Source organism: Coptis chinensis, chromosome 3 (assembly GCF_015680905.1).
Source record: "Coptis chinensis isolate HL-2020 chromosome 3, ASM1568090v1, whole genome shotgun sequence".
NCBI lineage: Eukaryota > Viridiplantae > Streptophyta > Magnoliopsida > Ranunculales > Ranunculaceae > Coptis > Coptis chinensis.
The window spans coordinates 120146784-120209228 of record NC_141458.1 but is presented as its reverse complement, the minus strand read 5'-3'; the positions used below and the strand labels follow the sequence as shown (position 1 = coordinate 120209228).

General features: G+C 37.9%; 3 protein-coding genes, 1 long non-coding RNA gene and 1 pseudogene across 9 annotated transcripts; all 5 read left to right on the top strand.

The window, feature by feature from the left end:
• The first annotated feature begins 4137 nt into the window (after positions 1-4137).
• Positions 4138-6425, top strand: LOC147513755 (uncharacterized). 2 transcript variants are annotated; one of them, XR_015217415.1, is made up of 2 exons: positions 4138-4287; positions 5064-6425. It is a non-coding gene; the product is annotated as an uncharacterized LOC147513755 (long non-coding RNA). The 2 variants fall into 2 exon arrangements; XR_015217416.1 differs by having other exon boundaries at positions 4138-4704.
• A 15246-nt stretch (positions 6426-21671) lies between these two features.
• LOC147513754 (G-type lectin S-receptor-like serine/threonine-protein kinase At4g27290) lies at positions 21672-26501 on the top strand. Of its 4 annotated transcripts, XM_086596984.1 has the most exons (8): positions 21673-23197; positions 23764-23865; positions 23954-24132; positions 24717-24927; positions 25197-25434; positions 25614-25767; positions 25860-26198; positions 26377-26501. In XM_086596984.1, the coding sequence occupies exons 1-7, from the start codon at positions 21904-21906 to the stop codon at positions 26163-26165; spliced, it is 2484 nt and encodes an 827-aa protein (XP_086453110.1). In that variant the 5' UTR covers positions 21673-21903; the 3' UTR covers positions 26166-26198; positions 26377-26501. The 4 variants fall into 4 exon arrangements, with proteins under 4 accessions (XP_086453111.1, XP_086453113.1, XP_086453110.1 ...); XM_086596985.1 differs by lacking the exon at positions 26377-26501 and having other exon boundaries at positions 21672-23197; positions 23963-24132; positions 25860-26250; XM_086596983.1 differs by lacking the exon at positions 26377-26501 and having other exon boundaries at positions 25860-26250.
• Positions 26502-27154: 653 nt separating this feature from the next.
• On the top strand, positions 27155-28003 carry LOC147513753 (G-type lectin S-receptor-like serine/threonine-protein kinase At2g19130 pseudogene; annotated as a pseudogene).
• A 590-nt stretch (positions 28004-28593) lies between these two features.
• On the top strand, positions 28594-32274 carry LOC147513752 (G-type lectin S-receptor-like serine/threonine-protein kinase SD1-13). 2 transcript variants are annotated; one of them, XM_086596988.1, is made up of 7 exons: positions 28594-29130; positions 29564-29665; positions 29763-29932; positions 30485-30695; positions 31105-31342; positions 31495-31648; positions 31737-32274. In XM_086596988.1, the coding sequence occupies exons 1-7, from the start codon at positions 28641-28643 to the stop codon at positions 32016-32018; spliced, it is 1647 nt and encodes a 548-aa protein (XP_086453114.1). In that variant the 5' UTR covers positions 28594-28640; the 3' UTR covers positions 32019-32274. The 2 variants fall into 2 exon arrangements, with proteins under 2 accessions (XP_086453114.1, XP_086453115.1); XM_086596989.1 differs by having other exon boundaries at positions 28599-29130; positions 29549-29665.
• A 22241-nt stretch (positions 32275-54515) lies between these two features.
• LOC147513751 (G-type lectin S-receptor-like serine/threonine-protein kinase At2g19130) lies at positions 54516-55769 on the top strand. The gene is made up of 2 exons (XM_086599566.1): positions 54516-55192; positions 55370-55769. The coding sequence occupies exons 1-2, from the start codon at positions 54570-54572 to the stop codon at positions 55752-55754; spliced, it is 1008 nt and encodes a 335-aa protein (XP_086455692.1). The 5' UTR covers positions 54516-54569; the 3' UTR covers positions 55755-55769.
• The last annotated feature ends 6676 nt before the right edge of the window (positions 55770-62445 follow it).

Here is a 62445-nt window from a genome sequence, read left to right as displayed (position 1 = left end):
CGTGGGTATGGGGATCTCGCTCACCAATCCTCTTGTTCACTATGTACCTGCTCACGAGTCACGACTATAAATTAAAATTCTATAGCAATTATCTGCATTTAAGTTTGGGTAAAATGACTTCAACGCCTCTTAGACAAAAAAGTAACATCTACAGACAAGTTTAATTCTGTCCAGTTGAAGATAAATGGCGCAGTACTTGATTATCTATTGTTTTCTTTTCTTTAGAGACTAGCAATACTGCGTACGTGCTTTGTACAATACTTGATAACCTCCCAACGCACACACACACACCAAGATACTTGCAGCTGAAGTGAGTATGCTAACTTCACACTATACTCTCAAAAGTTTAGGATATTGCTTAGCAAATAACAAAAATCTGGAAATAATCTTGTTCACATAAAACAGAGACAAACAGTCCCAGTCCGCACATCTTAATCAACAAGACCTCCTTTACAAGCAATTAGTGGGACAGAAATGGAAGCCACACACAACAGAATACAGAACGAGATTTTGTATGGCATATCATTCTTGATTACATTAATTTTGCCCAGTCGAGGCATATTTTATGTTATGCTAACCTCAGGTCCAAGTTGAAGAGTCGCATCAAATTGAACGTAAATTATGAACTGTTAACATAATTTCCAGATCACTTGGTGGGCGCAAACAGGTGGCAATGTGGCATGGCGAAGCTAACAATGAACAACCCATGTGTACTACCGCTAGCGCTATTGATATGGACAGACAATGCAACAGTACTGGTGCTTGATTAGGCGTATAGCAAATAAATTGCATGGATAAGATATGATAAAGTCACATTGTAACAATCGCGCCACATTGTCCTTATAAACGCTTTGTTAAAATTCATTCAATTCTACTGTGTTTGGAAACAACCATGTCAACAACTGTCAACAACAACGTTCACGTTCATTTATAATTGGTTCTATCTGTTTATTTTGGTGAAAATTGATTATACGATAGTTTATGTTAATGTTCATACTTCCACGTAATGTAGTTTATGTTAATGTTTTATCGTTAACGTAGTTTAATGTTCATACTTCCACGTTCAAGGTGTTTATGTTAAATATCGATCAATTTTTCATCAGAAAACACATGGTCATTCAATGCAACATAAACATGATAATAATCGCTTGTCAGCAAGTATGAAATGTCTCCTCTGAACTTAGATGAAGGAGAACATAGTTTCCAGTTCGCCAGAGAAATAACAATATTAAAAACGAAAGTGGAAGGAGAACACCTCTCACTCGTCACTTGGGAGTGCGAACTTAGTGAAATTGGGTATAGGTACACATACGCAAATTTTTTAAGTTCAAAGGAAATAGCAAACTTTTTTTTTGTTTTTCTTCTATAAAAACTGAAATTTAATATCTGTCTCAAATTTCAGACTGATTTTTATAATTTTGACCTCTCTTATTAGTCCCAACTAAAAAAACCAATTACCAACAAAAAAAACTACCTACTAAATTAGTTACCAAAAGAGTATTTAGTTAATCAAAATAACTAAAATTCATTCGAAATCTACAAAATTCCAATTAAAAGTGAGATGAATTTTTGGAGAGACTAAAACAATGTAGAAATCATCAACTTCAAAAACGGAAAAAATGTATGTTGATTACAACTAATTTCAATACAACTTTAACAATTTAAAATGCATCTCTAATACTTTTGAATAACATGTTTAAGCTTGATATAATTCAAATTGTGAAATTGTGAAAAGACAAATGATTTTTTTTTTATAAGACAATTGTCTTATTTGATTGCAGTACATCTTTGAGCAATACACACACACCCTTGCCTGATGAGTGTCCTCAATTGACACACACACGCATGGTGCACACATTAGATTTTTGTATTATTTATTTGTAGAAGAAATTGGCAGTTACAAATAAAAGGGTAAAAAGGAGAAATAAGAAGTTTTAAAAATAGTTAATACACCCAAAAAGTGACGTGTTGTTAAAATTGGAGTAGAATCAAAAGATAATATTGGTCTTTCTCTAAACAAAAAACACACTAAAGAAAGTGTCTAGAACCCAATTTCTAGATAGTTCTTGGGCCTAGGCTTGTACATTAAGCCTGCCGGATGGTAAACTCAAAGACCATTAATACTGAGTAGTGGAAAATGCTCCCAGTGACCCACGTCAGCCCCTCTTTTTTCTCTAAGACTGACACATCAGATTTTTCATAAAAAAAACAATTATAAGTTTTTTTTTGCCGATTTCAATTGTTCGGGGTAACCCAAAATAGATAAAAACCTCTTTCCATATTCTCTTTCCAATTCTACAAAACACTTCCAACTCTACAAAAAAAAAAAAAAAATTATCTCTTCAAACCCTCTCTCTTATTCTTCTGATGATAGAGTGATATCAAAATTCGTCTTCAAAGATGTTGTTCTCCTGACCGGAAACACCTCTCAAATCCCTTTGTATAGTCATGGATTTCATTTTTCAAGTTTTCAAGATATTAGAACTCGGACTTCAAATTTATCTTCTTCTTATTCTTAGTGGTGTCATCATCTTCTTGGATTCATTTGAGATCTTTTGTATTTTTTTAATTCATTCGGTCTTCATTGCATGATATATTTGATGTGACCGGAAAGAAATGGCCTTTTCTGCTTGGACTAAAATTCTTATAATATAGTCATGAAGAGAAACAAAATATGAAAAGTAGAACTTGACTTGTTTATTCTCAGTATTTGCTTGTACCATATTTATCGATGAATTAAATTCTATGGTGAGTCATCATTACGTTAAAAGGTGAACCATGCTTTGAACAACAAATTCACCATGAAAAGACTATAGTTGTCTTTACGATAATAATGTTAATCCATGCAGATTGAATTATGTTGATTCTAATATTGTTTTATTCAAAAGATGCTCAAAGGAGCTGTGCAACTTTTTTGCATGGTGTGATTGGAAAAAGAAACATTACTTTGTTCCTTTTGTCACCGTGTATGTCCATATACCTTCAAAAATCATTCAATTTTCATGAATCATGGACCCAAAATGGAATATTGGAATAAGTTAAATTGATATTGAAATGTATATGAAACATTATCGAGTGAGCACTGAATTCAGCTATAGTTTTAACATCTTATTATTGAACCTAGAAGTTCGAGGAAAAAATACTTCATGTGTACCCCAGTGCATTGCACCAGTGTAAACCCACATAAGCAAACTGATTGCTGTTTTTTTGCTGCAATGTACTCTCTCTGTCTCCCTATACATGTAACTAGTTCAAGATGCTTCTATGGTATTGAAAGTTAAGACATTCCTTCACAATACAGTTACAATTATGGTGGAGTCTTATGTTGGTTCAATGTGATATATGCTGCTGACAATTACCAAGTAATTCACTATGAAATGAAATAGCTACACATAATTAGGAAATCTGGTTGGACCTCAATAGCCTGTCGCAGCACTATTCCACATTTTTCCTAATTCAAGATGGAGGAAAGATTACCATTCTATCTTTTTTAGGACCTTAGCATGATGATGGTCATTCCCAAAACTTTTGGGTCGTAACTCATGACTACATGATTCCCAAAGATTACCGATCACGGTATGCGTAATTAAAGGTCATTAGCTCTTTGCACAACTGGGTTGGTGGCTACTGTTCAGTTTCTGACAAAAAGATTTTTAGGAATATGATTCATTTTGCTCAGGGCTATTATTCTTCAGGCCTTCTTCTTTTCTTTTCTGTGTGTGTGTGTGTGTGTGTGTGTGTGTGTTTCTTTATTTTTTTCCCTACAACCCTATCTACATCCATATGCTCCCCTCTCATTTCTTTTTATGTTCATTGAGCTTCGAACTTGATATGTATATCAATCAACCAAACTTGCCCATATTTGTTTTTCTGCGCAATATGATGGAGTTTGGACCGTTCTTGACTCAGATTTTTTCTTAAGTTCGGACTTACCACTGGATATATTACTGTTCCATCTCAACCCCGCCCTAATGATACCACCATTGATATTAGGCAAGTTTTATCTATGATTTTTTTATTATATTTAATTTTATTCTTTGAAGATTGAAAGACACTTATTTAGTATTTAACATGTTGAATGAAGATCCAAGCAAAGACCGTTCACATTTCCCTTTTTTGTTTATTTAAGTGGGAGGGTGGCTGATATCCCAACTCCCCGTTGGTTTGCATGATCCTCGGTTTGTGGCAATGGCAGCAGCATAACGTCGTTTATTGGAGGCCCAATATGATGAGTACGCTGGTACTAATGCCAGTAGATCTGTTTTTTGCCGCTTTGCCGCTCTTACTGTAAGCCCTGTGATTAATTGCACAACCATTAAAAAGGACTATGTTTTTTTTTTTTTTTTTTTTTTGTCGGGGGTAAAAATGATGTGCTCGAATAAGCGATTAGAAGATAAATGCATCCTAGCATTTACCACCTAATAGGGCAGACTATTTTAGATGTTTCATATTATATGGTGATTGGTGTTTTATGAAATCATTTAAGCTTAAGTTATTTCTATCACTAACAATATTTATTTGGTTAAGTGAGAACTTATTGATGTAATCACAGAGATGCAATTTGGTTAGTAGGTACCTGTTGATGCAATTTGGACATTTCTATTTTGACACCTAATTTTTATTGTAATCTTACCGGGATTTGGTTATATGTAAAGACTTGCTATTCCTCATCATTTGAAGTCTCCTCTATCAAGGACAAAGGAGGTACTTTTTTTGCTACTAAAATGTATAGCTGATCACACTTTTATTAAAATGATAGTCATATATTTTACAGTTTTACCATCCGTGATTAATTGCCTGATTAAGACGGAAACCATAGAGGGAGAGGATGTAAAATGCTGGACCACGCTAAAAAGACAGTAGTGCTTATCGTTGAGGAATGGCCAATTCATGGTCATTTCAAACAACCTAAGAGTGGCTATGTATAATTTTGGTTCATTTTAGCAATTATTCATGTTCATCATACATATTTAAAGAACCTCCAATTTTCAAGAAAATGTTAACTTACCTAATTGTGTTTGCTTTTTGGGTGATGTTCCATGGTGGTACCTTGCTTATAATAGGATGATTGGACCTTCTCGAAATAAAGAATTTAGCATGGTTGATGCAGTTCTGAGGTTGCTATAAAGTTAGCAGCCAAACAAACTTTGGAATTCCCTGTTACTGAGGCAAGCACTTCTTGTAGCCCATTCCTTGTGCATCTCCTTGCTCTTTTCATTTGTGACTTATTATGCTGATCTCTTAGACCTCTCACTGCCATCTTAATTTGAGTCATATAATATTAGCGGGCTATGTATCTTATCATTTTAAGTAATCTTTTTATATCTAAAATGTGGAGATTTAATTGAAATTATATTGTGCTTAATAGTAGAGAACTATATACCTGTTTGGTTGAGGACTTAATCAATGGTTTAAATTTAAATTGATTGAAATATGATATAAATGGTTGGAGGGTTTAAATTTATCTTCAAAATTGCAGATTTCTTGGTTATTTAGAAAGGTCGGTACAGATGACGATAAGGGATTTCAGCGCTACTTGGCCAATGTTCAATATAAACTAAATGATAGTGAAAAAACTATTCGAGAAGGATTTATAAAAATTGGCGGAATTGGTAAGCCAAATATGTTCCTTCCAATTCTTAAAAAAGTATGACTTGAAGAAAAATGTCATAAATTACCAAATACATGTGGTTAAGACGGTGGGATTTGGTCTCTAGGGGCCAAAATGCTAAGATGTCTCTACCTAGAACCAGATCAATTTGTTGATTGGTAATAATAGATAAGTAACAATCAACAAAAGGGTCTTAAGGAATCTATATTGATAACTAAGACATCCCAGCTAGGCTCATACCTCTTAGCCAACTATGTGTCATGTTCCTTAGCAAGGCAGTAAGGTAAACAATAAAGTCCCAATTATGATTGTTTCAACATATTGGAGCTCCACTTAAAGACACTGCCTTGGGATTTCAATCCTCGAAACAGAGCACTTGCAGAAGCCCAATCAAGGAGAAATGTCTTGACATCTTGGCTGCTATTTCTGAGCATGCACTGTTTCTTTGAACTTTCTTTTCTTTCAGAGTTTATTTTATATTTTTTGCCTTTTGTCTCATGATAAATGTGTAAGTGGACCTTCATATATTGGGCAGAGACAATGAAAGAGTTCATTACAAAGTTGGATCTTAAAACTGGCCAGAAAGTTCTTGGTGGTGGTTGCGGCATTGGTGGAGGAGACTTTTACATGCCTGACAACTTTGGTGTTATGGTTTCTTTCAATCTTGAACGTGCCATTGGATGCAAATGCTTTGTTGAATTTAATGTTACTAAATGTATGCAAATGCTTCGTTGAAGTTGATGTTGCTGACTGTATGAAAAAGACATACCCACATACAAATGTGTTAATATTTGTACCAAAGTTTTTTTCTTAATCTTTTGTAGAAGCAACCCATACAAAGCACTTTATACTTTATATGTTATGTTTACTTTTTCTTAGAGGAGGTTACTTACAAGAATGTTCACATAGAAATAAACAAAGCAGCAGATCATCTAGGAAGGTTGGGTGTTCACAACGATGATGGATTCGTAGTATATGGCCCATATCTTGGTTGTAGTTTACTGCCTACAGAGTAAACTGATGTAAGGCTGTAATTAAGAGGAAGAATATATGACATTTCACAGAGTATCATTTATGGGTCTGCCTAAGGTTGCAATAAGTTGCATTCAGTTGCGTCAGATTGTAATCAAGTTCGCATTGATTTCATCACTCTTGGCTAATCTATATTCCAAATCGTTGCACATGTAAATTTGATTACAAATTAAATTAACATCAATCAACTTCATAGTAGATCATTTTAATTACATTTCATGGTTCCATGATTTAGTCGAAGTGTTAATCAACTTCATAGTAGATAATTTTAATTACATTTCATGGTTCCATGATTTAGTCGAAGTAGTCAAGTAGCTTGAAGTTTTTGGCAATGTAAACCATATGTAGGCATGCAACGTTGGTCTTAAGGAAATTGGTCATAAAGAAAGTGATTGCCAAGATGGTGGTATTGCCTATGGTTGTTGATGTGTAATTTGATTTTAAAACTTTGAAAGAGTTCTACCGAAAAGTGATGACATGCTCTTGCTCCCAATCCAAGACAACATGCCTCCCTTTTCTTAGCTAAACCCTGAATATATGCCAACGACATACCATTAAATAGGTTTATTTACTCATGCATGTAATCCATTATTCTCTTTGTTGGTGTTTCTTTGCATGCCAAGTGAGGACGAGATATTTTATTCTTTAATCGAAATTTTTTCATCTATACAAGTATTGTGTGTGTATAGTATTTTGATTGAATTTACCGTCATTTATTTAGTAAGCAGATCAACACATAGTTCACAAACATGAATCTACCTGTATGTTCATAACGAGAAACCTCATAAAAAACCAAAAGCATCTGATCTAGATTCAACTTCATATCAAAGAAGAAAAATGAATAATACATCACCACATTAGATGAGATAATCTACATAATCTACCAAAACAACACTTGTACACAAACATACACCAAAACAGATATGTCAAAGCAACGATCCCCTGAGATCAGGAAGCTTTGGTCATTTTCAAACATTTTCCACTAGATCTAACCATCAATCAACATTCATTACTTAACTAAACACATTTCGAATGGTGAAATCAAACATACAAACAAAAAACAAGTTTCTAGGGTTTCAATAACGATAATTTAAAGATGACATCATCAAAAAAAAAAAAGAGATCAAGAGATACCATCTCCATCCTTATCAAATAGGCTAAAAGCTTCCTCAAAACTATTCATCACAACAATACATTTTTTTTGTCGACCAATTTCTAAACTGAACCAAAACCACCACCCCAACTCTCAAACGACAACTCAACTCCATTATCAACACCACCACTAGCTACAACAACAACTAGTAATGGTGTAGCATCCCCAAAAAATAAAAAAATATCCCAATTAATTCAATTAAACTAACGTTGGCAATTTAACATAGTGCAAAAAACAAATTTAAAGGCAAAGGATAAAAAATGACCTGGTTACTTTGTTCCTTTGGTTTCCAGCAAGAACCACCGAAAATTAGTTTTGTACGGATTCAAAGATTTGAAAGGAGAGAAGTTAAAATTTGAGGAGTGCGAGATCTATTTTTCAATTTTAGGGATCTTGAAATCCGGCGGTGAGAGAGAGAGAGGATAGAAAGAAAATTATGTTTTATACTTAGACCGAAACAATAGAGTGTGATTTTTTTTGTTTCCCTCTTTCGCGAAATTTTAATTTGTAACACTTACGGAACGATTTTTAAGCGTTGGCAATTAATTTATGAAATTCACCCAAATAAACCAACGCTTTACAACATTGCTAACGCTTATTTAATGTTGGTAATTTGCTAACGGTAAATAACCGTTGCAAAGCAAAAAAAGTGTGTGTTGTAAATATCCTATTATGGTGTAGTGCATATCATCTAAGATGTGACCTTGTTGTACGTTAGAGAGCGACTACACCACATGGCCCAGCACAAAAAAAACATCCAAAGTCGGCTGTGATTGGCTGGTGGAAAGAGAAAGTTTGACTCGTTATTTTATTTCCACCAACCAATCAGAGTCGACTTTGGACTTTTTTTTTGCTCGGCCATGTGTGTTAGTTCTATCCCTGTTGTTAACACTTGCGGTAAGAGCAAATCACAAAGTCATTATTAAAAAATGAAAGAAAAATCACTTATTTGAGACTATAATTAACTATAACTAGCCATGCAACCCGACCAGTGGCCGGGCTTGCTATTTCAAAGTCTATTATTATGTATGGTCTGTTAATTTTCAGGGTTTTAATTTTGGTTGATGTGATTAATGCATAAGCCCATTTGTATAATGAACACGTGGTAACATTTTCACCAGTTGTTTTATTCGACAGAATAACAAATCTGTTTGCCGATGGCTGGGCTTGCTATACATTTCTTGTTAAATTAGTAACAAATAATAACACACCATCATTAACGCCAAGTGTAAACATTTATCTATTTAATTATTTTTATAACGCTCGTTCGTGTCTGGTTCTATACCCATCCATATGCAAACATAATTTTCAATGAAAATAACAATAATAACATAATTCTATAATGTATGGTAACAATAATAACACTTTGCCACTAATGATATGGTAAGTATAGTACTCTTGGACTCTACAGTCTAGATCATTACATATTAATTAGTAGGCCAACACTCTAAGCTTGAAGTGGGTTGCTGACAGCCACTTAACAACTTCAAATTATCATTCTCAACTGAAGATCCACATTCATACATAGCTTCATTTACTCACCAGTTCTCATCCCCTGTGCAACAGCTGCGTCGAAGAACTTGCAAACTTGAAAAATCCATTAATTAGAAGTCTGAAACTGTCATAGATTTAGATTGTAGAAACTAAGATGCCAGCTAGTGGAGAAACGACCACTGGGAAACAATGGAAAATGACCTACATTTATGTCATTCGCAAGAAAAAGAACATCTTGCATATTACTGAGTCCCATACTCTCTTATCTACTTCGCTTCAACTCTGGGAGCTCCGGTAGAGAAGCCTTAATACCATCAATATATTATCTTGTGAGATCTACTTCTGGAAGGTCTGGTTCTAGAAAACACCAATAATTAGCCAAGCCTTCTTTCTTCCTCATCGTAACATTTTTCTGAACAATACGTACACCATAATTGATTGAGAAATAAGTAGTCATTAGTATTAAAGATGCGAGAGTAGGTTCATGCAATGTCACTTTACCAAGGAAAAAAAAAAGAAAAATAATATTATTCTTCTATTCATATAAAAACTGAGACATATTTAAGTTAAGAGTTCATGCAATCCAATTAAGCTTCTAAACACTCGGCCTTAGTTTAGGCCACTTCTATCAAGGTCCTTCCTAAAGCCTCCGCTGCCATTGCTCAATCACGTTTGCCAATCGCCTGTTTCTCTCTTTCATAAAGTTCCATAAATAGGCGCTATTTTTTCTAAAGAATGTATACACCGGCAAGGCAACTCTATTGAAACTGTAGCTACTCTGCACATCAACATGGGTGGGCAAGATTAGATTCATTTGTGCTTTTAACAACTCGACAATACCCGACTCCCCAAAACTTCTTTGATCAAATATCTTGGTTTTGGTATACACTAACAAAATTGTCCATTGTATCGGCCTTTAGTGGAGTCTAATGACTATGACATGTACCCGAGTTCTTATATAACTCCTACTAAGCAATAAGACATGATAGGACCTACCTCATTGAAGAATTGATACTTGAACAGATATGCAAATAAAAGTTGTCAAGTCTCTTCTAACCCCTCAATTTAATTTAGTATGCAAAGATCCAACAGTTTTTGGCCACTATTTTGACATAGTACACTCAAAATATTTACATGGGAAGCATAGATTAAATCCCGAATAGAGATAATTAAATTTTACTTAATAAGGTAGTGGCATAGGGAAATATATTTCACTGATGCAATTTTTTCTATGGCCTTTAACCTTAGTCACTAACTTCAAACTTCAAGGGCCATCGATCAGACAATAACTAACCACCAAGTAATTTTACAGTGCAAAAGCCACCAAGTCCCCTTTGTCTATGATGCTTTGTTTCAAAGTTCTATGGCCATTACATCAATGTTCAGCTTGGCATATTTCAATGTGAACTTAGCGGTCGGTATGAGATTGGCATATATCAAAAGCTCACTGAGCAACCGAGAGGTAGCAGGACAAAAAACTCTATTGATCAGTTAAAAAGAAAAAATAAAATAAAACCATCGACTGGAGTAATTTCCCTTCACAATAAACTTCTTGTGGGGGTAAACTACATCAAGCTTGATCCTAACCAAAGTTTTTTTTTTCGTAAAATAGACATGATCATGTATAATAGAAAGTCATAAAATACAACAACTTGATTGTGAATATTGCAACAGAACTTAAATGAGAAAATACATGCTAATTTAAAATAACAACATGGAGAAGGCGTATAGAGGCTCAACGAATTTGATGTAGTACCTTGTATTTCCTACATGCATCTCCTGCTTCAGAAATACATCAAGTTGCAATTTCTGAAAATTCGGTATCATAAAGAAAATTGAAAATGTCAAACACACAACTTGGCACTGAAAATTACAAAGAAATCCCCAAATCACACTCTTAGAGAACTCAAAACCCTGTGAAAATATTTCAGAGAACCATAAAAAATCCCAAAACAAATATATTAATTAAAAGAGGGGAAGATAAGAAATGGCTCAAGGTTACTGAACGACCTTTGAGCTGGATGTGAGACTTCTAAAAATAAGAATTATTGCTAGCAATGTAGACATTCTTTGTTGATTTATTTCAAGTAGGTACAATATATGACTAAGCAAAAATGAGAAGTATGTAGTTATTTGAACTGATGACTTATTGCTAAAAGCAATGAAGCATCGAAATCGTCTTCTTAAAGAAAAGAACAAAAGAATAAACAACAATAATTAGACAAAACAATATTGGATAACTTCAAATGGGGATCGCATAAGTGATTCTCAGCTATAAGGAATCATTGAAAGGTTTGTTTTATCCATGTGTAGAGGAGAAATCATTTATAATTGGCCATGGAATTGCAAATAGAACAAACTGATTGACAGGTCGCAGATTCCTTATTAATCGTATGAGATTTTCAATGTAATGGAAATGAAATGAGCTTATATAACAATTTAAGTAACCTGAATCTTTCTAACCAATCAGAAATTATGTAAATTTTATCAAATGTTGATAAGGGAAACCTAATACCAAAATACAAACAAATTCTAGAAAAACCCACTTTAGATTATTTGGTGAAAATCAACCCATTATATGGCGTATGTCATTTTTGATGAATAGAGCAATAATGCCTATTATTTTGGTTTACAAAAATGGATACTGATCGAAAATCTGCTAAGTCTAAGCATTGGTGAAGAATGATGCTTTCAGATATTAAAATTTATTTCATTTAGGAAATTTATTATGTTTTTGAATATCTTTGAAAGGAATTCAAAACTTTCCTTGCCCTGTTGGTAAAAATATGAAATCAAACCCAAAATTTGGGTTATGAGCATTATACAATCGAACAAATATACCCAATCCAACAAATTCAGTTATAAAAAGATATTAAACATACCTGCAGAATCCAATAGTTCAGTTAAAAAGTCAGGAGTTTTTTTTCCCCATCAGTTCAACTTCCAAACACCTTGGACATAGGTTTTTCCACCACCCCCACTTGCGGCAGTGTTCTTAAATTCCAAATCCTCTTTCAAATTGAAGATTTAAAATCATTAAATTTTATTTATTAGAGAATCATCAATAGAAAACCAATGAAGAGACAAATAGAATAGAAAGGAATACCAAATATAAAAAAACAAAAGAATGGGCATTCAAAGAAACAGTATTTTACCTCTTGTTGTTTGCGAGTGGAACAATGGGTCTTGAAGCCGTCTCTTCTTATTCTTCTTTTTCTTTGATTAACAAAAACACCTTCAAGAATCGAGAAACAATAACCTCTGAATAAAATTTTACACATGAAGAAATTACTATCTGAATAGCTACCACGAACAATGAAGAAGAAAAACTTATATAAACTGCCAAACTACATAAAAAAAATAAAAGCAGCAGTAAAATAGATATCGAATAAGGCGTCAAACGTCATTTGTTTCTTAGTTTTGACTTATTCAGTCATTTGTACTGATTTCCTATCAAATTCTAAAACGTATCCGGTGATGATTGCGAGAACCTGAAACTGAACTTGTTAGATTGTGGCCACATTTCAAATATCAATGGGCTTAGTCAGTACTCAATAGAGCCTGAAGTATCTCTTCTCCTGTTACCATTGCTAATGCCACAATGTCTAATTGGAGATATGGGAAGGAAAGATGTATATGAACTGTCGAACAACGTAACCCTATGCGGTAAAGGTGCACCTAGGCCAATGCCAATTCTCTAAGCCTACCTTGCGCTTAAGGTTGTACACACTCGTGTCTAAGGGCGCCTACTATTTGCAAGGCCCATCACAGACCAAAGCTTTAACTGCATAAAGACAACCTCATAGGGGAAAATCCTTCTTGTGTGTCCCCCATGTATTTACTTAAGAAAAGGCAAATAACCTTCGATCTCTTGTTAGATCTTGACTATCCTCAACGATGCCAATAAGAAGTTCCATCCAAAATCTTTATAAGAATCTTTCATATAAAAGTATAACAAAATTGCCTAGCCTTAAAGTTCAAATAGATCTTGGAACTTCGGGTTTCAAATATATCGTAGAACTTTAGGGTCTACATCATTGTTCAATAATATACATAAAAAAAAAAAAATGAAAAGAAGAAAAAAATTCCTTAAATTAAAAACCCTAGCATCTAATTCTATGTTTTAATCCATCTCACAATATAAAACAAAGAATTGCATAGATTTGGTAAGGAATACGATACCTATCCGATTGAAAAATTAGATTACTACGTTTCGCTATTCGACGAGAAATTGACCCATAAAGAACTGTAAAACTGAATCAGCTCTGGACGAATTAGGCTCCAAGCCATACACCGTTGGAAACATCTCTGAGTTAGTTTTCTAACGCAAAAGGTGGATTGTGAATCCAATCATCGAACAAAAAGTTATAGCAGTTTTCGTTGAGAGTGGCTTAGATATCCGAATTTCGAACTCAAACGCAAATGCACAAAGAATAGCAATTAAAAGAGTTCCACTATATAGTAATCATATCGTCTAAATAGACCGAGCATGTGATACTAAACTGGTCACATGTTATTTACAGACTTACAATCCATATTTCATGAATCTAGTTTCAATCCTTTTTACTGAAACCTTATCGCCTCATTGCATGAGAAAGAAATTAGACTTGAAGTCATGCTACTTATATAATAAACAAATTATTATAGTTATCATAGGTGTTCACAAGTTGCTCACGCTGAAGCACATGTGCACCAAAACCTCAATTTCTTGCACTTCAAACTCAAGACAGAGTATGCAAAAATTCTTTTATGATGACACCCATCTTATGAACCTCTATATTATATATCGTGACCAACTATAACATCTATCCTTTAAAACCAAGAATCACATGTACAGACTATAAAGAAACTTGCATCGCTAACAAACAAAGATCATCAAAAAATTTATGCAGTACAGTAACGACAACAATTGTTGTTACCATGCCAATATCTAGGATTATCATTAATCTAATTGAAGCACAAAATATTTTTTTTTTCATTACAAAAAAACAATCTATAAATGACAGCCATTCACCGTCGTTTTAAGTCTAAAACAAGTGCTATGGTCTGTTGTTGGGGCCGTCATAAAAATGGCTGTAGTACCCGGGACACTTGTTATGCTTAAAAATGAAGGACGGCTTTTAACACTTGTTATTTAACGACGGCCTTCAACCGTGGTTTTCTTACAGATTCGGTCCACTTTTTAAAAAAGTAACAACACCCCATAGCCGTTGTTTTTGCACTACTAAAGGGATACTGGTTTATATTTTGTTATTTATTATCCCATGACCTGCTTATAAGGTTATACCTGATAGCTTTCCACCATGAAATATATAAAAACAAATATAACACAAGCTAAATAAATGAAAATATTTCATTTCATATTTCAAACTCAATCCCAAGTAACAAACAAATCTTGAACTTGAAAAAAATTAAAAAAAAACCGAATCAAAGTACACCAAAGGTTCTTCCATTAACTCCATAAAGTCAATAATCTCATCCGCTACAATCCTATACGCATTTTCAAGTACCGTACCCCTCACGGTTGCTAAGCAATCTTCCAACAATAACAATTCTTCCACAAAAACTTTGCAACTCCCATGTAGATTGACATGATGACGATGCCTCCCTTGGAATCGTTGCACTACAAAAAAACAATCAATTGATGAAAGGCTTGGTAAGCAAGCATACAAATATGACGTAAAAAGGGATGACAAGAGAATAATGCAGAATGCTCCTTAACATATGTTGTAGGCATACTTGTAAATAAACTAAAAATATACTAGGATCCATGTTGATGGAGCAAAAATGTAAATTACCATGGCACTTGATTTCTGATGGTGTTAGTGATGGCTCTCTTAATTGCCAATTCTTTAAGGAAGTGGTAGTAAAACCAAAGGAAAGTTGTAAAGATGGGCAATCGGATTTAAAGCTACTAAAACAGTAGAAAAATAAAGACACTTGAGCCATTTGTCGATCTGTATGTACTATTACACATGTCACCTTCATGTAACAATTTTATGTTACTCATTAATTATTTAGGCATTTAAGCCAACAACATGATTTACATCTAGTTGAAACCTGTAAGGACCAACTCCAGACCATAAAATCTGACGAGATAAATCACTACCTTAAAATCTGAGCACTCCAAATGCTATTGGACTCCATCTGGTAAGACCTATACCAAAGTTGTTGTAGAGAGGTAGATAGTCCGCTTCATCATGGCAAGCGATACAATATATCATGTTGCAATGAGATATCTAGTGAGGTTCTAAGAATTGCAATCGAAGAATTCATGATAGTTTATAAATATATTATAAAAAAGAAGCACAATGATGTCGAAATAAGACTTATTAAAGTAAAGAGTGAAGCAATTACTGCAAAAGCCATATTAAAGTAAAGTAGTAAACCATGTCAATCAAGTAGCTCGGTCATACTAGAGGGCAATCTCACCCTCCATTGAACTAACACATTGTCATACTAACACATTGTCATAACAAAAGCAATGTGGCTCTTAACAGAAAACCTCAACAAATGCTCATATAAAGGAAATACTAATATTTCAAAACTAAGCTAGCCTTCAGTCAAACAAAGCTTGATCACTGATTGTAACTAATGAGATAGAGTACTTGAGCCTCTTGTCCCACACTTTGAATGCGTAGAATTCCTAGTGTTTACATCCAGCTGCAACTGCCACCCCAACCTTGCACTAGTACTTCGCAACAATCTATTCCATCTCAAGGTTGAAATTTATAAAGAAATATAGCGTACTTTTTGGACTAAAGTACAGTATTTGTAGTTCTTGGCATGCATCACTAATACCTTTATATGGGGAACATGTGTATGAAGAGAGTGACAAAGAAGCACTTGGTTTGCGCTATTACCTATCTCATTTCATAAGTCCAATTAAGATGTACAAGTGAACCTTGGTTTAAGTGCAAATGCATTACATATGAAAAGTAAGAACTGAACAACCAAGTCATAGTTATCAATCTTCAAGAATTCTAGGAGACAATGCCCAAGACAAACCTCACCTTTAGTACATGGTCTTATAGTATTCTACTTTATTAACTTTCCCTAATATATATATATATATATATATATATATATATGCAAGAGAAAGGAAGACAAGTAATAAAAGAAAAAAACACTTGTCAAAATATGATGGGTGATGGGTAACTTACTAGTAGTAAAGGCGCTTGTAAAGGCACTTTGTGGAAGTGCTGCAAAATCAATACACGAAAAAAAAATGAATATCTCCTTGAAACAACAAAAACTGAAATAGCAATAGCACCATAAAACAAGGAACTAACATACTACCAATGACCAATCAGCTATGAATTAAATACTTAAGCGACCAAAGTACTTATAAGCTTCTAGCAAAGTCATGGTCTTTGGGTAGCAGTAGGACTGGTATGTATAAACTAACCATTATGATGTACATTGTCCAACACCTAACAACGGAATGAGTATGCTCCGGTGAATTGAACTTGAGCCACCCCAAAAAAAAACCAACCTAGCATTCAAACAACATAAAGTACACAGGTCGCCAAAAATAGAAGTTTAACAATAATTTATTATCTCACCATAGTGTCTAATGCGCCATAACCATTTCTCCATGTCCAAATGTTCCAAATGTTCATGAACAAACTAATCCCATGCCAACAAAAGAAAAGAAAATACAAAACTTATTCCTAAACAATATTAATCTGCCAAAGTTTTTATTAGTCCTAAGTAAGCAAGTTTTGTTACAACCAGACTGATCCCATGTCAAATACACCCAATAAGTTTTCCAATTCAGTTTTTTAAATACCCCAAGTGGTGGATAGATTACCTTCTGAAGTCAAAGGTCAATTGGAGCTTACTTCGGTGCTTGGCATCGCTTAGACACTAAGAAATCCAACAACCTAAAAGAAAACTAAAAGAAGACAACCTTACATATTACTACCCGTCAGCAATACATGCATGATATAATTCCTCACAAACACAAAAGGATCAATGTGGATATCACTTTTTTCTACCAAAGCATAAACCAAAAATTAACTATGGCCCTTTATCGAAAAATTAATCTAGTGTAAACTCGACACCAAGTGTAAAACTTAACCTTTTCCTATCAAATGTCTTTAGTCAATAAGCTAATCTCAACCTACACTTTCACTGATCAAAAGGGATAATTTACAGGATGTATCGAAGTTGCGCGCAGTGGGTGGCTGGCAGTACTCTCAAGTGAAAAAATTACTCTATGGAACCCAAAAGATTTATACAAAAGCACACATTCTAATTATAGCATTTGGTAACTACGGAATAGAAATAGTAATAATTGTTTCCTTTGGATTTTAACGCCCATCATTATGCTAAAAGTAGAGAGATCAGAGAGAGAGAGAGAGAGGATAAACATCAAGCATACACCCTTGCAGATCGAATCAAACAAGTCATAATATACAAACAAACACCCCTAAATTTCACACATTCATTTCTTCCAGAAATATTTATTACAAACAAACATAGCAAACCCAATTCCGTAGAAAAGATTCAATTTTTTCTCATTAGGCATACAGATTTCTATAATAACATAATTCAGTTAAAATTGTACCTGTTAATCAATGATTGAGAGAGAGAGATAATTAAAGGAACCACTGAAGAACCAGAATCCAAATCCACCTGAACCAATAGCAAAAATGGAGAAGAAATAAAAGTAGTTAAGAAGTTTCAGCGCCGAACTATAACGATTTGAAGTGTAAGACAGAGAGAAAGAGTTCCCGATCGAAGAGCTGTTGCCAAACAACACAACAATTTTATCGATTTTTCCATTGAACCAAATAAAACCCTAGAACATAAATTTCATTACTTATTCTTTTCTCTGAGTTTCTAGTTTCATTTTCGATTTTTTAACTTTTCATAGACCCGGACCAAACAACTAGAAAACAACAGCCCTTGGGTACAATACGATAGCTAAGCCCACTTGCTTTAAAACTAAGGCTATTAACCGTCGTTTATGACCGGTTGTGGTTGTGGCTTTTTGAGCAAATTGGTGTAGTGTTTTATCAATACCTTCGGCTCCACAGACTAACTGTTAGTAGAGCAATCTTGACCATAATATACTAGATAATACCTTAATCATAATGGAATAACGTACCTCTTAATCGCTTAATCCACAAACGAAAACCGATAAACAAACCTTAATCTTTCTTCATATTCACTCGAACAACCTTAAAATTGTTGGTAATAATTGCTTTAATCCAAAGCTAGAGACTATCGTACTGATAACGTGTTAGAATTAAACCGATTTGGAGAGAACACCACACTAATTTAACATGTATTGAATCATTGAGATAATGAGATAGAGAGAATTCTTATTTATTGAGGTAAGTCTAAATAGGAGGAGGTTACCTTTATATACAACTAGGTAACCTCCTTTTCAAGATAAAGGATTATCAGGATAAATACCAGATAAAGGATTATCAGGATAAACACAAGATATAGGACTATCAGGATAAAAAGATCAATGGTAGGCATCCATATAAGCCCACAGATTTCATAACAAAAAAATATTTTTTTATTAATAAATATTTATTAACCAATAAATAAATAGGATCCAAACCCACCCCCACCCAAGGGTTTTTTTTTACTAATAAATGTTTATTGACAAATAAATATAAATAGTATCCCCCCACCCCCACCCCACCCTACAAGATCCTAAGACTAGTTTTCTTTTGGGGTTATTTAGGCTTTAGTCCTATTTTTTATGGGGTATTTAGGCTTTAGTCCTAAAATTATCGATTATTAGATTTTAGTCCTACTTCCATCTTTGATTTTCTTAAATGACCAAAATACCCTTAGAGCATGTTTATCATGTGACTTGAAATTGCATAAAAGTAGGATCAAAACCAAATTTACCCAATTACAGGAGGGGTAAATCCTAAAAATGAGATTCGACTACGTAATAATTTTTAACATTTTCTTAACTAACATTAAAAAAAAAATGTATTTTGGAAAAAGTCATTGCATTATTTTTTTGTGCATTCTCTCTCTATAAGTCTTAATTTTAAATTATTCGACAATACAATATTGTGTTCATTGAGTCTTTTGAATTGGAGTGCTATATTCATAGGATAAAAATAAAAAAAAAAAAAAAAATATTGACGAGTCGCGTGTTTAATACAAATATATAGTGAAGAATTTACCGCTCGAATTGAGGTTCTTCTCTAAAGATAGTGGAACGTAGACAGAGAGACATTTCAGCTCAGAAAAGCCCAAGCTCATAAATGGTTTTAGTGAGTCTAGAATCTACTACACAGAGTTGATTTTATAAGTATAGCCCCGCTTTTAAAATGTTTACGATTAAAACTAAATAGACATTATTGTATTAAACTAGTGCTCCAGTAGGACTAAACAAACGAAAAAAATAAATTGAAATCTCTGCCCACTGGTCTTCTCTCACTCATTCGTAATCTGAACAAAATAGGGGGAGTGAGAAAAAATTTCCCTCATTATCTCACCTAATTCATCAAGATGAAAACTATCAATGATCGAATGGCAGATGTAATTTATGTAGAAAACTTATTATAAAATTATATTTATTGTTAAGTAAACAAGAAAATCAAATTGATACAACAAATATGTCATGAACAAATCTTTAGTTTAACAAACTAACTTAATTTACCAATGATTAAATTTGATCCTAGTGATAATCACTATGTTCTTATTAAGACAAATTTGCTCCCTCTCGATGCTCAAGGTTAATGAACAATTGTCTCCCAAGACAGAACGGATTTCAATCCCATGAATGTAGCACTCCAATTCAAAGGACTCAATGAACGCAACATTGTGTTGCGTAGTCGAATCTCATTTTTAGGATTTACCCCTCCTGTAATTGGGTAAATTAGGTTTTGGTCCTACTTTTATGCAATTTCAAGTCACGTGATAAACATATTCTAAGGGTATTTTGGTCATTTAAGAAAATCGAAGATGAAAGTAGGACTAAAACCTAATAATCGATAATTTTAGGACTAAAGCCTAATAATCGATTTTTTTTTCTGCTAATTATGAATTTATGATAAGACTTTTCAAAGCGTTGGAAAAGACTTTTGAGTAGTTCTTCAAAAGAATGCTCAAGGTTGATGAACAATTGTCTCCCAAGACAGAACGGATTTCAATCCCATGAATGTAGCACTCCAATTCAAAGGACTCAAGAAAGCCTTGACATTGTGTTTTTATGTGAGTTGAATCTCATTTTTAGGATTTACCCCTCCTGTAATTGGACAAATTAGGTTTTGGTCCTACTTTTATGCAATTTCAAGTCACGTGATAAACATATTCTAAGGGTATTTTGGTCATTTAAGAAAATCGAAGATGAAAGTAGGACTAAAATCTAATAATCGATAATTTTAGGACTAAAGCCTAATAATCGATTTTTTTTTCTGCTAATTATGAATTTATGATAAGACTTTTCAAAGCGTTGGAAAAGACTTTTGAGTAGTTCTTCAAAAGAATACTCAAGGTTGATGAACAATTGTCTCCCAAGACAGAACGGATTTGAATCCCATGAATGTAGCACTCCAATTCAAAGGACTCAATGAACACAACATTGTGTTACGTAGTCGAATCTCATTTTTAGGATTTACCCCTCCTGTAATTGGGTAAATTAGGTTTTGGTCCTACTTTTATGCAATTTCAAGTCACGTGATAAACATATTCTAAGGGTATTTTGGTCATTTAAGAAAATCGAAGATGAAAGTAGGACTAAAACCTAATAATCGATAATTTTAGGACTAAAGCCTAATAATCGATTTTTTTTTTCTTAAGCTAATTATGAATTTATGATAAGACTTTTCAAAGCGTTGGAAAAAACCTAATTTTGAGTAGTTCTTCAAAAGAATGCTCAAGGTTGATGAACAATTGTCTCCCAAAGACATAACGGTTTGAATCCCATGAATGTAGCACTCCCAATTCAAAGGATTCTCGAATGAACGCTACATTGTGTTAAGTAGTCGAATCTCATTTTTAGGATTTACCCCTCCTGTAATTTGGTAAATTAGGTTTTGGTCCTACTTTTATGCAATTTCAAGTCACGTGATAAACATATTCTAAGGGTATTTTGGTCATTTAAGAAAATCGAAGATGAAAGTAGGACTAAAACCTAATGATCGATAATTTTAGGACTAAAGCTTAATAATCGATTTTTTTTCTGCTAATTATGAATTTATGATAAGACTTTTCAAAGCGTTGGAAAAGACTTTTGAGTAGGGGGGCGACTACACCACATGGCCCAGCACAAAAAAACCATCCAAAGTCGACTGTGATCAGCTGGTTTAGAGAGAGAAAGCAGGAGAGAGGAGATAGAAAGAGAGTTTGAGTTGTTATTTTATTTTTATCAACCAATCACAGTAGACTTCGGACGTTTTTTTTTGTGCTGTGACATGCGTTTTAGTTCTATCCTTGAGTTCTATCCTTTGAGTAGTTCTTCAAAAGACAGGCAAATTCCAAACGTCTACAACTCTGTTAGTAAAAGGAAGTTTCCTAATAAAAGAATTTTCTTCAAAAAGACTTCAAATTCCAAAAGTTCGCTCTTAGCCTTGTTGGTCCACATTGTTCCTATATTCTAATCCCTACTTCGTCATGTGTCAAAGAAGAGATGAAATCAGAAGGGCAAACATGGTTGTTTCTCTTAATTATGTTTTTCCAAGCTCATCTCTACTTTGCAGCTGATACCATTTCTTCAGGTGAATCTCTCACTCAATACCAATCTTTGGTATCTAAAAGTGGTATATTCCAACTTGGTTTCTTCACACCCGGTACTTCGCTTAAATACTATATAGGAATATGGTACATGAACAAGAATATTCCTACACAAAGTGTTGTTTGGGTTGCCAATAGAGATACTCCCCTTACTGACCCATTTTCTTCAGAGTTAAAACTCTTAGATAATGGTAATTTAGTTCTGTTCAACTCATCGAAAATAGCGATATGGTCGACAAATACGACCTCAAAAGCCATTAATTCATCTGAAGTGGTGCTTGGGGACGATGGAAATCTTGTTTTGAGAAATAGGGTAAGACCATCTGATGTTTTTTGGCAGAGTTTTGATTACCCTACTCATACATGGTTGCCTGGTGGAAAGATTAGATATGATAGTATAACAAGGAATGCAGTGTCACTTACTTCTTGGAAAAATGAAAATGATCCTGGGACAGGGTTATATTCTTTAGAGTTGGACCCAATTAGGGATCAGTATGATATAGTATGGAATCGGACTCAAAGGTATTGGACTAGTGGACAATGGGATGGACAGAATTTCCGTGGAGTTCCAGAGTTGAGATTGAATTCTTTTTACAATTTCAGCTATATGAAAAATGAGAATGAGAGCTACTTCACCTATAGTCTTTATAATACTTCTTTTGTTTATAGATTTGTGATGGAGGTGACAGGGCAAATCAGGCAATATGCATGGGCTAAAGGTCCACAAAATTGGTTTCTAGTTTGGTCTCAGCCAAGACAACAGTGTGATGTCTATAACTTTTGTGGTGCTTTCGGTAAATGCAATCAGAACTTACCCTTTTGTACGTGTTTGGATGGTTTCAAACCACGAACACCAAACAAATGGAATTTTGCAGATTATTCTGGTGGATGTGTGAGGGAAACATCTTTGCAATGCAGGAAAGATGGCTTTTCACCGCCGCAAAATGTGAAATTGCCTGCAAATCAGCCTTCCAATCAACAGCCTTTGGCAGTTCCAAGTGCTTCAAGTGCTGATGAGTGCAAATTGGCTTGCTTGAACAACTGTTCTTGCAGTGCTTATGCTTACAGTAGGGGGTGTTCAGTTTGGAATGGAGATTTGTTAAGTCTACAGGAAGCCCCAGATGGCGATGGTAGTGGAATAGATCTATATCTGAGACAGCTTGCTGCTTCTGATAACAATTTCCCTATGGGTACCTCTCTAAGTCCTTTAATTTGTCATTTTTTGTTACACAATTCGGAGCAGTTGTGGTACCTAGCCTAGGAAGTTTTCACTTGTGTAATTATTCGGGCCTTACAGAGATAGTAGTGGGTAGCGTGGTTTCTTTAGAGTGGATTATGGCTTCAGGGTGAAAATAAATGACATTTTGTTCTTAACATTCATTTTCACTGCAAAAAAGTCTTTTGCAGTGAAAATCAGTGCAAAATCCATTTTGAAGTCAAAATGAAGAGTCGTCCAATGCAATGACGTTTCCACATGGCAAACCGGTGTTTCCTCGAGTACGTTCTGATGTAGGATAGAGGAAACCTTCCATCGCTAGAATTCAAGGAACGCTTAGCTAGGAACTATGGATAAGTATAAATAGCAGGGAAATCCATCAGTCCATGCTTTGTAGACGATTGTTTAGTTAACAACAGAGACGATATCTTACCTGTGAAAAACAAATTTGTTATCTTAATTGTGTTAGTCTCTATAAATTGTAATAGTAAGGGCAGAGTAATTTAACTCCAACTATTGTTGTCATTGTTTTGTCTGCAGGAAAAAAGCCACTCAAGGCATTCATCATCGTACTCATTGCTGGATCAAGTTTCATTAGCATATTGGCTTGTGTTTTTTCAGCATATAAAATGAAACAAAGAGGTAAACAATTCTTTGATTTATAGAATGACTTTTGTAGGTACCACATTATACTTTATTTTCTTTGGTTGTACTTATTATCTGGAAATAGGAGATTCAGGTAAAACCAGATATGAAGGTAGAGAGATATCACTGTCGGATTTGTCAAAAACTCACGAAGTAGAAAGGGGCAAGTTGGAAATACCATCATTTGACTTCAACACAGTTTCAGCAGCTACAAAAAACTTCTCAAATAAGTTAGGGCAGGGAGGATTTGGTCCTGTCTATAAGGTAATATTAGCTTGTTCAAATGCATGTAATATTTATATATCCAACCTGGATTTAGCATTGCCACAATATCTCTGTGAGCTTTGAACTTGAAACAAATCCTTTTCTAACACTACAACAATAAAACATTGTTCTTAACGCCATTGCTATGGCCTATGAAAGAATCAAATAAACACCAAACACTGTTATTGCTAGTGCGTCACTCTACTAAAAGTTGTGCTCCTGCTAATCATAACTCACCTGAAAAATTGAGGAATGCATCAACAGGGACTGCCCTGCTTCATTAGCAGTGAAAGACTGCAACAATAAGATGTGACAACAGTTACATGCATTATGAATATGAACATTTTTCTAAGGCTATATGTAATGGAAGGGGGTGATGATCCTATTCATCTAGTTTTGCAACTAATTTTAAAGCTGCAATATATCGAAGAACTTTGCCTCTGAGTATTTGCCTCTTCTGACTAAGAATGGAAGACCTTTAAAAGCTGCCTGCAATATTTCATAGTATAACAAGTATGAATATTGGGAAATCAAAACAGCATTTTGTTATGGTAAAAACATCTCTCTCTCTCTCTGTTTTTCAGGGTAAGCTACTAGATGAAAGAGAGATTGCAGTGAAAAGATTATCGAGAAGCTCTGGACAGGGTGTACAAGAATTTAAGAATGAACTAGTGTTGATATCCAAACTCCAACACAGGAACCTTGTTAGGCTTCTAGGTTTCTGCATTGATAAAGAAGAGATGATGTTACTCTATGAGTACATGCTCAACAAAAGCTTGGATGCCTATCTCTTTGGTATGTGCATGCTCTTTTCAAAATTTACCCCGACCCTTTCTGTTATTGAGAAATTTTAAGTTAACAATATCCATGATGCTTTCCCACGTACCACCACTTGTGGGTCGTTTGTCTTTTATAGCTCTCCCCCTTTGCACAATATCATTAGGGCATGCTATGTATTGCGCTAGTTATATTATGATTCGAGGTACATGTCGTCAGCACTTCCTTAAAATCTGTAATGTAAGTTAACTTTATTTTACATTTTCTGATGCGTATGAAAAATTCAGATCCAGCTAAACGAGTTCTGCTAGATTGGAGTAAACGCTTCAACATTATTGATGGTATTGCACGAGGCCTTCTTTATCTACATCGTGATTCTCGACTTAGAGTGATCCATCGAGATTTGAAGGCTAGTAACATTCTTTTGGACGAGGATATGAACCCAAAAATATCAGACTTTGGCATGGCAAGGATATTTGGTGGAAAACAGATATTGGCAAATACTAATAGGGTTGTTGGGACATAGTAAGTATCATATAGTAATGAATATTGATTGTAGTTTTTAGGTTTTCTAATGTATTCAAATATATGTTTTGTGTCTTTCCATGAGACCATGACTATAGTCTTCTTTAACTTTTACGCTTTCCTTAGATCATACCAACTGGCATGCAACGAGTTTAAATTCTTTTCACAACAATATGCAGTGGTTACATGTCACCTGAGTATGCCATGGAAGGAATATTCTCTGAAAAATCTGATGTATTTAGCTTTGGAGTGTTGTTGTTAGAGATTGTGAGCAGTAAGAAGAATAACAGCTTCTGTTTGCAAGAAGAATCTTATAACAACCTTTTAGGATTTGTGAGTATATACTTTTCAGCTCTATCCTCGACTTATAATTTACTTTTATGATCTCTTGCTTCAAATGGGTAATTTGAAAATTTTCGATCTAGGGATGGCGATTGTGGAATGAAAATAAGGCGTTGGAGTTGATGGATCCAACATTGGTCGAATCATATAATTCACAGGAGCTAATGAGATGCATCCATATGGGGCTTCTTTGCGTGCAAGACCATGCCCTTGATAGGCCAACCATGTCTACAATAGTTTCCATGCTTTGTAACGACGCAATTCTTCCTATTCCAAAGCAACCTGCATTTACTCTGGAAAGGAGTTGTGAGCAACCTGAGATTCCTTCTAATATCAATGATGCAATATCTATAAATTCTATTACCATCACAACTCCCCAAGGACGATAATTTGATGGGCATATACATTCCTTGACATAAAGTGTATGCATAGAATTTGTACATTACTCAATTATTCATCCATTTGAGTTCACAAGAGTTAGATTCATTTCGAAATCCCTAAATCTCGACCTGTCGTACTATGCTTAAAGTCTGAGACTGTTTCCATTTCTCACTATTTTGTCTTTCCTAACCAATTATAACTGTCACGACACATGGGCAGATGTGCAAAGTCTGTCTTTCTGTTCTAGAAATCGTGCACGAAGGAATGAAGAGAATCCTCTAATGGACTGGATGCCAATTGCCAAAGACGATGGACTTGCATTAAGGGACATCTGAAAATGTGATAATTTCTATTTCGACTATGAACAGTATGAAGAGTTGACTGATTGGGAAACCATCTATTATCTCTATGATCACAATAATTCGAGTAGAATTTGCACATTCAAGTTGACTAAGAACAAGAAGACTTGTTGATTTGAACATGAACATGAAGTGCATTATCTTGGGAGAGTTTAATTAAGAAGAAGAAAGAGCAAAGGAAAAGTCTTAGGTGCAGCCATCAGCCTATCACACGTAGAGAGATGGAGTGGTAAGAGAACAATAGAGATTTATATTTGATAACGCAATTATTCATACACCAATGTCAATTATTCATGCACCAACGACTTTGGTCAGTTGCTATCAAGGATCTCTTCGCCAAACCTTCACCCGTGGTACTTCCCTAGTAATATATAAGAACATCAAATCTTCATTAAAGGTTTGCAGTACTGAAGGTAGTTTGAACTTTTGAAGTCTATGATGCATTCATTTCTCATTAATCACACAAGTATGACATTTCAAAGCATTGGAAAAATCTTAAGTTGTTGTCGAAAGTCTTTGGGTGGTTGTTCTTCAAACATACTTTAATTTGCCGGTTTCAATAATTGTTTACTTTGATACAAAATGAAAATTTCCACACTCAATCTTCAGTTTGTTATGTGTCAAAGAACTTCTCTGAGAAGAGATGAAATCCAAAAGCCAAACATGGTTGTTTTTTTTAGTTGTGTTCTTCTTCTCATCTACCCAAACTCATCTCTGCTTTGCAGCTGATACCATTTCTTCGGGTCAATCACTCACTTCAAATCAAACTCTGATATCTAAAGGCGGTAAATTCGAACTTGGTTTCTTCACACCTGGTACTTCGCTTAAATACTACATAGGAATATGGTACATGAACATTCTTCCACAAACTGTTGTTTGGGTTGCAAATAGAGATACTCCCCTTACTGACCTCCTCAGAATTAAAGCTCTTAGAAGACGGTGATTTAGTTCTGTTCAACTCGACAAAACAAGTGGTATGGTCGACGAATACGGCCTCAAAATCCATTAATTCATCTGAAGTGGTGCTTGGGGATGATGGAAATCTTGTTTTGAGAAATGTGGTTGAACCATCTACTGTTTCTTGGCAGAGTTTCGATTACCCTACTGACACATGGTTGCCAGGTGCAAAGCTTAGATATGATAATATAACAAGGAAAGCAGTGTCACTTTCTTCTTGGAAAAATCCAAATGACCCTGGAAGAGGGTTATTTTCAGATGCATTAGACCCAAATGAAGATCAGTTTGTTATAATGAGGAATATGACTCAAAAGTATTGGACTAGTGGACCTTGGAACGGACAGAATTTCAGATTTGTTCCAGAGATGAGATCTAATTATAACAATTTCAGCTATGCGAAAAATGAAAATGAGAGCTACTTCACCTATAGTCTTTATAATGTTGGAATCTTCATGTGTATTTCAAATACTTGTGTGTTGTTTAGTCCCACATTGATGAACCACCACTATTCAAAAAGGTATTTGAGGTGAACCCAACCAAGACCAACCGAAGTGGCCGGGCTTGCCTTTTTGGACTAGTGGGTAGTGGATCATCAATAGCCTAAGAGTTCTACTTTGATTTGGTTTTGTGAAACCGATTAGAGAAGAATGGATTCTCCATCTATGATTCGATCATACCTCTATATAAACATCTTTGCAGTGTTTCATTAGAAGAGATTGATCACGCGTTCCATAGAGAGAGGACGTAGAGATAGAACTCGTTCTTTCGTATATCGACTAAGATAGAAGTCGTGCAAACTAGCGCTACTACGTAAACAACTGTTCCTGCAGACTATCCCTTCATCTCACCATACCCGATTCGGAAAACGGATAAGTCTATCATGCTTTCTTTTATTCTCTTCTTCCCGAACTTGAGAGTTATATTCATTTGCCTAAGGGGTTGTCTATTCATACATCCCAAAGTTAGACCTCTGAGATTAACCATTGAATCCTTGAAAATAAAGACGCATGGTTTCTTTAGAGCACCATTGGAAGGGGCTTAAATCTTTTCCTAAGGAAATTTTAATCCTTAACAACTTGGTTATTACCTGTTATTCTGTCCTTGTCTTCTATTGTTTTCTTTTATCTGCATACAACATATAATACTTCTATTGTTTCGAGATTTGTGATGGATGTGTCGGGGCAAATCAAGCAATATTCATTGGGTGCAGATTCAAAAAAATGGTTTTTGATTTGGTCTCAACCAAGACAGCAGTGTGATGTCTATGCCTTTTGTGGTGCTTTCGGTATGTGCAATCAAAAAGACGGCGTACCCCTTTGTAAGTGTTTGGATGGTTTCGAACCACGATCACCTGAAGAATGGATTTCGGCTGGTTATTCAGGTGGATGTGTAAGGAAAACATCTTTGCAGTGTGGCGTTGAAGACGGATTTAGGCAGGTTCCATATAGACCTTTGGGAAGCAATAATCTTTCGTCCATTGAAATGGCTGAAGACTGCAAACTAGCTTGCTTGAACAACTGTTCCTGCAATGCATATGCTTTCAATGCTTGGTGTTTAATTTGGAATGGAAATTTGTTCAGTCAACAACTATTCCAAGACGAACTTGGAGTAAGTATCAACCTAAGGATTGCAGCTTCAGACATCCCAAGTTTTAGAGGTGAGATTAATAAGTGAAAATAATTGAAAATAATAGAAGCATGGTTTCTTTAGAGTGGATTATGGCTTGAGGGTGAAAATAATTGAAATTTTGTTCTTAACAACATGCATTTTCACTACCAAAAAAGTCTCGCGGTAAAAATCAGTGAAAAATCCATTTTGCAGTCAAAATGAATTGAAGAGTCGTCCAGTGCGTTCTTGTGTAGGATGGAGGAACCTTCCATCGCTAGAATTTAGGGAATGTTTAGCTAGGAGCTATGGATAAGTATAAATAGCAGGGAATTCCATCAGTCCATGCTTTGTAGTCAATCTTTTAGTTAACAACAGAGAGCATTTCTTACCTGTGAAATTTTTTTCGGTATCTGAGTTGTTAGTCTTCAATAAGTTGGAAGCAAGGGCAAAGTAATTAACTCTCACAGTTTTTCGGTCTGCAGGAAAAAAGCCACCCAAGGCATACATCATTGTACTCATTGCTGGATCAAGTTTCATTAGCATATTGACTTGCGTTTTTTTAGCATATATAAAGAAACAAAGAGGTAAACAATTCTTTGATTTATAGAATGACTTCTGTATGTACCACGTTATACTATATTTTCTTTTGTTGTACTTATTATCTGGAAAGAGGAGATTCAGGTAAAACCAAATATGAAGGTAGAGAGATATCACTGTTGGATTTGTCAAAAACTCATGAAGTAGAACGGGGCAAGCTAGAACTACAATCATTTGACTTCAATGTGGTTTCAGCAGCTACAAACAACTTCTCAAATAAGCTAGGGCAGGGAGGATTTGGTCCTGTTTATAAGGTAATATTAGCATGTAATTTATCAAACCTGGTTTAGGATTGCTACAATATGTTTGTAAGCTTTGAACTTGAAACAAATCCTTTTCTAACGCTGCAACAACAAAAAATTATTCTTGACACCATTGCTATGGCCTGTGAAAGAATTAAAGAAACACCCAACACTGTTATAGCTAATGCGTCAGTCTACCAAAAGTTGTACTCCTGCTATTCATAACTCACCTTATATATTGAGGAATGCATTAACAGGGACTGCCCTGCTTCATTAGCAGTGAAAGACTGCAACAGTAAGATGAGAGGGACATTATGAGTATGAACATTTTTCAAACGCTATTCGTATGGAAGCAGGGGGGGGGTCCTATTCATCTAGTTTTGCAACTAATTTAAAAGCTGCAAAATATCAAAGAACTTTGCCTTTGAGTTTTTGCTTCCTGTGACTAAGAAAGGAAGACCTTCAAAAGTTGCCTGCAATATTTCATAATATAACAACCAGGAATATCAGGAAATCAAAACTGTGTTTTGTTATGGTAAAAACATCTCTCTCTCTGTTTTTCAGGGTAAGCTACTAGACGAAAGTGAGATCGCAGTGAAAAGATTGTTGAGAAGCTCTGGACAAGGTGTACAAGAATTTAAGAATGAACTAGTGTTAATATCCAAACTCCAACACAGGAACCTTGTTAGGCTTCTAGGTTTCTGCATTGATAAAGAAGAGATGATGTTACTCTATGAGTACATGCCCAACAAAAGCTTGGATGCCTATCTCTTTGGTATGTGCATGCTCTTTCCAAGATTTATCCTAGCCCATTCTGTTACTGAGAAGTTTTAAGTCAACAATATCCATGATGCTTTTCCCACCTACCACCACTCGTGGGTCTTCCTCAATGCCTTGTTGTTAAGTAGGACATATCCTCCCCTGTAGAGTTTCACTTGGGATTTCATCCTGATTTGTTTGGGATTAAATAAATTTCATGGAGGAAATAGCAATTTCCTTCCTAGCTCGACCTAGGTACTTTTATAGCTCTCCCCGTCTGTCGGTTATTACACAATATCATTAGGGTGTGCTGTGTATTGCGCCAATTATATTATGATTTGAGGTACATGTCATCAGCACTAACCTAAAATCTGTAATGTAAGTTAACTTTATTTTAAATGTTTTGATTCGTATGAAAAAATCAGATCCAGCTAAACGAGTTCTGCTAGATTGGAGTAAACGCTTCAACATTGTTGATGGTATTGCACGAGGCCTTCTTTATCTACATCGTGAATCTCGACTTAGGGTGATTCATCAAGATTTGAAGGCTAGTAACATTCTTTTGGACGAGGATATGAACCCAAAAATATCAGACTTTGGCATGGCAAGGATATTTGGTGGAAAGCAGACATTGGCAAATACTACTAGGGTTGTTGGAACATAGTAAGTATCGGATCTTATCTGTAGTTCTTGGCTTTCAATGATTTCATATTATGTGTTTTCTGTCGTTCCATAACTAGAGACTTTCATTTTCACGTTTTCCCTAGATCAACTTGCATGCCTCGAACTTAATTTCTTTTTACAATCATATGCAGTGGTTACATGTCACCTGAGTATGCCATGGAAGGGATATTCTCTGAGAAATCCGATGTATTTAGCTTTGGAGTGTTGCTGTTAGAGATTGTGAGCAGTAAGAAGAATAACAGCTTCTGTTTGCCAGAAGAATCTTATAACAACCTTATAGGGTTTGTAAGTATTTACCTTTCAGCTCTATCCTTGACTTATAATTTACTTTTATGATCTCTTGCTTCAAACGGGTAATCTGAAAATTTTCAAGGTATGGCAATTGTGGAATGAAAATAAGGCGTTGGAGTTGATGGATCCAACATTGGTCGAATCATATAATTCACAAGAGCTGATGAGATGCATCCACATGGGGCTTCTTTGCGTGCAAGACCATGCCCTTGATAGGCCAACCATGTCTACAATAGTTTCCATGCTTTGTAGCGACGCAACTCTTCCCATTCCAAAGCAACCTACATTTACTCTACAAAGAAGTCCTAATAACAATGATGCATCAATAAATTCTATTACCGTCACAATTCCCCAAGGACGATAACTTTCGTGCTATAGAGTTTATTCACATGTAATGTATAACACTCATTATCCCTTAACAGCTAGCTTGTTAAATATTACTATAAGCATGCTGTCTTGTTTGTACATCAGTTAATCACTCTACTCCGAGAGAAGCAAATTTTGGAGCGAAGTGGCATGTAAGTATGAAGCATCTACTGTACGTATTATGCTCTGCATACAATTTTTGTATAACATTACTATGTATATTAAGCTCATTAAGTAAAAAGTTGTGTTGGATACTTGGATCTCTTCCTTAAAGCTTCATCCCAATTGCTCAAGTAATGAGTTGAGAACATCAAAGCTTAAAGGGTTGCAGTACTGAAGGTACTTTGAAGCCTCTGTGATGCATTCATCTCTCATTATTTCATTAATTAATAAGACACCTAAAGTGGGACCTTACTACCTTAGGACTAGTTTTTTCGCTAATTGGTCTTCAAAAACCACAAGAATTTGAGTAGTTGTTCTTCAAAAGAGTTGCAAATTCCAAACGCTACAACTCTACGTGTTAGTAAAAGAATGGGTGATTTAGCTTTAGGTTCTCCCAATAATAGGATATTTGCGTTGGATTCAAAAAATTTCGTTTATTAGATTTAGGTCCCCTTTAGCGTTGACTGTCATTGACCAAATTTGACCGTCTATTGTGGTGCGTCTGGTGTCGTGCACTTCCAAAATGCCTTAACTACCCTTCACACGTTTTGCACGTGCCCACACTATAAAACTCAAAATCCAAATTTCACTTTATCCGAAGTAATCGTGGCTCCTAATCCCACACAACTAACTAATGCCCACACCATTTCTTATCCACCTTGATGTACCGTAGCAATCTTTAGTTTCCTTTTTCATTTCCAATTCGCACGAACAGAAAAACCCATCCCTCAAATTCCGGCGACCTTCATATACTTTTAAAATATCGGACTTTGAGAATTGCAATGGGGTTGGAGTAAAACAGTGAACAGAAAAGATCTCCTTGCACTGAAAGGATCCAATATAGGTGTATTTATGGTCAATTTGACTCAGGTTAGTTCTCTCCATTATCATTTCTTTGAAATTGAACGTCACTTACGTCAGTGTAGAAGTTGTTAATGCTGTTTACTTTTGTTTTTGAAGGGATTGATGATGGGACCTCACTGGAATCCAAGGGCGAGCGAGATAGCAATAGAAATGCATGGACAAGGAATGATGCGTGTGGTATGTTCAAGCTTGGCAAATGCATCAGAGTGAAAGAACATGAGGTTCAGAGTGAAGGAAGGAGATATTTTTGCCGTTCCGAGGTTTCACCCCATGGCTCAGATGGCATATAACAATGATACATTTGTGTTTTATGGGTTTTAGTACAATGTAAAGGTGAGTTTTGGGCTTTCTGATGGGACCGAGTTCGCTTATGAGGGAACTGCCTACGTATTTTCTTGTTGGTTGTTCTTCTTTCTGGGGAGAGAGGAATCAGGTCCAACGTAGTTCAAATAGGTGGTATTTATAGGCTTGAGGAAATATCTATCCAGGAGACACGTGTGTTTCTTGCACACGTAAGGTGGAGATCGTGAGTGAGTGTTAATCGGTTATATTATAAGTCGTGTGTCTTGATTGGGTGTTGGCGGTCACCCCCTATTTCCTGGTGGGAAGCCAAGCAAGATTTTGGTAATGATTACCCCGGTGGTGACCTTATCCGGTATGCTCGTCTCTAGCCATGTGCTCGCATCGAGACATCTTTGTTCGCATACCACCTACCCGAAAGCGAGCTACTCACGATCGGTCTTGAGGTCGATGCCCCGAGTTCGCCGCGACCCGTGTTCTCGGGGAGCCGCTCCACAGTCGGCCTTTGGAGGTCGATGTCCCGAAGTTCGCTTTTACGTTACCAGACGTGCATGATAGGATATCGCCCCCCCTACCCCGGCCTCCGGAGAGTGTTTATGTCATAGGAAACGCTTCACGAGAGAAAAAATGGAAGAACGTGTGGAACGCGAGCGAAGCCGTGGTGGACGATTCGACCGGAGACGGCCGCAACTTTTGAAGTCATGTAACATGATGATTTGGCGGAAAGGGAAGTTGTGTCGTAATATGCACGCGGCGTAATCGTAAGCGATTGAGGAAGAAACGTCGTCGCCGATTATACCTGAATCACCAAAAAGATTAAGACTTGAACACGCGGTCGCGGGCTAGAGCCTGGTCAGAATCATAACTCCTTGGTAACCGAATCCGGGCGGTTTATACAAAATCAAATTTGGGACATCGAAAAGGTATTGCGTGTTTTCATCTTCCCGCAAAACGCAGCTAGGGTTCCTCAAAGTGAGTGCTTTACTGGCGTTACTTACCTTTCCATTTTCAATTTGCTTTCCTCTCGTCCCGGTCCAAACTTGTTAAGTAGGTAGGTCATCGTAAGGTTATAGGGTTTAAGCTTGAGTAATTGATAGAAAAACTTGCTATAATGTCCGATTCGATGATACTCGACGGAGGAGGTCCGGGAGATATCCTTGAGTTCAGAGTATGAGGATGAAGAAGCTGATGAGTGTTGGCGCTCGAGGTTGATTTGGATGACGAGGATAGGGTAGATGAGGGTAATACCGATCTAGGTCGGGGTGGTGTAGCTAGTACGCCAGTCGAGGGAGATGTCGCCATCAAGTGATGTGCCCCTTTAGAAGTGTAAACCGTCATCTTGCCAACTCGTTTCCGAACCGGTGGGCCAGATGGGATTAATGTCCCCGACACGGAGATATAATGAACCACGGTTGAGTGAAAATGTTAAGTAGTGAGGAGTACAACCCGCCCGAATGGTGGAATAATAATCTGGAGGCGACTAAGAGCGCATATGCAAATACCGTTCTCGAAATTGGTATGTGACTTCTTGGCCCATTGTTGGAAGTCTCCTTGTCGGTTCGTTGGGAACACTTGGCGATTGTTTAAAGTGTTTGACACGGTTGAGCCTTAACGCGAAAGGGAGTACGACATAGGGGTATCCGACATAGTTGAGCATTATGTTGTAAAGGCGATCCGGTAATTTGAACTTTAGCTTGCAAACCATGACGACTCGCTCACTGCGGATCGATGGTGGTGTAGCAACGAGGCCCGACAAAGAAAGTTCTTTGCTAGTTGGCAACTACATGCGGCGAACGGGTGTAGATTGCGAACTAGGATTTGTAACATATCCCGGGTAGGAATATTTTTCTTGTTGGTGTTTTATTTAACGATTGATAGTCGCTCTAACAAGCTCTTGTTTTGCTTTGGTCGTAGAGTTTTCTCGGAAGAAGTTTAACCGATCGTGGGGAGATAGAGAGGTTCGCTACCGACTCGTGAAGAAAAGCAAGCGAAGGCCGCTGAAGTTGCACAATTTCTTTGTGGAGAAGGTGGGCCCGCGATCCGGAAAAAGGAAAGCGAAAAAAGACCGGAAACTCGAGGTCGGACAAGGGGAAGAAGTGATGGAGACGCCAACGAGTGACTTAATTTTAGTAACGAAGAAGAGAGGCAACGAAAGTGCGGTCTTGAGGGACTTCTTGCTGGTGGTGCCTCGGGTCGGAGGATCGAAATTCCATACCGGGCGTGGTTCGATCGATGTGCTCGTGGAGTTGGAAACGGTGGTTTTCAATCCTAGAGCGAGGAGCAGGTCGAGAAGAGGTCATGACGCCGAGCAAGACAATCGTCCGAAAGTTACGAAAAGTAGCGCCAAGACGCCTTGGGGAGAGCTCCAGCCACCGGGCGGTTCTCGATGGTGGCCCAAATTTGGGGCTATGGTTTCGCCCGAGTGGAGCGCGACTGAAAGCGTGTCATGGACTTGGCCACATTCGGGCGGAATTCTAGTGCGCCGACGGGCGTGAACCCAAATCACCGGGCGAAGCGAAAGCTCCGCCGAAGGCGAGTGGAAAAGGCTGTTGTGGTGGTCGAATTTACTTGGAGGGACGGTTGTGTTCCTAGATGAGCATGGGGCGAACGACCGCGGAAGCCAGTGATTGTAGCTTCGGTCGAGAAGATATCGGGTTACTGTTAGAACGTATAGCTCGGATGGCAACCCGCAGGAGCCGGATGAAAAGGGGTCGGCCGATAATCGGAGGCGAATGGAAATTGCACAATGTTTGGTACGCGTGTCTATCTTCATTTGATGTACTTGTCTTTGTATAGACGCCGTTGTTGTTTTGTGGCTATTAACCATGCGTGTGTATTTTCTAAACCGGTAAGTGGGTTTCGTAAATTGAAGGAGATTGGCGCGCAGCCGGAGGAGGCGGAGAAAACGTGGTGAAGTCGTCTCGATGAGTGAAGAACGTCCGGGAGGCCTCGAAGATGGAACGCTGAGGAACCGGAGGATCTCAAGAAAGCTCATCAAGCCGAAGTTTGGCCAAAATGTTGAAATACACCGGTGGAGCCGAGGCAAAACTACAGTGGAGTCAAGAGAACGCCCCTGGCGGCGAATTGTGGAAATTGGTAGGTTGAACGATTATGCCTCACAATCGCAAGAAGGTTCGCAGACGCTACCAAAGCCTATATGATGTCTTTGGATCACGAGACTTTCGCTGAACCGGAGGCGGACTACAACGCTTTGAAGACAGATCATGCCGCCAGACATCGCATTAACGGGTAGACCGGATGTTGGGAGGAATGAGTAGTGCTCCCGGCCGCCGTGAGGTCGTGCCTACGATCGCGATACATGAACCGATGCCACCGCTGGCCCGATGTCTTCGAAGTTTAGACTTGGATGGAGTATCCGTTATGGTGGGTGGGAGGGAGGTCGAGATTGATGAATCACTTGTGCCCTGGTGGTTAATTGTTGAGCCCGTGAGATGGCGAGTTGTAAATTTGTTATGTTAAAATTGTCGCCTTATAAGAACGTGATCGGATACAATTTGGTTTCTTTCCGGGTAATCTGGGCGCTTCGTCTTTTATTTGTATCGTAGCACGATGAATGACACGGTGCTCCGCTTCTATGTTGAGGTATTCATGTGAGAACGAATATTGTTTAGCCGGGTTGGATTTCCTGAGTAGTCTTAGCAACCTGGCTAACTTATTATGTTTCTATCTTGCTAAGACAGATCGTTGATTGTGTGTATGCCACGCTTGTCGCTGGTTCCCCTATTATGTATGAACTGCTTGCTTAACTATAGTTGTGTGTGATCACGGTGCGTATAACAAAGAATGGCAGGGACGTTGCAGTGACAACTTCTCTGCGCCTAGCTGGTAAGTTTACATGAGCGTCTTGTTGTTAAATTACCTGCAGCTCTGAGGTGGCTTTCGTAATGAGGCCACCAGGTCGCTGGCTTCGGTTTTGTGAAGCAGGTCGAATCGTTTCGTGTTCAGTGTCACTAACGGCAGTGTTCCCTCGCGTGCCTGACACGTGGAGGATAATGAGCGGTTCAAGGAACATAATGATGGCGGATGGCGTTTACGCCTCAAGGTAATGAAGAGGCGCTTAGGAAAAGACGTTTCCTATTGAATAAAAACGGCTCATCGAATACCAAAACAAGTATTTGCTTGTCTTCGTGCCAAAGCTTCAGTCTGTCTTCTTGCTCTGCTCGTTCGCTGTGCATTTCCTCCATTGTTGCTTATTCAGGTATGTTCACTCTCTTCTGTGAGTATTCTTTCGTTGAGAAAAGTTGGGGATAAAACTGTAGCTCATGTGACAGTACGTTTATTTCCTAGGTTTTATCATGGCGAGATGTCATCCATACGCGAGGGGAAAGGACAACATGAGGGAAGCTTCTCCGCTGATAATGGAAAGGATAGAGTTTGAACCTCACGTGCATGGTGATCGCGAGAAGAGGAAAGCTGAGACTGTAGAGGCGAAGAGTCATAAGCGTCCTAAGAGGGCTGGACGTCCAACTGGCGGCATTGTCTTTAGGTCGCCGCAGCGGGTAGGCGACAATGATCGTCACGCGCCAGCGAGTGTAAAATGACTTGAGGCAAAGGTCGCCCGGTTGGTCGGTGAGAGTTCGTTCCCCTTTGTGGTGGCGACGGGAACGAAGTTCTACTACGTGGGGAAGATCGAAGAAGCGTGGTGAAACGCCAAATCAGAAGCTTCCACTCGCGCCCATAGCGACGACCACGTCGAAGGAATCGTCTTTGGATGGCGACAAGGGCGGAGGTGAAGGATGAGGACATGGAGATGTTCTTTGGGGACGATGGATATGGCCGCTTTGTTTGGTAAGTTCATGATGCACTAGGTTGTTATGTCACCACTAAGGCAAATCGATCCTTGGACTTCGCTCGCGTTTCTTCGCGAGGATTTGAAAGAAGTTGTACAAAACACCGAGGTCGATGATAACCCTCACGCCGAAATGGGTGTATCGAGCGGCGGCAATGGGGCGAAGAGAAAGCCGAGGTGATGACTACCAAGTACCGTAACGCTACGGTGAGAATGCCGCGTTAGTGACCGACGTGGACGGTTAGAAAGGGGAAGTAGGCTGTGGTGACTGCTTATGCTAAGAAGTGTCAGAAAGTGGCGCGAAAGTTTAAAAAGGCGATATCGGAGCTGTAGATCGCTTTACCGCCTCGACGAGAAGTGCGATACTGTTGAAAAAACGATTGCGAACGACGAACGAGGGCATGCATGAGATGCGTGTGACGCTGAGGTCGGCTTAGCATACTGCTTCGACTAGCGCAGTGCCAGAAGATAAGCATGTCATAATTTAGATTTGATAAGGTGATCTTCATTTGGCTCTGTCAGCCCTGAGTTGTAAGTTATGTTTACATTTCCTTCTCTTATACGAGAGTTAACAATAAAGCTGTGTTTTCGGGCCCGAAAGCAAGGCCTTTTTCCCCGCAGAGAACCGGTTTCCACGAAAGTGGCGATTCGATACTTGGTTAATTTTGTAATGATTACCGATCCGGATTTTTCGGGTAATCCCGCCAGACGGTGGATGTAGTTGTTGTTACGAATGGTCATATAATTTTATTGGTGATGTTCCGTGATGCATGTTGCCGGTACTTGTGTGTGTAACTAGCGTTACGCTTAGGATTCTAGAAATATCGTCTGCGCCTTGTGGGTCAACCCTAGAAGCATAGTCGCTGACGTGGACAGAATTGGAGAGGCTATGTAGCCTGTGAGCTCCGGAGAACTGTCTGCTCACGGAGAGAGCGTTTTCGTTTAGTCGATCCTAGAAATATAGGTCCTCGACGTAACAAGAATTGGAGAGGCGATGTAGCCTGTGAGCTCCAGAGCTATTTGCTCACGGAGAAGAGCGTTCTTGCGTAGTCGATCCTAGAAATATAGGTCCTCGACGTAACAAGAATTGGAGAGGCGATAGCCCTGTGAGCTCCGTGAGAGCTGTTTGCTCACGTAGAAGCGTTCTTGTGTAGTCGATCCTAGAAATATAGGTCCCTCGATGTAACAAGAATCGAGAGGCGATGTAGCTGAGCTCCAGTGGAGCCGCTTTGCTCACTGAGGAGGAGAGAGCTTCGCGTAGTCGATCCTAGAAATATAGGTCCTCGACGTAACAAGAATTGGAGAGGCGATGTAGCGTGTGAGCTCCAGAGAGCTGTTTGCTCACGGTTATGAGAGTTTATGGCGCGTTAAGCGCGAAAGTATACTGGTCGTTCATCAGATGCGAGCTGTAGGACGTTTTGATGTCGATAAATGGAATAACTTATACTAGGTAGTATAAAAATTTAACCTTACATTTACAATGCTTAAAAAATCTCTCTACAACAACAAAGGTTTTATTGATAAAATCTTTTCGCCAGATAGGTATTCCATGGGCGAGGGTAACAATGTCCCTTCGAAGTTTTATCCAAGACGCTCCATTGCCGACAACACGCTCTACGATGTATGGACCTTCCCATTAGAGGCTAGCTTGGAGTCGCTTTTGCGTCTTTTTAGCACTAGATCGCCAGCCGGAAAGATCGAGGATGCACTCATTTATTGTAGGAGTTCTTCGGGTTTGCCGATAAGATGCGACTTCGGATTAAGGGCTAAGTCACGCCGTTCTTCGAAAGCAAATCGACCTCTCATGCTAAGACCGAATCATTGTGGAAACCGGTCTCAACGAGCTCGGACCGAAGTCATGAGGATCGTCGGTTTGGTGGGAATGATGGCTTTTGTGCCATAACACAAGGAAAATGGAGATTCACGCAGATCGACCGAAATGCGGGTGCGATGAGCCCACAAGATGTTTTCCAATTGGTTCGCCATTGGCTCTGTTCTTTTCAATCTTTTCTTCAAATTTTCTAAGATGGCCTTGTTCATTCGGCTTCCGCTCCTGACCATTACTCGAAGCGTCATTGTGGAGTAGAAAATGCATGAACTATCTTCCACTTTATGAAATTCTTTAACGGTTCGGCCTCTGAATTGGGGTCCGTTGTCCATGACGAGTGTATGTGGCAACCCAAATCTGGTGATGATATGAGTCCGGATGAAAATTCGCACATGCGATTCTTTGACATGTGCTAAAGGGATGGCCTCGCCCACTTGGTGAAATAGTCGGGTTGTCGCTAAGACGAACCGAAAACCGGTGCTTTTCCGGGGACGAATGGTCCCATAATGTCCATGCCCCACATGTGAAATGGCCACGGGCTTGCTATATTGATCGTTCAAGGCGGCGGCTAAATGATGTTGTGGGGTCGAACGCTTTGACATTTTAAGCACTTGAGAACGATGCTTTGGCGTCGGTCTCAAGATACCGGGCGGGCGTAGCCTTGGGAAATTGCCTTGTGAGCTAAAGAGCGACCTCCCAAGATGGTTTCCACATTCTCCTTCATGAATTTCGCAAATATCAATTGGCCCCGCCTCGAGTAAGACATCGCGAAATGCGGTCCACCGAAAGAAATTTCCTAAATAACTTATCATGTAACACGAATAGCGGCGAGCTTGATATTGATTTGTTCCGGCTTTGGCACGCTTCTATAAGGAGCGTGCCTTGTTGGATGTAGTCTATGATGGGCTGCATTCAGGTCTGGCGCATCTGATCGCCGGAGAGAGGGAACAGATCGGTTATAACTAGGGCATGTTCGACCTGGTATGCAGGTCGATCAACGACCTCAATGAGGAGTTGTCGTGGAGCACAACTTCGGTGTTTGAGTGGCTAGGTAAGCTAGGCTGTGTGCGTGACGGTTCTCATCACGCAAAAAATGATGTATGGTAACTTTCTTAAAAGAAGGTAACAAATGATGAACGACCTGAAGATATTTCGAAAGGTTACCTTCCTGAGTAATGTACTCCTTAGCAACCGAGCGAATCCACCGGGGCCATGAAGTCACTAAAAACTTAGAGCTCTTGCACACCGAAATTCAGAATACATACTGAAGCCCATGATCATCGCCAGATTCTCCGCCTCATTATTCGAAGATGCTAAGTCGAAATCGAACCGATTTTTCGACCATAACTCCGTCGGGAGACACTAAAATCGACCGATGCCACCACTCCGGGGTTGCTAGAGAGCCATCAACAAAGAGAGACCGATTGATTTGACACGCTTCTTTGACAACAAAGCTCCATGTGGGGTTCCCAAAGTGGGTCCTTAACAGGAAATCGGGCGAGGAAATCGGCAGAACGACTTGGCCGCTTCCGGAGATGCGAGGTACAAACTCCATGTGGTGTTCACCGAGCTCCTACCCATATCTGACATAATGAAAGTAGTTTTGTTTTCTTTGTGGAGGAGTTTCTTCGGTGGAAGGTTGGTCAAGACGCGTTGATCGGATGGGCTTGAAAGTACGGCTGAATTTCCTTGCCGAATACACCAAAGCAAGTACGGCTCGTTCAAGGAAAGAATAATTCTTCTCACCGGCGTGAAATTGCTTTACTTGTGAAGTATATTGGCTTTTTCGAAGTTGTTCTCCTCTTTGAAGAGAACCGAACCGATCGCGAAAATCTGATATCGCTGTATAGCCCCGTCTCTCCATCTACCGTGTGGTTAAGACAGAGGCGCATGGTGAGGTATTTTTAGAGTGGCGGCGAATGCGTGATGGCATTAGGTCGCTCCATGAACTGCCGCCATTCGCCTTTCGAGGAGTTGTAGAACGGACGACACTTGTCCGACGCCTCGATATGAATCGATTAAGTCGCGAGAACCATGCCCGACAACTTCGTATTCCGCTTCTTGGTATGTGGATCGCATCTAAGAACGCCTCGATTTGGTCGATTTGCTTCGATCCCGCGTTGTGACACTTGATAACCAAGAAACTTACCGTAGGACACCCAAAGAGGCATTTCTCCGGGTTCAACTTCATTCGAGTCGCGGCGATAACTGAGAACGCTTTGCTCCAGGTGAGTAATATGGTCGACTGCTTTTTTGCTCTTGACGACAATGTCGTCGATGTAAATTTCCATCGTTTCTCCTAACATGTCCCGAACATGTCGCTTACGGTATACCGATATGTTGCTCCAAATAAGTTTTAAGACCGAACGGAGGACGTTATAACAATAAATTCCTTGTTCAGTAATGAACGAGGTCTTCTCTTGATCTTCCTCCGCGAGTGGGATTTGATTGTATCCACTATATGCATCCATAAAAGAAAGCAGTTCATGTCTGCAAGTCTGATCGACCAGTCGGTCAATGCGTGGTAGGGAAAACTATCTTTCGGCGTTTTTGATTGACATTCGTGGAAATCGACGATAAAGCGAATCGTTCCATTCTTTTTGGGGACCGCCACGATGTTAGCGACCCAATCGGGGTAGTCCACCTTTCTGATGAAACCGACTTGCTTGAGTTTGTCAACTTTGTCATTAATGGCTTTTTGAAAACGCAGAAATAATCGACGAGGCCGCTGGCGAACTGGCTTAGTATTAGGACGTACATTTAACCGATGACATGCTACACTAGGGTCTATACCGGGCACATCAATATACGACCAAGCGAAAACATCTTTATTCATAGCCAGAAAATTTACAAGTTGAGCCTTGAGTGTAGGGTCAAGGTTTGCCCCTACATACACAAACTTGGGGTCACTATCAGTTCCTAAGTTCACTCGCTCTCTGTCGACCTGTTGAGATGCTGACTTAGGCGGCGACGCTTCTTCGCGTGGTGGCACTTCAACGACACGAGGAGAGTGCATTTGTCGCGCTCGAACCGGATCGGTAGTCGGGTGACGAACGAACTGAATAGTTTCGTGGTCATACCGAGGGCCGGAGCCGACCGTCGGCGGAAGACTTGTGGATGTAACACGCGTGCGAATCCATCCGGGTTGCTAACGGGTGTGACAACAATAGCAGAGGGGTCTTCTGGGAGCGTGACTGCGGTATGAATACCAACTGAGGCGACTTTGGGAATCCGTTCTGATGAAACGGCAATGGTTGGATTGACTTCTAGTGAGTAAGTGGGCGACTTCCTTCTTCTTCCGGAGCCCCCAAATCATCGTTTTGATGCATTGGCTCGACCTCGCAACTGTGTCGCCGGCCATTGTATAACCGATGGGTTCACTACCCGCGTGGAGTGGTGTGCATCGGCGTCAGTCTTTCCTGCCGACAAGATTTGGTTACAATGATATGCTTCCGGTTGATTGCTTTTCAGCTCCATCATTCCTCCGGGGCCCGGAAACGAGAACTTGATGCAACGCCGATGGTACGGCTTTGTATTTGGTGGATCCATCGTCGCCCTAAGATGGCATTATAGGACGGCGGGATGTCCAGACGCCGAAGCGCTTGTTGCGGTGACTTTGTCCTCTTTAGATCCCAATCGACAATCGAAGGATGATATCACCGACCGGTCGGGCCTGAACCATTGAACCCATAAAGGGGGCAATCGGTCCATCGAACCGACTTGGGTAAACTCATTTCTTGGAGAGTGTGGTAAAATAAAACGCCGCAGAACTCCCCGGTCGATCAAGACGCCGCTTTGACGGTCCAAATACCGATCTTGACGTGGGCGACTAATGCATCATTGTGAGGAAGATAGACCTTTGTTGAGATCGGTCTCCGTGAAAATGATATCTCCCCGAATGACGACTGAGTGACGCTGGAGCATGTGCCGCTGGGAAGTAAAGTGATATACTTCTTGAAGAGCCAACACGACGCCTTTTCTCCCGGGATGAAATGTAATCGAATCATCGGGAAAGTAATCATGTGAATTGTTTGGGCATTGTCACGATCAGAGGAGTGTTGTCTTCGCTCGTGACGAGAACGATCTTGGGGACGACCTCTATTGTGGGGGCGAACTTGAAAGTCTTGATGGTGACGGCGATGTGGAGATCGACTACGTCCTCGGCGAGGTGGAGAGCGACTGCGCACTCGACGAGGTGGGGATCGACTGTGCATTCGGCGAGCCATGAGCTTATGACGCAAATCACCGTCAGAAATATTGGTGTAATGTTTAATGTGACCAGCTTCGACAAGATCCTGAAGATAATGCTTAAGCCCCCAGCATGCATTGGTTTCATGACATTTGGCTTTGTGGAATGCGCAATATGGCTTGTCAGGTCGATCGACTGGCTGCTTCACATCGGGGCGGAAGTACGAGGCTCGCTGGATCTTGTCTAGGATGTAACTAGGAGAGCGTGTCAAGACAGCGAACTTTCTGTTGTTATCTTGTCGGGTTCTTGCCTTTGGTGCCTCGACACGTCATTAAGTTTGCACGCCGAGGAATTATCAGAGATCGCTGCTACCTCTTGGTTTTCGGCTAACCCATTGGACTGCAAACGTTCTTGCAACTTGATATACTTGTCAACCCGGCGCGCATAGATTCGGATATAGCGTTTGCCGCGTTCAAGCCTTCATCACCGACCGAGAGGTCGGTATTACAAGACTCGACAGCGCTTGAAAAATGCCGATGTGGCAAAAGACTCTTTCAATCCGCTTTCCATACACAACACCGGGCCTTGAACGCCTAAGAATTGCAAAATGGTCTCCTCTTCTCGAATGATAGCCGGAACAAATAATCAAGATCTACCTTCTTACGCCCGGTATGCACGATTGGCCGGGCAAACAGTCGGCAAAAGTTTTAATAGAATCCGCCGAGAGAAAAACAACCAATCAAGTCGCCATCCTTGAAATGGCCGGAAATAATCGATGCTGAAGATGATCATACTTTCGGAAAAAGAACCGTAGAGGGCCAAACTCAATGTATCGAGCCACAGTTGACCGACAGTTGCCATCATACATGGGGAAACGTGGCTGGATAAAATCTTGAGGAGAAGATTTACTGAGAACGTCGGCACTGAACGGGGATGCGCGGTATGTCTTGAGCATCTTTTGCACAATGTGGGTGACATCTTTTTTTACTGCACTCTGGCCTATCCGGTGTGACAATTCGTTAATCTGCTGATTAACCTCATTGATGCCGTTTTCGGCAACATTACCAATTTGTTGTTGTTGATAAGTGTCAACTTGGGCCCGTAAAGTAGCATTTTCTTGCCGGAGCAAAGAAATGCTTTCGTTTGTTACACCTAGTTGTTCGGCAAGGTTTGAACCTGAGCTTCGAGACTGACCATGCTTCGTGGGCTTGAGAATTGCAAATTTTTAGGTCAGGGTAACGTGATTTCTCAAGTAATCGAAACCACAGACGGCGCCAATGTAAAGGTGAGTTTTGGGCTTTCTGATGGGACCGAGTTCGCTTATGAGCGAACTGCCTACGTATCCTCTTGTTGGTTGTTCTTCTTTCTGGGGAGAGAGGAATTAGGTCCAACGTAGTTCAAATAGGTGGTATTTATAGGCTTGAGGAAATATCTATCCAGGAGACACGTGTGTTTCTTGCACACGTGTAAGGTGGAGATCGTGAGTGAGTGTTGGGCTGGTTATATTATAAGTCGTGTGCTGATTGGGTGTTGGCGCGGTCACCCCTATTTCCCGGTGGTGGGAAGCACAAGCAAGATTTTGGTAATGATTACCCCTGGTGGTGACCTTATCCGAGGCGTTCTGTCTCTAGCCATGTGCTCGTACCAAGACATCTTTGTTCGTACCACCTACCTGAAAGGAGCTACTCACAGATCGGTCTTGGAGGTCGATGCCCTGAGTTCGCTGCACCCGCGTGTTCTCGAGGGAGCCGCTCCGCAGTCGGTCTTGATGTCGATGTCCCGAAGTAAACTTTACGCTGCACGCTGCGTGCATGATAGGATATCGCTCCCCTACATACAATGGCAAGCATAAACCACCCTCAAATTCTTAGCTGGCAAAAGCTCAGTTCTCCAAACTTTGGATAAGGATACATTAGCCATGTCCTTTAACGTTCCTAAGAGCATCATCGACGCGTTGTTAAAAAAAATTGTGACACATCAGTTTTTTTCGTCGATTATGGATTATGATTTCATTCTACTAATTTCATATAAAAGAATGAGTTAGATAAATATTTGGATTATGATTTTATTCATGTTTACAGTGATGAATTATTTAATATATTGGATTATGGAAAAATTTATGTCGGGATTTTCAATTTTTTCAGTAATTGTACATGATCATGTGTCTATAATTCCTTCTAAATTATCTACTTTTAAAGCATATAAAAAAATTATGTTCGAGTATAGATGATAATTACTTTCAAGTTCATTAGAAATTTTATTTTATTTGAAGGATTGGTGGATAGCCGAAAAAAGAATAAAATCTAAATATATATATTTCAAATGAAGTTGCTTATTGTCTTCTTTCTTCATTTATACCGGATTTTATCCTATCTGAAATCTGAACCCGAGCCCGATGGGTACCCGAAATATAGGGGTAGAATAGGATTTGGTCACACTTCTCAACAAAATACCCGACTCCAAACCCGACCTGCTGAAAACCGGTCTAGATTCGGATAACCCGATACCCGTTCTGTTGGATTTTATCGATATCTCATGCATGATTCCTATGATATATACAATTACGTTATACCACATGCATAAAATAGCCGCAAAGCCGAAACAAGATCGCATCCTTGGTCACAGCCTTTCAATTTGAAGTTCCAAGCTTTGATCTACAGGAGAAGATGTTCTTGACACACTCAAGATCTTCTTCTTCTTAACTTTGCTTTCGAGTCAAGTTCCAACCACGAACGGGAAGCAACCTTTTTTCACTTAACCAAGAACCAAGAACTCCACAATGGCTAGGGAGGATACCACCTATGGAATCTCCACAAATTAATCGGGCTTCTACTTTAGAAAATGTTGGAGGCCGCCATTAAAGGGAGAGAGAGCTTTTCTTGTTGTTCGATGATTAATATGTGAGAGGTGGGGTCTATTTATAGAGGTTCCCACCTCCTCAATATTGATAGGATAGTCCTATACTCATCTAATATCGATATGATAGAGTTATATACTCATCTAATATCCGATAGGATGAGTCCTATACTCATCTAATATCGATAGGATAGAGTTATATACTCATCTAATATCCGATAGGATAGTCCTATACTCATCTAATATCGATAGATGTAGTCCTATACTCATCTAATATCCGATAGGATGGAGTCCTATACTCATCTAATATCGATAGGATAGAGTCATATACTCAAGTGGGTTTATCCTTATCTTGGTGGGCCTCTATCCAACCTTTATTTCCAACATCTCCCACTTCGCCCTAACGGCGGAAAAGGTTTCTAAGAGAAGCATTTAAGTAGAATGCTTAGCCATTTGTGTGTCTCACACGGCAAATGGTTCGTGGTGACCCTAGCACACGTGATCATGATATCTCGTGGAAGTAGCAAGTCGCAATGAAAAGCACGCATACGTTGATCTACCATGAAAGTGATCTTAAAGAAGATGAATCCAAAACCTAATATCCTGAGAGTGTGTGTATACCCCAAGATCTGTTTGTTTCATCACTTTGACAAATAGCACTCATCCCTATGAGTCCACACCATAAAGTCAAAAACGTGATCACATGATTCACAATTATCATCAATTCTCCCGGCCGTAGAATCCCAAAGATTGTGTGTGATAAACCTTCAGTTCTTTTACTCTTTGCACGCTAGTCATTGTCGCCGAGTTCTACCAACTTCCCAAGATGCATCCAAATCGACCTTTTAGTAAAGAGCTTGTGGGGAGCAAACCAAAGTTACGAGTAGTCCTCTTTATTTTCTTGACAAGGTCAAAAGTTCAAGGAGGGTACCATTCGATATGTTTTAAACAAAAATATATCAATAGAGCTCACATAGCAAGAATTTTAGGATATTTCTTTTCTTGCTCTCGTGTGGTCAACTATACACATGTTGTGTGAAAACATGTCATGGCAAGAGTATCTAATTTGTTTACTCAACAATAGATATCTGTATGTCCACTCATACCATGCAAGTGTTGTCATCCCTAATGACAATTCCAAGGATACTATGCTCCCACTTGCAACAACCGCTTGTAGGTTTAGATGAGAATCTTCCCTATGAAGCCTCCTGCTTCTTTATTCAATTATAAGAAGGGGCATGACTTCGCACTAGGTCCACCCTTCCTATAAGGTTTAGTGACTTGTCAAGCTAAACTCCCACTGTTTAAAATGGAAGTGATCGCTCATGTGAGTGAACCACCCCCCCTAATTACGACATACATATGAGATGATAAAATGATAATGAGAATGCAATCGATCCGAAAGAATGCACTTTTATTCATTAAACCATCAAAGTGTTCTTAACATAATCACATCCTCTTTAACCCAAGCATTTTACATGTGCAAGGAAGAGTTCCTTTGAATAGGTTTGGTCACCGGATCCGCGAACCATCCGTCAAATGGATATATGTTGAGAACCACTTTTTTTTCAAATATCATTTGTCGTGACGTGAAGTGGTATTTTAACTCTATATGCTTGGTTCTTCCATGGTACTTTGATCTTTAGCATATGCAAGAGTAGCCATGCATGTCGATCCCCAGATGTGAACCGGTTCAAGAAATTTTGAGAACACCGACAAGTGTTTGATGAATCGTCGAGCCACAACCTCGTGTGGCGTGAAAGCAACATGCATATATATACGGCTTCCATAGTTGAAAGTGCTATGGAAGTTTGCTTTTTTCCGGGATATAGCACCTCCATTCATTATGTAGGTATATCCCCGAAGTTGACTTCCTCTCACCAAGGTCTCCACCCGGTCGGCATCGGAGTACCCAATCGAACTTAAGATCTTTCCCTTGGTAGACAAGTGAAAGTAGTCCACTGCCTTTTAGATACCTCATTATCTTCTTGACAGCCTTCCAAAATTAATGCGACCCCGTGGATTTGTTTGGAACCTTGATACTAACCCAACTGCATAGCAGATGTCCGCCTTGTACACAACATTGCATACATAAAAGCTTCCGATCGCGGCTGAGTATGGTACATTTTTCATAGCCCGAAGTTTCAAAGGATTCTTCTTGGGAGACATTTTAGAACTCAAAGACTCTCCTAGACTTCTTCGGGAGATCCACTTGCTTACAATCACCATGTTGAATCTTTCCAAAACCTTCTTGATATATGTCTCCCCGACACAAAGATAACAAGCGTTTGGGCCGATCACGAAGTTATTTTAACTCCTAAGACATAACTTGCTTCACCCATGTCCTTCATTTCAAGTTTAATGACAACCACTCCTTAGTGGAATTTATCAATGCCTTATTGTTACCCGCTAACAAAATGTCATCCACATATAGAGATAGAATCACAAAACCATTTTTAGATGTCTTGACATATACGCAATGGTCCTCATTTACCATTTCGAATTTGTCTTGAAGCATTGCTTCATGGAATCTCGATTCCACCGCCTGTGAGGCCCTGCTTTTAAACCATATATGGATCTGCTTCAGTTTACACACTTTGTGTTCCCCGACCCTTGATTGAAAAACCAAATGGGTTGATCCATATAGATTTCCTCTTGTAATTCTCCATTGAGAAAAGCGCTTTTGACATCCATCCGGTAAAGCTCTAAATCTAAATGGGCAACCATTGACAAAGAGGAGACGATGGAGGCAAATCTCACTCACCGGGTGAGAAGGTGTCCTCATAGTCTATTCCTTCTTTTTGGGTGTAACCTTTTGCAACAAGCCTAGCTTTGAATTTGTCTATGTTCCCTCCGATTTTTCTTGATCTTGAGAACCCACTTGTTCCCAATAGATCTCGTGGTTGGAGGTAGATCAACTAAGTCCCATACTTTGTTTTTCTTCATCGACTCCAATTCTTCCTTCATAGCTTCCATCCACTTACTTGTATTGGACCCGAAATAGCCTCCTTGAACGCTTTAGGTTCATCGATATTTCTGTAAGTGCATTGGTCATATTTATCTTCCCTTCAATCTCAAACCGACGCTTGGGGATATGGCCTCTAACACTCTTACGAGGTTGGGATTGATCAATCATTTGACCAATGCCATTGTTACTAGAATCGTGGTTGATGAAAGTTTCATCTTCGCCTTGTTCATCGCCAGCTATAAGGTTATCAACTTCAGAAGTTGTATATCCTTATCAACCTCACCCTCATCGGGTATTGATCCTCTAAGAATCGGACGCTACGCGCTTCTATTTCGCGGACATGCCCTCGAGTATCCTCCCCTAGGAAGACATACCCCTTAGAAGTCTCACCAGATCTTATAAAGATACACTTCTTTCGTGAGCACTCAACTTTCCAAATTCTCGATTTTGAGAAGTGACAAAGGCCGCGACACCCCATGGTCTAAGGTAGTTCAAAACGGGTTGTCTACCAAATCCATAGTTCATGGGTGTTTTGTCAACAGCTTTGAAGGAACTAGGTTAAGTATGTGCGCAACCGTTAACAATGCATCACCCCAAAATGAGATAGGCAAGTTAGCCCGAGCCATCATAGATCTAACCATGTCCAAATAGGGTTCTATTCCTTCTCTCGAGACACCATTCTCACGAGGGTATAAGGAATAGTTAGTCGCCTAGCTATACCCTTATTTTCACAGAGTTCCTTAAACTCATCGAAAAGATATTCACGCCCCATGCGGTCGGTTCTTAAGGCCTTTATTGTCCTATCAAGTTGATTCTCAACTAAGTTCTTGTACTTTTTAAAATAGTCCAAGGCGCCCCGATTTGTGAGACATCAAGTACACGGTCCCCATAACGTATAGTCATCCGTGAAGGTAATGAAATACAAAGCCCCATGCCTTGTTTGTTACATTCATTGGTCCACGATGTCCGAGTGAATAAGTTGTAAAGGATAAGTTGCCCTTTGGGCTTTCCCAAAAAGGTTTCTTGGTGGCTTTTCCAAAGAAGACAACTTTCACGTGTTTCCATTTTAACAGAGGTTAAGTTACCTAATAACCCTCCCCTTGCTAAGCGGCCTATCCTATTGTGTCCAATATGTCCTAGTCTAGCATGCCACAATTGGCAACCAACCATTTTAGACATAAAAACTTCAGTTTGTGCTAAGTGTAATGTCATAAAAGAATTCATTAAATAAGCATGACCTATCAAACCGTTATTTAAAGATATCTCAAGCGAAGTTCGGGAAAAAATTAAACACATAGATTCTTGAAGTAATTTCAAAACCGATAAAAGATTTCTCCTAATTGAGGGTACAAAGAGTACTTCTTCAATAAGGATGGATCTCCCACTCGCAAAAATCCAACCTACAAGTGCCTCGTGCCCAAAACATCGGCAACACTTTGGTTTCCCATGTGGACTCTCCGAAGTTCCTTGTGGAAGTTTCCTGAAATCTTCAAATAGGGACCTATCCCGCTTATGTGGTCTGTCGCCAAATCTACAATCCAATATTGTGATGAATCGACAAAGATGACAAGATTTATCACATTGACAAGATTTAAAGTAAAACTCACCTCGAGAAGGACATGCCCTAGCATAGTGTCCCATCCGATGACAACGGAAGCATTCAACACTAGTCATGTCTTTCGACTTCACGGGTTTTTTTGTCGTGGGTTAGGCTTGGCCTTTTCCTTTGCCTTTCCCTTTTCCACTTTTCTTGTTCCAAGGAGCCTTCCTCTTTTTGAGTTGACAACATTTGCTTCAGTTTGAACAACAGTGCTTTTCATCGAGAAGCCTTTGTTCCTCAAGCTCACATTTCCTTTGCACTCTGCAAAGTTTGTGATATCATTGTCACATCGCCAAGATAAGACGAAATTGTTCCCAAGTTTTAGGTAAAGACCTAATGACACTTTGAATTTTTCGTTCATTTGACAGACCCCCGGCTTGGCTAACTCAAAGAACCATGTTTCTCATCACCGTGCAATGTCAGTGGTCATAGAGGTATGGGGCAACTTTTGATAAATTTGTCAAAGCTCATTTGTAGCCTCCTCACCGTGGCAAAGAGTCGCACTCCCCAAGGTCCGCTTTTATCGCTTCCCATAGCTCTTTTGCCGATCCAAGGCCATCATACCGAGATCATGAAGTCATTCCTCATGGTGCCAAGTATGGCAATTCTGGCAACATTATCTTTGCTTGTATACTCATTGTACTTTTTAAGTACGCAAAGATAAGGCTTGTGGTTAATCCTTCAAATGTAGGGTTCTCGCTCTCGTCCCGCTTATTACATCAATGACCTTCCTATCTCCGCGGAAATTAGCCTAACTTTCCTAGACCAAAGTTCGTAATTTTATCGCTTAACAAGTCCTTTTCGTAGCATCGTGAACGGGATTTTCCATCGGGTGCCATTCTATCAAGTTTGAATTCCAAAAATAAGATACTACTTAATAAGAATCATCTCTTAAATTTAAATCTAAGTAATCCACATTTTCACATATGAGATGATCATGATAATCTACTAGCATGATTCTAGCCATTAAATAAAATCAATGCATTTGACTATCAATAACATAGAATATGCAAAAAATCTACTACTTAAATTTCCATTTCATAAAATTGTTTCTACAAAAAAAGAGTTTCCTATCTTTCAAAAAACAATGTAGAACTAAACAGAGCTAGTCAACCATGAACATAGAAGCTTCCCGGGTGCCTGTGGGGAGTCATCCTCATCCTCACAAATACTATCACCATTCAAAAATTACTAGCCACTTCCTCTGCTTTCCCCGTGAGGGTGGGAAAATAAACCCCGATGACACATCATATGGATTTGGTTCCTTAGCATCGTCCCCATAATCGATGTAGGAGAGAGATTTAAGTGGTCGAGCCTCATTCCTATCTTGAATAGGACCGGGGCTCTTTTGGTGTATATTCTCGTGATGGTGGCTCTGTCTCTATCTTATCGATTTCAAGACAAGGGCTTCAAAGTTCTCCTATATTGCTTTCATCACGCTTCTTGAAGCCCGCCTCCCAAGATCCGTTCCGCTTTTCCTACAAGTTTCGGTCTATGTGACTTAGGCATTGTGGCCTTAGTTTTCATATGACCGCTGATAGAAAACAAACAATTTTATATTCATGCAATAGTAAAAATCCAGATTCAAATAATTATCGCATGGTAAAAATAAACATCCTAATGTCAATTTTTAATTGTGGAAAAATACATGTGAAAAAAAAAAATCCTAAAATTTATAGAGAAATAATCTCATAAATAAATTTCCATGTAAAAATTTCTAAGAAAAAAAATTTCCTAGAAAAAAAAAATTTCCACTAATTATTTCCCATAAATAATTTATTTTACAAAAAATTAAGCAATATCTAATTAATTTTAAACAACCTAATTATTTAAAAATTAATTAAAATATTTTGAAAAAAAAACGATTTTTTTCAAAAAATTGTAGATCACAAGATCAAAACCGCAAAACAAAAGCATGCAAACCATGGAAAACCGCTCGATGCCAATGTTGGATTTTATCGATATCTCATGCATGATTCCTATGATATATACAATTACGCTATACCACATGCATAAAATAGCCGCTAATGAAACGTAAGATCGCACCTTGGTCACAAATTTTCAATTTGAAGTTCCAAGCTTTGATCTACAGGAGAAGATGTTCTTGACACACTCAAGATCTTCTTCTTCTTAACTTTGTTTCGAGTCAAGTTCCAACCACTTAACGGAAGCAACCTTTTTTTCACGAACCAAGAACCAAGAACCGACAATGGCTAGGAGGATACCACCTATGGAATCTCTACAAATTATCTGGGCTTCTACTTTAGAAAATGTTGGAGGTCGCCATTAAAGGAGAGAGAGAGTTTTTCTTGTTGTTCGGATGATTAATATGTGAGAGGTGGGGGGGTCTATTTATAGAGGTTCCCACCTCCTCAATATCGATAGGATAGAGTCCTATACTCATCTAATATCGATAGGATAGAGTTATATACTCATCTAATATCTTATAGGATGAAGTCCTATACTTCATCTAATATCGATAGGATAGAGTTATATACTCATCTAATATCCGATAGGATAGCCCTATACTCATCTAATATCCGATAGGATAGAGTCTATACTCATCTAATATCGATAGATAGGATAGAGTCCTATACTCAGTGGTTTATCCTTATCTTGGTGGGCGTCTATCCAACCTTATTTCCAACACGTTCAAAACCCGAAAAATCGGGTTCGGATACCCATTTGGACATACACCACCACATACGGTCAAACTTGATCAATGATGGTCAACACAATCAACTAATGGTAGGGGGACCTAAAGCTAATAAACGAAAAACTTTAGATCCAACGTAAATACCCATATTATTGGGAGGACCTAAAACTAAATCATCCTAAAAGACTTTGTCCTAAAAAAATAATTTTCTTCGAAAAGACTTGGAAGTTCCAAAAGTCCGAGTCTTGTTGGTCCACATTGATCCTATATTCTAATCCTTACTTTGTCATGTGTCAAAGAAACTCTCTGAGAAGAGATGAACTCAAAAGACCAATCATGTTTGTTTCTCTTAATTATGTTCTTCTTCTCATCTATCCAAACTCATCTCTGCTTTGCAGCTGATACCATTTCTTCAGGTCAATCTCTCATTCCAAACCAAACTCTGATATCTTCAGGCGGTAAATACGAACTTGGTTTCTTCACACCTGGTACTTCGCTTAAATACTACATAGGAATATGGTACAAGAACATTCTTCCACAAACTATTGTTTGGGTTGCAAATAGAGATACTCCCCTTACTGACTCGACTTCCTCAGAGTTAAAACTCTTAGAAGATGGTAACTTAGTTCTGTTTAACCAGTTGAAAAGAGTGATATGGTCGACCAATATGGCCTCATTCGCCATGAGTACAGCTGAAGCAGAGCTTGGGGATGATGGAAATCTTGTTTTGAGAAGACAATCTAATGTTTTCTGGCAGAGTTTTGATCACCCTACTGATACATTTTTGCCTGGTGCAAAGATTAGATATGATAATATAACAAAGAAAGCAGTGTCACTTACTTCTTGGAGAAACTCAAATGATCCTGCAAGGGGGTTATTTACATTAGAGATGGACCCAAATGAAAATCAGTACGTTATCTCGTGGAATCAGAATCGCGGGTATTGGAATAGTGGACCATGGAATGGACAAATTTTCAGCTTAGTTCCTGAGATGAGATTAAATTATATTTTCAATTTTAGCTATGTTCATAATGAGAATGAGAGCTACTTCACATATAGTCTTTATAATACCTCTATTAAGTCTAGATTAGTGATGCACTTTTCCGGGCAGATCAGGCAATCATCATGGGCTGAAAAGACACAAAATTGGTTTCTGTTTTGGACTAAGCCAAGACAAGTATGTGATGTTTATCGATTTTGTGGTGCATTTGGTGTATGCAATGGGCAAAGCTTACCCTACTGTACGTGTTTGGATGGTTTCAAACCACGATCACCTGGAGAATGGGATTTGGCTGATTATTCGGGTGGCTGTGTAAGGAAAACATCCTTAGATATATATTATAGCTATACCCTCTTGGCTCTATTTTTCAAGGCTTTACAGAGTCTCCAACTTTTTCTAAACTCTAATACTAATTACCGAAAAAAAAAAAAAAAAAAATCCAAATCTTTAGATATATATTATAGTTATACCCTCACCAATCTATTTTTTGGAGTACTCTAGAGACTCCAATTTTTTTAAACTTTATTACTAATTATAAAAAAATAAGATATAAATAAATAAACAATCTCATCTAGAGTTTCACAGAATGTCTAACTTTTTCTAAAACATATAGCTAACTAGCCATTTGGCCCGCCTATAGCCGGACTTGCTACATAGATAACTAATGACTCAAAAGCCTAAAGTCTACTTGAATAAATAATATATGTATATTGATAGCTAATGATTCATTGCTTATAATATATGTATACTTTGTTTGAAGGATTTATGTTTTTCTAATCAGTAAATCATACTGAAAGAAAGCCTGTAGCAGAATATGAGACAATGGGCTGAACACAATCAATTCAAAGAATATAGGTAAAATAACACCACTATAAAAATGTTTCTATAACCACCATGAAAATATAGCCAACATAGAATATGATATGTTCGAACAGCCGACTAAAAGACTCTAGTGAAATTGACTACCAAGTACCAACATATGTTGCATATTGGAAAGACAATTGACAAAGTATGTTTGTTGCAGTAAGCTTCATCACAAATAGTTTAAATGAAAGACAATAATGAACGAAGAGTGAGTTTAATGTAGGTATATTATCCATTTGGATAACAAAAAAATCTAATAAAAGTAACTTTCAACATATAACTTGAGCATTTTTTTGTATGCTGCAACATAAATTTTTTGGCGCACTTCGTTGTATATGTCAGGAGTCCATTGATGAGTCAATCGCAATCCAAGACAACATGCCTCCCTTTTCTTAGCTAAACCTTGAATATATGCCAACGACGTACCATTAAATAGGTTTATTTACTCATGCATGTAATCCATTATTCTCTTTGTTGGTGTTTCTTTGCATGCCAAGTGAGGACGAGATATTTTATTCTTTAATCGGAATTTTTTCATTTATACAAATATTGTGTGTGTATAGTATTTTGATTGCAATCTCTTAAAAAAAAATAGAAAAACACAAACCCTTCAAACAAAGTATGTAGTGAATTATTAGCTATCAATATACATATATTATTTATTCAAGTGGACTTTAAGCTTTTGAGTCATTAGCTATCTATGTAGCAAGTCCGGCCATAGGCCGGGCCAAATGGCTAGTAAGCCTAAGAGCTGGACGCATTAAAAACTACCAAGGGCCAGAGCTGGCCCATTTTGGCATTACTTGCATATGGGCTCTTTCAAAATTATCCCTATTCTGAAGCCCGATGTCGATCGCTAAAGTAACGGATCTAAGGGCTTGTTTGTTTTTCTTGTTTTCAGCGTTCAGAGCAGCTGAAAACTTAAGTTTTCAGCATTCAGTGGCATTTTCTTGTTTGTTTTTGTGTTTTCAATTCAGCATTCAGAGGCTCTATTACTCTTTAGCGTTCCATGCTCAAACTCTTGCTGAATGTTGAAAAGCAAACTCTTCAAACCTAGTTCCAATCGTTGCCCTTCCAAATCAAGTTGTGTTTCTTCTTCTTGCACAAATAGGGGTTTTGTGAAGAGCAAATAAAGAGGAGAGAGAGAGAGAGAGAGAATTGTTATGTGCAAAACCTTCTGCTTGCACAAAATAGGGGTTGTGTGAAGAGCGAATAAAGAAGAGAGAGAGAGAGAGAATTGTTATGTGCAAAACCAGAAAATAGGGGTTGTGTGAAGAGCGAATAAAGAAGAGAGAGAGAGAGAGAATTGTTATGTGCAAAACCAGAGAGATTAAAGAGGTTGAAGATGATGGGTTAAGGAGTTATATTATTTTGGGTTTATTCGATTTTGGCCCCACTTTTAATAGGGTATTCAGCGTTTGGCTCCTGTAAGTTGCTTAATTCGTTTTTGGCCCCACTTCTGTCAGTTGACTGAGTCAACTTTAACTGTTCCGTATTATATTTTTATAATGACAATTTTACCCTTCATGTGGCTTGCACATGGAACTTGTAAATTTCAGTTTCGATTTATTTCGATATTGAATTCCAATACAATTTCATTTCATTGATTTCGATTTAAATGACCATCTAAATTAAAAAATCGACGGCTTGGATGTTAGTTTTTACATATCACGAGAAGTCAAGAAGGAGTTAGTTTATAATTAGGGTACTAAAATGACTAATTAATAATTACCCTAACAATTAGGGTTTAAACTTACAAAATTTTGGGGTTTTTTTCAATTATAATTTATTTGTAAAATTGAAGATAAATTGGCCCAAATTATACTATATAAATTGGGGCTTTTGTCAAATTAGACTTCTATTGTGCATATTGTACATAAATTGCCCCAATTACATGTACACAAATAGGGGCTTTCATCAAATTAGGATTATATTGTGTATATTATTGAAGATAAATTGGCCCTAATTACACGTAACAAATTAGGGGTTTTATCCAATTAGGGTTCTATTTTGCAAAGTGAACACTATGAAGTCTATTGAATTGTGGGATTTTAATATATTTTTTTTAAAAATTATTCAATTTAAATATATATTTATTTTTGGCCCCTATTTTAACAAAATTTTTAAGCTTTTAGCCCCTCCTCCATTAAAAGACTATGGGAGCAACATTTAAAACTCCAACAGTTAGTAGCTAATAACCCTTGGATGCTAACCGTAAGATTTTGACTTGTGTCATTTTATTTTGTTTTTTTTAAAAAAAAAGTCACATATGGCACATGTGAGGGGTATTTCGGCTATTTTGAAATTATGAGCAGCAAAACATACGTAACAGTTAAAGTTGACTCAGTCAACTGACAGAACTGGAGCCAAAAACGAATTAAGCAACTTACAGGAGCCAAACGCTAAATACCTATTAAAAGTGGGGCCAAAATCGAATAAACCCTATTATTTTTCTTAAAGGGAATATGCTATGGTGCTTAGCAATAACATGGTTAGAAGCTATACCGGCCAATTACTATTGAGCCACCTATTAATATTAATATTATAAAATCTAATCTCCCTCTAGTCTCCCCAAGCCCCCAATTTGATTTTATTACATATTTTATTAAAAACTAGTATTATGGGCACGCTCGATGAGCGTGAAACCTATTCTGGCACGCGCGATGCGCCTATTGTTTTTCACACTTATTTTATGTTGTCTATCCGAAACCAAAATCAATCGGGTTAATAAAAAAATCCGATTCCAAAATTCAAATTTGAATCGATAATTAAAATTTTAAATTTCCGACCCGATTTGTTGCTCTAGATGTAAAAGGTCCCACTAACCATAGTTAGCAATTCGGCTTAATTCGGAAATCACTTAAAAATGTTATATTTTTCAATGATACGGAATAATTCATTAATTTGGCAAGAAATCATTAATTCGCGAATTATTCGTATTGTCACTATAAGTTTGCTGAGTATGTTGTCAAATTTTATCGTATTTTTTTTTTTTTAGCTTTGTATTATACTTGAATTACTTACGAACCCGAACTTTTGCCGTTTCCGTTTTTTTAATCCAAATTGAAAAAACGAATTCTTATTGCAGCTCAAATTTTATTCGAATATTTTCCGTATCGAATTTTTGTCGTATTACAAATTGCTAACTATGCCACTAACCAACTAATTTAGACTAAATAAGTTAAATTTGTCGAGATAAATAAGAAGAAAAAAAAATCTGAAAATTTGTCTGGAATTTCGGATGGAATTGTCAAAAGTTCGGATGGCATAGGTTGTGGCATGAGTTGTAATAATAGTGTAAAAATTTGTCCGGAATTTCTAATGAAATTGTTGAAATTTTGGATGGCATGAGTTGTAATAATAGTGTTTGGTGAGGACAAAATCGGAAAAACAAAATAACAACCTATGAAAAAAACTATAGGTAGGGGCGCGCTATTTAAAGTAGTTAGATGTTAATTAATTAATGTATTTGTGTGAGAACAAAGAGTAGTATATGCTATATCAAAATCAAAAGGAGTATTTTGCAATATTATAACATACAAATGCATTGAAATTGCACAATTAATATTTGTTGTATAATTATTAAAAACTAAGTCTTTTAAATTAATGTATACTTAAAAATTAAAAGTGAATATACTTTTAAAAAATAAATCAGATACAAACTTGGGTAAAATCGTCCAAATGACTTGTATTCAGCATTCAGAGTTAACATAAAATAAACAAGTTTTAAGAGTGCAGCATTTAGCATTCAGCTCCAGAGGGTGGAGCAATCAGCATTAAAAAAACAAATGTCCCCTAAGTTCACTTCATTTTAAAATGGTTATCTCGTTTTTTCCTAGGCAGATGTGCTTAGACCTTGGCATCTCAAAGAGTCGGTTACTCAATTAACCTCGTGTTCTCAAAGTATTATGTGGATGTGGATGATTTGTACCAATGATATGAGATTTAACATTTTGATCACTAAAAACAATATTTTATCCAAAGTCCTTGGTAAGTGGATTGGGCCTTAAATGCGTTACAAAGGTGAAACTTAGATCACAAAATTAGGCCCATTGACACAAATTGACTAGTAATTTCGGCTACAGTAACGAGTAACGGGTGAACAGTAATTTTGATTTTAGAACTAAAATGAGTGGCTATCATTAATAATTTTGGTTTTAGGACATTTTTGGGCTGACATCAGCAAATTATTTTTGTTTAATACAAATTATGACCTTCTTCTCCATCTAGCAAAAAAAAACTCCAACTAGAAACTTGTAAATGTTTTTGAGATCTAGTTGTTTCATTATTTGAACTAATTGATTTGTGTGTTATGATTAGTAATTTAAGATATGAGAAAACATCTACCTTCTTCTCCATCTATTAGCAAAAAAAAAACTCCAACTAAATACTTGTAATTTTTTTTTAGATATAGTTGTTTCCATTTTTAAACTAGTTGATTTGTGTATTGTGATTAATGATGTTTCTATTTTTTAGCTAGTTGATTTGTGTGTTGTGATTAATGATTCAAGATATGAGAAAATATATTATTCTCTTATGACAAATACTCTTATCAATTTGCAATCTACTTTTTCACTTTTCAATTCTAGGTTATTGTTAATTGAAGAATAATTGGGACGATTTTGACACCGGTTCGATAAGCAATTGAACAATAATTGAATTTCATCTTCAAATCCTTGAATTTTATGTTAATGAATAGTGTGGTTTATCTCGATTTCAATATTATTGTCATCGATGATAATTTTAAGTTGGGACTTGGGAGTAGTAGTCCGATACACATGCAAACACTACTATGCATGTGTGACATACACACACCATTATGCATGTGTATAACACACGTGCAAACATCATTACATGCAAACACCACTATGCATGTATGACATGCACACACCATTATGTATGTGTATAACACACATGCAAATACTACTATGCATGTATATACTACACATGCACACACCATTATGCATGTATATATCATACATGCACACATCATTATGCATGTGTGCAACAAACATGCAAGCACCACTAAATATGTGTACAACACATGCACTGCATGTGTATATACAACACGTGAGAGAGAGAGAGAGAGAGACATCAAAGACCAAATTTATGTACTAAACCTTTTACTGGCTTCTAAACGTTACGCCGTACGCATAATATACACATTAAAGATCAAATTTATGTACTAAACATGTACATGCATACTACCAATTTGCATGTGTTTTTATTTCTACCTTGCATACACATAATATTACTTCTCCCACTTTATTTAATTATTCCTACTAGGTAATTCTTTAGTTTTTTTTTTCCCGATCTACTTAAAGACTCCAAAATTTTATTGGCTTCTAAGTAATGTTTCGCACGCATATATACACATAAAAAACCAAATTTATGTACTAAACCATCACATGCATACTACCAATTTGCATGGGTTTTTTTTTTAACCTTGCACTTGTACAGACATGTATGCATGTACAATCAATTCACAAAAATATACATGGATGCATGTACAACCAATTCACAAACATTTGTTTCGCCATTATGTGGAAAAAATATTTACCCTTAAAAAAGAAATAACATTCAACAAACTAAAACATTGTCTAGCTCAAATATTACAATATTGTCTTAAACATTGCCTCAAACATTTACTATTACTAAAAGCAGATACACAATGTTTTATCTTGACCAATCTCTGTCTATTGTTTCACTACTCACAACTTCCTTGTTTTGCTTCTTGTGTTTGCCTCTCTCTTGATACTTGACTGTCATTGATCTTTAGCTTCCAATGTAACTTCTTCTATGCATGTCTTCTGCATTTTGTTTTCTAGAAACTCTGAGTTTCAATCTCCTCCGAAACTTCTACACCAACAAACAATACGACATAAATAATTGAAAATTTCTCGAAAAATAATCAACTTTTTAATGTGATAACCTTGAAAAATTCATGATACTTCATTCACTAATTTCACTCAAATACAATACACATGCAAATAAGTTTATGCATGTGTGTTAGAACATGCATACACCTATTTGAATGTAAATTCGTTGCTCAAATTGGTTGTATATAACTTAAGTAAAATTTGAATAACAACATACCAATTACAAAGTACAAATTATTCTAATTCATTTTAGACAACTAACTCATATATTTACACACAATAAAAATATAAAAAAAAAAATCACAAAAGCTAGGGTTGTACCTTTAATGGTAATTCATTATCATTTTCTTCTTCATTATATTCATTTTCAATTCTTCCCAATAATCTTCATCAACATGTTTATCCGAACTTCTTATTCTCAAATTGTTAGAAAATAGATTTTTCAAATT

Coding starts and splice junctions, on each gene's coding strand:
- LOC147513754 (XM_086596984.1), top strand. CDS start 21,904: ATGAAATCAGAAGGGCAAACATGGTTGTTTCTCTTAATTATGTTTTTC. Junction 23,866..23,953: donor ATATAAAATGAAACAAAGAG/GTAAACAATTCT, acceptor ATCTGGAAATAG/GAGATTCAGGTAAAACCAGA. Junction 25,768..25,859: donor ATAACAACCTTTTAGGATTT/GTGAGTATATAC, acceptor TTTTCGATCTAG/GGATGGCGATTGTGGAATGA.
- LOC147513752 (XM_086596989.1), top strand. CDS start 28,641: ATGGATGTGTCGGGGCAAATCAAGCAATATTCATTGGGTGCAGATTCA. Junction 29,933..30,484: donor GATTTGGTCCTGTTTATAAG/GTAATATTAGCA, acceptor TCTGTTTTTCAG/GGTAAGCTACTAGACGAAAG. Junction 30,696..31,104: donor CTTGGATGCCTATCTCTTTG/GTATGTGCATGC, acceptor TGAAAAAATCAG/ATCCAGCTAAACGAGTTCTG.
- LOC147513751 (XM_086599566.1), top strand. CDS start 54,570: ATGAACTCAAAAGACCAATCATGTTTGTTTCTCTTAATTATGTTCTTC. Junction 55,193..55,369: donor TCGTGGAATCAGAATCGCGG/GTATTGGAATAG, acceptor CGGGCAGATCAG/GCAATCATCATGGGCTGAAA.